Source organism: Hyaena hyaena, unplaced genomic scaffold (assembly GCF_003009895.1).
Source record: "Hyaena hyaena isolate Hyena2069 unplaced genomic scaffold, ASM300989v1 scaffold_134, whole genome shotgun sequence".
Lineage (NCBI taxonomy): Eukaryota > Metazoa > Chordata > Mammalia > Carnivora > Hyaenidae > Hyaena > Hyaena hyaena.
The window spans coordinates 628,530-690,736 of NW_024080766.1; the positions used below are offsets into that span (position 1 = coordinate 628,530).

The window sequence follows — 62,207 nt, forward strand, 5'->3', positions numbered from 1 at the left end:
CAGCGCCCTCGGGGCCGCCTGCCCCCACACCCTGGGCACTCACACCGTGACTTGGCACAGGTGGCAATACTGGCTCTGGGTGGCCTGAGCGTGTAGAGTGGTCAAAAGCAGGCAAGGCTCAGCGTAGTTCTTGAGCCTCACAGCAGCCTCTGCAGGATCGATGGAAACTTCCACCAAGTGGACCACCAGATGGAAAGGGAAAAGCCCGCCAGTCACCTGGGCGCGAGTGTCAAGGAGCATGCGGCAAAGGTGCCCACTCAAGGTGGCTGCCAGTCAGCGCTGCGGGGCTGTGCACCCGGCCATCGGCCAGGACACAGGACAGCCCGCTCACACCCCTGCAGCCAACAGAGCCCCCGGTTCCTTCCCCCATGAGGACGAGATCGAGCTGGATACGGGCTCTCCAGCTAGAAGCAGGACCCTGGAGGCACCTGCTGCCGGCCTGGGGGTGTGGACCCCGCGCTTCACCAAGGCGGCAAGGGAAGGCCCTGGGGCCCCGTGGCCACCACGCTGGGCGCCGAAATCACGGGGGTTCTTTGGGCAGCGGAGATGCTCGGAGCACATGCGTGGGGTGAGGAAGAAAGCGTATCATCAAGAATGAAGGAAGGGGGCAGGGAAGGCTCACACACCCAGTCTGCACGGTCTGTCTGGGTCCCGTCTTGTCTCTCCTCACCCCCGGGCGCCTCCGGCTCTCTGGCACCCACTCCTGCCATGGCACCCAGGGTAAAACCAGGCCCTGGGACCCCACCCTCCCCCTCCCCTCAGGACCAACACACTGTCCGCACGGAAACCCAACAGGAGAGAAGGAAGCCGCCTCCCTGTCAGCCCTGCCCCGCGCCCCAGGACCGGGGCTGAGTGGGCAGCTCAGGGCGCATAGGCCGGGCTCCAGCGTGTGGCAGGGAAATGACCCGGCCCGGCAGGCCGAGGCCACGGGCGCCCCGGGGTCTGCAGTGACTTGACGGAGGGGGAGGGGGGCTTCTGAGCAGGGGCTGGGCCACTGCTCAGTCCCGCAGGAAGCCCCCGTGGGGTCTTCCTCAGGCCCTGCCAGCCAGCCTCCACACGGGCACGGCCCTGCCTCCACGGAGGCTCCGTAAGAAACACCCACAGTGCGCTAGCCCGAGCGGGAGGTTGCTTCTGGCCAAAGTGCTCATTCCTCCTTCACCCTCCAGTCTCCAGGTGACAAGTGCAGACCCAGGGCTCAGGCGGCCAGGTGACGGCATGAGGGTGATGGAGACCCAGCCCTGCTGCTGGGGGAGGGGGCAGGAGGAGGGCAGACGAGAAGGAGCCGAGGGCACAGAGTCAGCCCGGGCCAGGGGTGAGTGGAAGGTGGCTGAGAACCAGCCGGGCCCTGGGGGACCTGCACGGGGGACGGGACTGACCAGATCCCTCAGCGCCCCATAAGGGATGCGGTGACCCCAAGCCCATCCTGTGGCCACCGGACCCGCAGGGCTGGGTATGGCCTGAGCCTCGTCCGCACTGCTGCCGAGCAGGGTGTGGGGCCGGGTCAGGCTCTGCTGTCACAGCTGGAGACACCAGCACGGCGCTGGCCAGAGACCAGCGCTGTCTGTGTGGTTCCTGGGGAACAGGAGCAGGGGGGTCTGGCCCGGGACAAGGCGACGCGGCAGGGAGGCCAGCGGTGGCCCAGGTGTGGCCCCTTCCTCTACCGCATCAGAAACAGGCGGGCAGGTTGCCAGGCAGGGCCTGAGGCCTGCGGCCCTTTGCCCCCACGGCTACACTCAGCTCCCACGAGACCAGCGCCAGGGAGGCGGTGTGGGGACAGCCTGGCCTGCAGTCTAGCCTCACACTGGAAGCGCCTGACCCGAGCCCGATTCTCCCCACATCCCAAGCCCGAGGTGCCGTGGCCAGGCCGCCCCAGAATGCGTCCCTCAGGAACAGAGGGGCCCCGCCGTGAAGGAGGCAAGCCCCCTGAAGCATGAACACCGGTTCAGGCCGGCCCTCCAGCCCCAGGCCGCCCAGGGGAGATACGGTGAGCAAAAGGCCACTGCGTTTTGCCTGGCCATTCGCTCCGTCAGCCACTTGGCTGAGAAAAGTGTCAGCGGCTGGGCGCTACCCCAGGGTTCTGTCCCCACATTCAAACGGCCAGGTTATGGGTGTCTCTCAGGTTGCAGAGAGTAACAGAAAGCAAAAGGCACAGGGTGGGAGGTCTCCCACAGCAGGAGGCCAGGCCCTGCCCTCAAGCCCCAGCCCCCCCAGTCCCCTAGCAACAATCTGTGTTTGGTAAACACACAGTGGTGCCAGCCCAGGACACACGCCCTCCCGTCCTTCCGGGTCCTTCCGGTTCTGCGGCAGGCAGGGGTGAGGCGCCCCCAGAGCTCCCAATGCCCCCCACTAGCCCTGCGGCTAACCTAGCCAGGGGCTTCGCGGGGCCACAGCGCCCTAGGAGTAAGCCCGGTCACACCAGAGGCCAGTCCCTCCGAGCAGGGGCCGGGCGGTGTGAGAGGCTGGCGCAGAGGTCAGCCGGGAACCAGGGGTCCGCCTCCTCTGCTGTGTCTTCCGGAGGCCGGAGGCTGCAACCTAGACCCTGCCCTTCCTCCTGCGGCAGCAATTCCTGCAGGCTCCGAAGGGCACCGATGCTCCCTGGTGGCCAAGTGCTGCAGAGCCCGCGGGGACGGAAGCCAGAACCTAGCACTGGGGGCCAGCCAGGCGCTCCCGGAGGAAAAGGCATGCAAGTGGGCCTGGGGCGCCCTCTGGGCCGGAAAGCAGGCGAGTGCTCCGAGTGCTCCCTGGACAGAGAACACGAGGCAGCTCAAAACAGAACAGAACAGAACAGAACAGAACTGTGCCCAGAATAGTCTGAGCTACAGTCAAGGGACAACGGAGACAATGGATTATAACCCAGAACGCGAGCAAACCCACAGTCAGGGACAGAGGTCAGGGTACACACACAGAGGGGCAGCTGGAGCGGGGAGGAGGCCGGGACCCAGCCCTCCCCAGAGCCGGCCCCCCGCCTGCACTGAGGACCTCTGGCTCCGGAAGGAGAGTGCTCCCTACACGAGAACGTGAGCTGAGCACACGGGAGGGAGCGCGGAACTGGGAGATGATTCACACTCGTGCGAGATCTCAAGAGGGCAGTTCTGACCAGGACGCCGTGGGGACGGGCGGCAGTGGCCTTGGTGCTGGGCCGGAGAGAGGAGCCCCATCACCGCATGCAAAGCATGAATCGTGACTGGATTCTGGGTTATAAGAAACCCAACAAAGCAGGTTTTGGGGACAACTGGAGAAATTCTGAGACGGGATACCTACGAGATTGCACAGTTTCTGCCCATCCTCTAGCCTGGAAAAGACACGAGACATACGGGGTGACGTGGGACGTGTGATGCTGGCTTTGGAGGACCCACCCAGCCCCCCCAACCCTGAGCCACAGGCCTAAAGGTGGGGCAGCTGTACCAGGCCCCACGCCGCTGGGTCAGACACCCTGAGGGCCCCGCAGAGGGAGGCTGGCCATGTGAGTGGCCACATGGCATGGGGGGGGGGGCAGCGGGCTTCCACATCAGGCCGTGGTGGGTGCCCAGGCTCACTGGTGGGGTCGGCCAGTGGTGACCCCAGAGCACGAATGCACTGGCAGAACCGAGGTTCACTGGCCACAGAGTGAAGAGTGAGGAGGGCGCAAGGCTGGCGGTGCCCACATGGCCTGGGGAGGAGCACCCAGCTGCACCTGCCACCTGCTCCCCACGGGGCCGGCACGCCAGCCCCAGTGTGTCCCTGACTCCCACCCACGTGGCCTGAAACCTACTCTGGTGACATGTCTGGAGCCTCCTGTCAAGGCTGCCTTGGGGTTCGCAGTCCCCACTGGGGCCCGTCTTGTGGCTCCTAGTGGCCGGAGGGCTTTCTCTCCAGCCTCTGCCACTCCAGGCCCGGCCATCGCCTGCCAACAGACTCATGTCGCAAGAGGGGCCACCATTATAATCACTGTCTTCCCCGGAACCCCGGCGTGGCTCGCCCACCAGCTAGCCTGACCCTGCCCATTGCAGACCTGCAGACAAGCGGGGCCCACATGGGACACTCTGGACCCTGAGGCCGAATGACATGTAAATCCCGGGGAGTCAGCCTTCAGTCTCTGAGCCCTGTGATCCCTCGGCGACCCCTTCCTGTTGTCCTGGCTGCCTGCCTCACCCCAAAGCCCCTCCACCAGGGCCCCCGGACGCGCTATCCCCGCACAGACGGCAGGCAAGCGGCAGACACCCCTGTGTTCGCAGCCCGGACCCCACGCCAGTGAGCCCCGCAGAGACGGACGTCAGGCTCCTGGCCCCGCGGCCATGGCGGGCGTTTGGGGTGAAGGGAGGGGGAGCGGACCTGCGGGTGACTCAGGTGTGGGGGACCGGCAGGCACAGCAGGGCCCTGAGCCAGATCTGGGGGAGGGCCTGCGGGGGGCCTCCCTGGGACAGCGGGCGCTGCTCCCACAGTAACGGGTGCACCATAGGCGATGGAGGTCCAGTTAGGCGGCGGGACGGGGCCAGGGCAAAGATGAACAGCGTAGTCCAGGCCAATGCCCGGAATGAGTGCAGGGGGCGTGACCGGCCATTCCCTCGGGACAGGCTGGAGACTGGGGCCCGTCTCTGGCTCCAGCCACACAAATCCATCTGCCAGACGGGAGGAGGGGCAGGCAGGCACGGACTCCTGCGTGGCCTGCGTGGCCGGGAGCACCCTGGGACTGCTGCATGCGGCCTCTGGGGCCGAGGCGGGCGGGGGGCTCTCCTGGGGGACCCAGGGGGGTCCTGCAGTCTGCCCAGGCCACAGCGGTGGCGCAGATGCACACGGTTCAGTGCACCCCCCAGTGGGGCGTGGCCGTGGCCGCCTCCGGGGGTGAGTGCACAGACTCACCAGAAAACAGATCACATGCAGGCGGAACACCCACATCAGGACGAGGCCCTCAGCCCCGGGGAAACTGAGGGAAAGTGTGCAGGATAAGCAGACCTTAGGCCACGTGACCCTCTTCTCTGCCGAAACCCTCAGGGAATCTTCTGCAAGTGTCCCGAGGACAGAACAGGACACCGCGTCCCCAGAGCGTTCCGTTGCTCCTGCTGCAGAACACAGGCCTGCTGACCAGGGGCTTCGGGGGCCTCTGGGCGCTCTGGGGTCACCCGGGTCGAGCTGAGGGGCTGGGAGCGTCGCACGTGGAAGGCGAGGCCAGCACACTGGGGGTCTGGGCACAGCAAGGCACCCTGTGGTACCCGATTCCCCAGGGGAAACAACATTCGGATGGAAACACCGGCCAGTGGAAAGGACGCTTCCCAAAGCCAAACCCCACCGACGGGGGGTGGGCTCCGGGGCGCAGACCTCGGCCCAGGGAGGCGGGGCAGGGGCGCGGGGGGGCATGGGAGGGCCGCGGGGCGTGGCGGTAGAGACAACACTTCTCCCGTGGGGTGAGTGGGGGCGGGGCGGGCGCGGGGCTGGCCAGGGCGGGACGGGCCCCACGGGCACCCAGGGCGGGAACGGCATCACTGACACCGTGTGGAGATGCTGAGGGTTAGGCTGGCGTTGGATTTGGTGAAATCGGAACGAGCCTGAGTTTTCAAGCTCTGACAGTAGTTTGAGCCTGAACAGACCCGGGCGAAGCGTCACTGGACCACGAGGCAGAGTGTGCAGACGCAGGGGCGCGGCCTCCGAGTGGCACCCAGGGCGGCCCTCCTCGGGGTGAGCGCATCCTCAGTCCCCGCGGCGGGGTCACGTCCGCACGAGTGTGAGGTCACAACCACGCACGCGGCCTAAGCGGCGGCGGCAGCACCACACACTTACCCACAGTCACCCGAGCCGCCGAAGTCGGGCCCCCCCGAAGTCGGGCCCCCGTGGGCTCTGCGGTCGTGTGGACTCTGGCAAGACTGGGGTCTGGGGAGAGAAGGTGCAGGTGCCGCGGGGTCGTCCCTGCCCCGCGGGGGCAGGCGCTCGGCTCGCACACACGCTCGGTTTTCCTAGTTCGGCTCTTCTCTCTCAGAAGCTCCCAGAAGCTCTCACCAGGACAAACGTACGGTTGGCAACGAATGCTGGGGCTCCTGCCGGAACCAGACAGCACAGTGAAGGAGCACTCCAAGTGTGCAGGAGACACCGTGCACACACATCCATGTGCCCACACGCTCACACACCACACGTGCCACACGCATGCACACACAACACCCCACACCCACCACACGGGTGGCACACCACACGCAGACACCATACATAGAGCGCACACACACACACGCACACACAGCACACAGCTACACACCCACCACACACACATACACAGCACAGCTACACACCCACACCCACACACAGCACAGACACCTACATAACCCACCACACACACACACACAGCACTGCTACACACCCACACACACACAGCACACACACACCACACATGCCACACACATGCACACACAACACCCCACACCCACCACACAGATGGCGTACCACATACACCATACATAGAGCGCACACACACACCACACACGACATAGACATACACCACATATACAACACGCACACACAGATGCACATATCACACATGCACACGCACAGCACACACACTGCAGGCACACAGGGTTTCTGGACTCATTTCTCATTCCTGACCTTTCTCGTGCTATTCTGTTGGCCTGGAGCCGGGTCTCTGCCCCTCCCCCCACTAATGGCCATCTCTTGCCGTTCGAGCCCGTGCTGGCCTCGCTCCCTAGACAACCTCCCCGACACCCACCAGGTCTGAGCCGGGCCCTTGTCTACTCCTGGAAATGCCGGGACTGGTACTCTGGACTCAGGCCGCAGGAAGGGAGCCTCATGATCTCCCTCCTGGGCAGACTCAGTGGGGCCTGGGTCCCTTCTTAGCCCAAGCTCGGTTCCTGACATTAGTTTTTCGTCATCCTTGACGGTTAAGTCCACGTTTTGGTGGGAGATGTATCCGTGCCACGATGCTCCCACAAGGCCGTCGTCACCTCCACTTCCCCAACACAAACACGGCTGCTCACAGGAGCTCCGCACAGAGGCCGCCGCACTGGCCAGCGTGGCTGTGGACGGAGGCGGGCGCTGTAACCGCCGACCCTGCCCGCGGGGCCGTCTGCGGGACGGATGCCACCATGCCATGCTCTCTGGGACAGGGCGTCCTGGGCGCACCTGTGTGTTCACGACATCGCAGCCTGGCAAACGTGACCTTCGGAAAGGCCCTGACACACGTCAGCCCCCGAATCATGGTTTTGTCCTGTGTCCCGCTGGGGATGCTCAGAGGCTGCGCTGCCGAGTTCTCAGCTCACAGTAGAAGCAGGAGACACCTACCTCCTGGGAGACAGAAGCCGCTCCACTTCCTTCCGGCCACAGTCCAGGCAGGACAGAAAAGCGCAGGCTCGCTCGGCCCGGGCCTAACTGAGGAGGAGCAACCCCAGTTGCCGTGGGGCACACAGCTCCCTGGGGCACCCGCTCAAGCCCCCCGCGCGCGGAGTGTGGCCCTGCCGCCTGGCTCCCACCGGGCCACCGGGACGGGCCCAAGACAGAGACACTGGTGGATTACGAGGCCACAGGGCAGGGGCCAGGGACCAGCCGGAGGGAAGGTTGTGTCGCCAACACGCGGTCAAGAGCGCCCTGCTGGGCGGGGGCTGGGCACGTGGCTGGTGCCAAGCCCACCCTCGGCTCTGGGCCAGCGCTGCTCCACCCAGCTGCTTACCCGGGCTTCCGCGCCCTCAGCACGCATCCCTGTGGCGCCTCACGCCATGCCAGGGGGTATCCAGGAGCAAAGCGCCCACGGGGACGACAGGGACGCTGAGCCCGGCAGCCTTGTCTGACCCCGGGTGGGCAAGAGGAGATGGGGTCCGGGATGTGAGGACGTGTCACCGGACGGGGGGGAGGGGAGAGGGGCTGCCCCCTATGGGCCCTGCACACCAGCAGGTACCCGTGGGAAGCCCGGGGCTGGCAGCTCAGCTCTGTGTGCCAACCTCCACCCGGAGCCACATCCCAGTGACGTAGGGGCCACGGACTCCTGCGCCCAGGCCTGCCGTCCACCACTGTCCACGGCGCGCCCCCACAGACCCAGGGCAGACGGCAGGCTGCCTGACCGGGGTCTCAGAACCCAGGAACCCAGCTGTCGCCACAGTAGAGGCAGCAGACGGTGGTAGACGGCAGGGACTGAACAGTTCGGGGCAGGGCGCCCGCCAGACGCAGTGCACTCGCGTCTGAGGCCGCATCTGACACGGCGCGCAAGCTAGGCGGTGAGGCCCCCGCTCCCGCCGGCACAGCTCCAGCTGCAGGAAAGCACGGTCTTTATAGCACTTGAAGGTTCCATTCTGTACACGGAGACACAACGTCTGGGCTGCCGGCCCCTCACCGGGGCTTCTTCTCAGGCCTGTGGCCTCAGGCCTGTGCCTCGCCGCCACAGGAGGCCACCGGGGAGTGGGGCAGGGGCGGCACTACCCCAGGGCCCCCCAAGTCTGCGGCCAGTGGGGTCCCCTGGCTGACCGGGAGCCGCGGTGACCTCAGCCACTCACACCTATGAGAAACGAGCCTCCCAAAGAGACCTCTTTGCTCCATCAGAATAACTTCAGAAGCTACAACATCAGCGCCCATTCACCATGAAAACACTGAGAAACAGACCTAAAACCAGAGCCATGACCCCGCCCAGGGCAGTCGGGGCCTTTCCCCACGCACGACTGCGGGCCCGGAAGTTCCGATGGGACAAACGTGCTGTTGACCCCCTCGGCAACCCACTCTCGTCCCCTCAACTGCAGCCCGGTGTCCCCTTCCCTCAACACGCACACGCCCGTTTCTACGGCTCACACAGCACTCCCGTACGTGATCCTCAGCCTGCCGGACACGAAGATCATCCACAAGCCTTGTTCTGAGTCGCCTGCAGTCCCGCGGGGCACACATCTAAGCACCCAACCCCCGAGGGTCAGCACTGGGGCGAGGGGGGCGGGGACAGCAGCAGTGAGGCGGAGGGCGGGACAGGCAGGTGCTGGCACTCACGTGCACACACATGCACTGACACACACATGCCTACACATGCGCTCACACGTGCACTGACAAATGTGTGCACACACTCACATGCTCACACGTGCACTGGCACAAATGTGCACATGCACACCAGACTCAATGCACGTGTGTGCTCACACATATACACACGTGCACTGGCACAAATGTGCACATGCACACCAGACTCAATGCACGTGTGTGCTCACACATATACACACGTGCACTGGCACAAATGTGCACATGCACACCAGACTCAATGCACGTGTGTGCTCACACACACACACACGTGCACTGACACAAAGGCACGTGTGCACCATGATCACACATGCTCACATGTGCAAACGTGCACACTCACATGCCACAATGCACTCATGTGCACAAGCACAGATGCACATACAAGACTGCACAAGCGTGCACACTCCCCCTCCCTGGTCTTGTTCTGAGTGTGGCTTCCAGCAGAAACGAGCAGCAAGGTGAACCCCCCCTCCAGCACTCCGCCCGGACAGCCCCTCCCCAGAGAGCCAACAGCGCGATTGAGGCGCTGTGCTCCTGCTATGCAGTCTGTGGCCAACAAGTGGCCAGTGTGGCTCTGAGGGACACTCCCCCTCGCGGGCCACCTTCCCAGCTACTCTGACCACCAAGAGCATCCGTGGGTTCAGACTGGGATCCTGCCAGCTTCCTGGGGAAGCAGGCCCTGGGAGGGGACCGGAACCCCAGGTGCCCCCTTCGTGGCTGTGACACGCCCAGGCAGGGGCAGCCTGAGCCCTGGAGGGCCCCGTGGCAGCAGCAGGGCGTCCCTGGGCCCACGCCGACATGCTCTAAGTGTGACATCCTCGGAAACCCATGCTGAGGGTTCGGCCAGATGCAAGAGGCCACTTAAATGAGATTCTCAGGAGAATCCACACATGTCACAAGCAGAGTAGGTTGCCAGGGGCTCTGGGAAGGACTGAGGGCGGCTGCTAACGGGGGTAGGGTTCTCTTTTGGGGTAACGGAGATGTTCTGGAATTTAACACACATGGTGATCACACAACACCGTGAATATACCAAATGCCACTCAAGTGCATACTGTAAACGAGGCAGAGATTAATTTTAGGTCATGTGTATTTTACTGAAATAAAAAAGCTGGTTAGAGGGCTCCTGTCCTCAGACACGCCCTTGGTGTTCCCTCCTAGAGGGCGTGCGGCCTCTGAACAGCAGGCAGCTCCCCTCTGCCCTTGGCTCGCTGGGGACCGTGCCCAGCGGGCTGAGCCAGAGCTCCCTGCTGTCCACCAAGGGGCACCCACCTGAGGCGTGGGCCAGGGGTCAGGAGGCGGCAGCACGAGGGCTGTCTGCACCCCTGACAAGGCCAAGCGGGAGACCAGCACCTTCCGGGTGGGTCCGGGGCTGTGTCCTCACACTGTCGCGGCAGGTGCTGTGAACACACACCACACCCACGGCATCCAGCAGGGCCGTGAACTCAGGCTGAGGGCCAGGGAGACTCCGCACCGGCCCCTCCCGTTCGGAGGCCTGGTGGGCGCAGAGCCCATCCCCACGCCAGGGCTGGGAACGCAGGGCGCACTTCCCCTGGCCTCCCCGCAGCCGGGGTGCCGGGCAGCGTGGCGCCGGGGCGAGTGCAGGCCCACGGCCTGACCGGGGCGTCTGTCCTTCCGGGGGCTTGCTCCTCTGCCGGCACTTGCCACAACCTCCTGACGCCTCGCCTGCGCGATGCTTTGCTTCCCTTTTACTGATGTTCACAAGGGGCCCCGCCAGCCCAGCCAGCAATGGCCAGGTGGGGTGGCCCAAGCCGTGGCACTTGTGGGCCGGGACACGTTGCGCTGGCCACTGCCTCCATCACACGCACCCCTTCCCCCAGGATTCACTCCACCCTGTGATGTAACAGAGGCTCCAATCTTGCTTTGTTTTTTTTAAATATTTTAAAGTTTCTCTATTTTGAGAAAGAGAGAGCGTGAGCACATGCGCACAAGCAGGGCAGGAGCAGAGAGGCGAAGAGAGATTCCCAAGCAGGATCTGCGCTGTGTCAGCAGAGCCCGAGGTGGGGCTTGGACACACAAACCGTGAGATCATGACCTGAGCAAAGACCAAGAGCGGGACGCTTAACTGAGCCACCCAGGCGCCTCTCTAATTTTGTTTTCAAAGAGGAACACACGTGGAGGTTACGCAGGGTGGGTGAACGGGATACACTGCGGGTGGAGACCTGGGCCAGATGCAGAGTAGGTAAGAGATGGTGAACACGAGAACGCTGCTAACCTCTCATGATAAAGGCTCTCACTACAAAGTCACTCAGAAGTGGACACCTACGGGGGCTCCTGGGGGCTCAGTAGGTTAGGCGTCCAACTTTGGCTCAGGTGATCAGCTTGCAGTTCATGAGTTCAAGCCCCGCACTGGGCTGTGTGCTGACAGCTCAGAGCCTGGAGCCTGCTTCAGGTTCTGTCTCCCTCTCTCTGCCCCTCTCCTGCTCGCGCTCTATCTGTCCCTCAAAAATAAAGGATGAAAAATATAAAGAAAAAAGAACGGACACCTATGATACTGTAAACAATAATACGCAATCGTTTTGTGTATTTTATTGAGATCTCTGTGTTTTGAAAATGTAAACAGGTATCCAGTAAACACATTCAGATTAAAAAAGTATACGGACACGGCACATCACCGTGGCCAGGGGCAGTGTCATCTCCCAGCAGAAGGCAGGCCCCGCCTGGCACAGAGCCTGTCCCAGGCCAGAAGGGTGCGGCCTGTGACCTGCTTCGGAAATGCGGGGACATGGGCAGGCAGGGCAAAGGACACGCGGGACCCCCAGCACAGGCATCTCTTGCGTCCCAAGGGGCGCTAGGGGAGGGCGCTGGGAGAGGACGGTCCCCGGGCCTGCCGCAGCGGGGAGCTTTACAGACCCCTCCACCCGCAGAGACCACGCACAGCAGCTCGGCCCCACCTGGTCACACACCTGGAGTGGACTGTCCACTGTCCAGGATTCACGAGGCTGCCCACAGCCGCACGTGGCTGACGTGAGGCCAGAGACGCCTCCCCACCTCCCGGGGCTGCTTCCCGCACGCCAGAGGGGACAAGATGAAAGTCTCTGTCTCACGACAAACACTCTGTACATGGAAATAAAAAAATAAAAAACTAACGGAAGTCTGTCTCCGAGGCTAGCTCTTCGCAGAGGCTGCGGGTTCTGGGGACTGAAGAAATTCGTACGGGTCGTGGGTCACCTCTGGCTGCTCCCCAACGCTGAGGCGAGAAGGACTTCCTGCAATTGTGGGAAAGACAGGGGTTCACACAGCGGACCTACACACACGTCAGGGTTCAGACCCGGCTGAAAACGTGTCCCAGGGACACGGGTAGCAAAACCCACAACTCGGCCACAGAACCTCTGAGGCGGATGAGTGCCGCCCGTGCCCACAGCATCGAAATGTCTTCTGCGAGGCCGTACTTGGGTCTGGGAACTACAACAGCAGCGTGGGGAGGTGAGGGAGTAAATTCACGGAGCCAGGAAGCATTTGGTTCCCTTCCTGGGGGGGCTGAAATCCCGGTGCCGTCTACGCGCCTGGCCCCCTCTATCTACCTCCGTAAACACAGAAGGCTCCAGGCCACGGAAGGGCATCTGCTCCCCCTGAATCAGGGCCCTGAGGAAATGACGCACTTCTTGATACTCTGCTTAGGGACTAACAACGGAATAGCAGGAAGAAACAAACGTTGCCCAAGTTGAACTAAATGTGGCCGTCAGCATCTGAGGCTCATTCTGCCCCGTCCAAGGGCCGTGGGGCGTGGCCAGCTGGGCTCCTCCTGACTCAGGGACGGCCCTGTCTCATGGCCATGACCCACAGTCCCTAATGCCGGGTAACGTCCACTCAAGGGCTTCAGCCCAGTGTAGCCGCCCGACGAGAGAGCGGCGCCTCAGCCACGGGGGCAGGGGCGCCTCCCGGCGGGGGTGCAGGAATATGGGTGCCGGGCCTTACCCGGGTGGTGCGGGTCCCTGTCGGAGGGGGAGGGGTTGGACAGGGAGCTGAGGTTGGAGGGCGGCCGGGAGCCCCCGCGCTCCGCCTGGGCCTCCTGCAGGTCTCGCAGGAGCTTCGCCGTCTCGTCCAGGCTCAGGTGGCTGTCGTCGGCGTCAAGCTCCTTCTTCACTTTCCCTGTGCAAACACGGGGCTGTCGGACGTCAGACACCCAGCCGCGTGGGCCAGAGCCGTATGCGGTACCCGCAGCCCGCACCCCAGGTCCGTCCCTCGCACCCGAGCGCTCAGGATGACACCCACCATGTGGGAAGCTGGGGGACGGGTGGACGCGTCAGGTCTGAGCCATTTCGCACACAGAGGAGTCGCCCTCTGGTGACAACGAGCAGGAAGCAGGACAGTGGGGGCAACAGAGGCCGCAGACGCCAGGAAGCGGAACAGGCCAGAGTCGGGGAAGGGGGCTCCGGGCGGCGGGCTGCCCAGAGAGCTCCCGGGTCTGGGCCAGGAGGGGCCCCACGTGTGAGGGAGCACACGACCCCGCCAGGGAGCTCAAGAGCTCATGTGTCTGCAACAACCAGTGGCCCAAGTGTCAGGAAGGGGGCGGCCCACCTGTGGGGCGGTGTCCTCCCTACATTAAGTGTGGCTCAGGGCCACCCTGAGAACACCTCGCAGCCACACGGACAGGGGTCGATGCCTGCACATCGCTAACGGCCCGTCAGAACGCGGCCAAGCAGGGCTCCGAGGCACGTGAGCCAACCAGCGCCCGACGGCGTAACTGCGGTCTGGCCGTGAGAAACCGCCACCACCAGGCGGGGGGGGCGGGCAGGGAGACCCCCGCCCCCCGCCGAGCACAGGCCGAAAGTCGTGAACTACAGCGGCCTTACGTCGGTGCCCAGGCACTCGCTCCTCACACAGCAGAGGAAAAGCGTGACGAGGGGAGAAGGCGGCACTCGGGACGCCGAACTGGGCCTCCCACACAGGCAACGAACAGCATCTGCAGCGATGCCCGCACCCCCATGCCCCCCGCCCCCGGGAAGGACACGGCAGGCCAGCCACGACGCAGAGATGACACTCAGGGAAGGGTAAATCTAAACAGAGTTAAATTAAGGCACATTACACTCAAACTACCAAAAACCAGCTGTGAGGAAAAACACCTTAAATGCAGAGGAAAAGAAGAGTTGGCAGAGCTAACACAGCAGCCTCAGGCCCCGAGCCCAGAAGGCTGGCCCTTGGCTGGTGAACCTGGACCCTTGGAGGGTTCCCACCACCCCAGTAACGAGGGGCTCCCTGGGCCTCGACCGTCTGTCCGACTGACGTGGTTTCTACTGAACACCCGCGCTGCTCCCCGGAGCCTGGGACGGCCAGCAGAGAGGAGCCAAGGAGAGGGTGGCAGCGTCGCCCCAGCCCGATGCTGGGGGTCAGGTGCGTTTGCGGGTCCCCATGCGGAGGGGTCGGGACGCACCGCCGGGCCTCCGCAAACTCCCCTCACGCACCTGTCCCTGTGGGTCCTGGCCTGCCCCTCTGCTATGTCAGACCAGAGCCCGGAGTCCCAAGCTCCTAGGGAACCACCTAGCCCAGCGGTGGGCGTGGAGACCCCCGACAACCGGGGAAATAACCCACAAGGAGCAAGAGAGCGGACCTGAGTCGGGCGCCGGTGGCCGCGCTAAGTACAGTCTGACCCCAGCCAAAGACCGGGGCTGATGACAAAGCAGGACCCGGACTCACGCTCTCCAAGTGCCTGACGCAAACCACGTGTGACGCAGCGGGCTCCTCACCCCGGCCGCAGCGACCTCGGGGCTTGGTCCCTCCTGAAGGGCCGCTGCCTGTGCTGCAGGATGTCTGGCCCCCAGCCCCCAGCCGGAAGCACCACAGGCACCGCCACACACACCGCGGGGAGGCCGCTGTCCGCGAGAAGCCCCATGGTAACAATCAGGTCCGCCCAAAGGAAAGGAGGGGAGATGTGTCCCGAGAGCCCCTCGTCGACAGGGAGTCGGACGGCCAGGGAGACCCCAAAACCCTGGGTGCCATGTGGCCCACAGAGGGCATTTCGCGTGGCGGGGTCAGGTCAGCTGCCGGTGAGGGCACAGCCTGGGGGGTACGTGTGTGCACAGACGCACTGACAGCAGGCCGGGAGGAGGGCAGCTCATCCTTGAAAGACCAACGGGCTCAAGGGACCCTGATGTCAGACAGCAGACCTGGGCAAGCCCCGCTGGGGCCTCTGGCAGGGATCCCAGGACAGCGGCCATACCCCTGGCAGGGGACAGGCCTTGGCACACCACCCTCTTGCCCCAGCGGGGGAGAGCACGGGTCGGCTCCGTCAGTGGACCCTGACGACGAAGTGAGCGCACCCAGCACGACCTACCTAGAGAGCTGAGCACAGAGATGTCCAGGGAGGTGTCGGAGTAGGACTTCGTCGACATGAAGTCCAGGACGGAGCTGCCGTCACCAAGCGAGTCCCCAGCCTGCGGGAGACGGGTAGGTACCGAGCAGAAAAGGAAAGATGCCACTGAGCAGGCAGGTAACACGAGCTACTGAACTCCCCCGGGCGTCAGCCACCACCCCTGCCGGGAGGACAGGCCGGCCCTGCCACGTCCACACCAGGGAGCAGGCAAGTCCACACTGCGTCTGGTCCACACTGCAGCTACGACCACTGGGGGCGAGCTCAGAAGCAGGTGCCACTGCCGAGACCAAAACCCACAGCCAGAGGCTTCAGGCTCTCGGGGAAATAAAGGTCCTCGCAGCAGGGGACACAGGGGATCTGAGGGGCTCACTGCTACTTCTCAGGGGCAACACGTAAAAGCACATCAGATTCCAAGCCAGCATGTTCTCTCCCCTTCTGTGGCCACCCCACCCCCTCCTGGCCTTCTCCTGTGTCAACTCCCGGCTCTGCAGCATTACGGAAACAGCCCTATGTCCCCAGAGATGCTCCCTCCCACCATACAAACCTTTCACGCCAGCCTGTCACTCACAACCAGTAGGAGGTAACAGCTAACGTAGGGCCATCTGTCTAATAAGTACTTTAAGGGGAAATATGCTACCTAATACCCCAAGACCCTCAAATTCTGCCAAACCCCACTCTTGCCTTTGGGGTTGGACCCGAAGTCACCGCGGGACAAGTTACCGTCTGATGACTGTGCTCTCCCTGACACACGGCCCGGGGAGACCGTTTCTTCACCAAATCGTTCAATAAAAGGTCCACAGCACAGCAGATGCTCACAGTCTGGGGACCTGGCTTGCTCAGGTGCATCTTGCACACCCACGAACTCCCTCAGCCACCCTTGGCTTGAGGGCTCACACAGGGTCCCCACCAGCCCAGAGGCAGGCATCCACCTCCACCCGGCCACACGCAGGGGCCTGGTGAAGGAGGAAGGTGAAGATCCCGTCACCAGGCAAGGGGCACTGGCCTGTGCACCCTCTCCTGACACGTCGTCGCCTCTGGTGTGCGCCCTCCCCCTTTGGGCCCTCCACTCTGGGTGTGAGCCCTCTCGTGGCAGGCTGTGTCGTCTGGGTGTGAACCCCCCGCCTTTGGGCCGTCTTGTCTGGGTGATCTGTGAATTTGCTTCTTTCACTTGACGTTCAGGAAAGCCACTTTGTTATGCGCTCTAATAAATATCTCTCAAGAGGAAGTGTTACAGTGATGACTTCAGGCCATCAACACACCAGGCTGCGGCGGAGCTCGTGTTTACGGCACAGCAGTAGCTGGATCACAGGGGACAGTGCCCCCAACTGTCCCACAACCACCCGCCATCACCGCCCTGCTGTGTCCCCAGAGACAGAGGCTCAGAGCTGCTCATTATGCTGCCCAGGGCCCAGCGCAGGACCCTTGCTCCCTACGCGGCTGGGGCCTTCATCGCACAGCCAAGGCTTTCAAAGTTGTTACAGATGTACCTGCACCTTGGAGCTTATAAAAACAACTGGAATGGGGCACCTGGGTGGCTTAGTCGGTTAAGCGTCCAACTTTCGCTTAGGTCATGATCTCGCGGTTCGTGGGTTCGAGCCCCACGTCAGGCTCTGTGCTGACTGCCAGCTCAGAGCCTGGAGCCTGCTTCAGATTCTGTGTCTCCCTCTCTCTCTGACCCTCCCCTGCTCATGCTGTCTCTCTCTCTCTCTCCTAGAAATAAATAAAACATTTAAAAAAATTTAAAAAAAAAAAAAAAAACAACTGGAAGATGGGGCGCCTGGGGGGCTCAGTTGGTTAAGTGTCCGACTACAGCTCAGGTCATGTTCACACGGTTTGTGGGATCGAGCCCTATGTCGGGCTCAGTGCTGACAGCTCAGAGCCTGGAGCCTGCTTCAGATTCTGTGTCTCCCTCTCTCTCTCTGACCTTCCCCTGCTCACACTATATCTCCCTCTCTCAGAAAAAAAAAAAAAAAAATTTTTTTAAAAATTAATAAAAATAAACCACAATTGGAAGATGGCTGGTTCACTCACACCTCTTGTGCCAGCCAAAGAGCAGACCCAGATTTCCCTGGAGGCCACCCAGTGCCAAGGCCCTGTTCACGGCCCAGAGAGCACCCCAAGGCTAGAGTGCCCTGTGGCTCCCCTACAGGATCCCAGTCCAGTGCCCGCATGCCCTCCAGCCGGTCGTGCATACTTGTTAGGTGCGCAGGTCACCCCTCCAGGACAGGGCCGAAGACAACACTGTCACTGAGTCTGGACCTTTGAGCGTGTTCGAAATTTAAGTCTAAAAAGAAACACGAATGTGTATCTGCAGAAATGTCTGGAAGCCCCCGGTAGTGACAAAAGCACGTCCCCACGTGTGCCATGTGGGGAGTGAGTGCCAATGGGAGGGGGCAGGGCAGACGCTTCCTCCCGCGCCCATGCCGGGCCGCACAGCGCCTGCCAGTGAGCAGGCACGGACCAGCTGGCTGCCACCACAGGCTGGAGGACAGGGGTGGGGAGCTGGGGCCTGGCGCTCCCGGTGCAAGGGACAACACCGGTGACAGGGAGCCCTTTCTGAAAGCACACTGGGCTGCCTGGGCGCCGTTTCTGCCTAGAGGCGCTGGAGGCAGCGCAGGGGGAGTGAGCGCGGGGGGAGTGAGCGCCGGCTTCCCAGCTCCTCGCAGACACCAGGAGGGGCCCGTGCCCGTGCCACAGCACACTGGTGACCTAGCGACCCTGAGCAGAGCCCTGCCCGCCTCCCGAACCTGCCCGTACCAGGAACACACCCCCTGGAGGGCACACCCATGTCACCCTCTCTGCACTGAGTCTCTCAACGAGCCCCACCTGAATTGTAGCTGTCACGCCTGGCCTGAGCGGGGCCCCCGTCCACTGGGGCCAGGTGACGCCTGCAGCCTAGGCCTCACAGCCTACACAGCGGCCCGGTGCCTCTGCTCCAACACAGGGGCTCCGTTCAAAGCCTGTCATCTACACGCAACCTCCACGTCACTCCAAGGGACAGGAAACATGGGGACACTGAGGCCAGACTACGATGAAGTTTCCTCAACCGCAGCCAGTCTACTTTGGGTGTTGGGGAGCCTCGAGGACACAGGCCTGCCAAACTCGCCTCTTCCCGCAGTGTGCAGTGCACACACACCTGCTGACGCACGCGGTGCCTCCCGGGAGGGCCGGGAAAGCCCACCGCACCACAAACAAAGCTCACCCCAGGCTCTACGGGCCTGAGCAGGCCCACCCCTCCCAGCCCCCATGAAGACAGAGCCCCCAGCACGACTGCTGCTCTGTGGCTTCCTGTCCCTCACCCCCCCGTCACTAAAACTCAGGGACGGGGACACTAGCACTTAACCAGTTTCTTGATAAAACAACACATGACCGTCTTCTCAACCACCCCGTTTCACAGGCTGAACATGACGGTTCCCGAGGGAACGCTGATGATCAAGTCTTTACTTACGTGTCTGTGCAACTCACCTTCGCTTCGTCTGGAGGCTTCACAGGAACATTTCTCCTCTGCAAATCAAATGGGAAAAGCCACTTTCCATAATAATTTTATATAAAATGTTTCACTTGTATCACATACACACGTGTAAATTATAAGCAGCTTATTCAGTGTTGCTGGGGGTGTCCACACAGTGTTCACACCACACTGTGAACAAGGGCTGGTGCTGCATCAGAGACGCCCAACTCGGCCCGCAGAGGGCCTGATTCACGCAGCCCTGGCCAAGACGATGGGGGGCCAGCTGCCCTGACGGCACCCTGGCCGGGACGGAGATGAAGGAGAGGGCACTACCCAGTTCCTGCAGCCCTGCATGGCTTCAAACATAAGGTAAACGTACGTAAATGTCTGCATTGTACCTGCATCTCAGGGCAGCTCGGGAGAACACCAGGCACAGTGGTTTAACCCGCTAGGCGAAGAGGGGCCCCTGTCCTCTGATGAGCTGCGCTGTTGGGCCACGTACCCTTCTCCTCGGGCTTGTGTCCACAAGAGGCTTACACTCGGCTGCTACTTCGTGACCGCAGCCCGTGCAGGACCCAGTCACGTGAGACCACTACTGTGTGAGCACATTCTGTATGGGACACCCGGCCACGTGTGACCACGTGTGGCAATCACAAGCCTAAATGCTACCGTGGGCCGCCACCCGGCCATCTGGCAGGAGCACCCCCTTCAAAACAATCACTTGGCTTACACACTTTTGCATCTGAGAGCTTCTGTTTGTGACAATGCTTTAGAGATGCACTGGTGCTAAGACTTTTAAAAACTTTAGTAGAAACATCCAATTCTTTTAATATCCACTTCCACATGGGAGCCTCCACTAACGTACGCATTTAAGCATCAAACATCACCTAATGCCGTGGCACGTCAGGAATTACGTGACTCCTATAATGCAAGTTCACTTTCAGGGAAGCGATTCCGCCAGAACACTGGAAGGAAAGGGTGGCCAGATCCCTCAGGCTTCCCGCTCTACAGAGACGCAGCCTCCAGCCGTGCGCAGGGGCGGCACCAGGAGGAAACGTACAGCCCGCAGTACGGAGAGCGGCAGCCGGGGCTCAGTGGCCACACGGAAGCGAAGAGCGGCAAGTGTGGAGAGGAGGACACAGCTCCTAGCAAGGGCTCCAAAGCCCAGGAGGGACGGGCCCGGACGACACTAGCCTGTGCACACACGACCTAACACCACGGGGCTACCCACACGTGAGGAGGCACATCCATACTCCACCCAGCCAAGACCTCACTGGAACCTGGGCCACCAGAAGAGACCGAAAGGCCCATTCGTTATGATCAGGGTCAAACTCACCCAACAGAAAGGTCGCTGAGACCCAACCTAACAAAATATAAACACACCCCAGGAAATCAGGGGACTCCTAAGAACTCTGCCCAAATGAACATCAATGTTCAAGACAGTAAAATCCATGCCAGCCTCGCCCAACAGTGGCGTAACGTGAGCATAAACCTACCTAACCTTCTAGTAGCCTACTTAAGGTTAATCTCAACACGTAGTCGATAGTAACGTATTTCACTTAACCTAATGTATTGAAATCACTTTTTTATGTAATACATGCTCCAAATAAAACAATAAAATAGTTTTACATTTCTTTTTTTGTATCAGTCTCTAAAATTCTGTTCTGTGGCTCACATTTTCATCATATCTAGCTTAGACTAACCACAGTCGTATTTCATCCAGACACTTATAGCTGCTGGCGGCCATAATAACACAGTCCAGACAGCAGGGACTCAACAGACAGCAGCATAACACCCGGGACCCAATCAAACAATAAAGCAGCAAACCATGGCCAATAAGAGGAGGAAAATCTACCAAAAGGCAAATCCAGGAATGACAGAGATGACAGAATTGGTGGATAAGGACTTTCAAAGCAGCTCCGAGAGGTATGGGAAACAACTGCATGGGTTTTACGGAAAGCAGGGTCATGCTGTGAGAGGGAAAACCTAAGAAGGAATGACACGGAGTCCAGACACACAACACAGCATCTCAAATGAAACCTCCACTGGCTGGGCTAAGCAGCAGATGCGGCCATGGCACAAAAACAGATCACTCAACTTGAAGCCACGGCAACAGACAGCATTCACACTTGAGGGAGGGAACAAAAGACCAAGAAAAGAGCAGAGCACTACAGCACAAGAAACAGGCCAGGATGTCGGCCACGTGTCGGGGTCCTGAGAAGCCACGAGAGTGGGGTGGGGGCAGACACGACACTGGAAGAGACAGTGGATGAAAATCTTCCAAATTACAGGCCCAAGAAGCCCCACAAATGTTAAGCTACACACAAAGAACACTGAAACACATCAGAAATGAACTGCTGAAAATCAGTTACAAAGATGAAAATTTAGAAGCATGTAGAGCAGCAAACAGTCCACTTTCTACAAAGGAGCGAGTATCTGAGGCCTTCTGGGCACAGAAGTCTGCAGCACATTCGTCTTCTGGTCTCTTCGTACAGCCTTGAAAGAAGGAAAAGAACCCTCACAGCTCGTTGGCTGCCGTGTGCACTTTGCCAAGATGTGCGACAGACGAAGACACAGATACCAACGATGGCAGGCGCTTCAGAAATGGTGTGGTCAGATGTCTTTTAAAACAGGAAAATAGCAACCTATGATTCCATGATTCCAGATCCAGGGAAGAGGAATTCCAAAAACAAAGATAAAACGAAAACTTTTTTCAGACAAAAAAAAAAAAAAAAAGCCGAGCAAGTTCACTGCCAGCGAGTCTATACTCTAAGAAACATTAAAGAAGATTATTCAGGACAAAGGGAAAGCACAACAGATGAAAGCAATTTGGGTACAGAAAAAGTTACAGAGTGCCAGGAACGGGGAGTACGTGGCAAATAGGACTTTTTTAATTTTTAAGTTCCTCTAGAAGAAAATTAACTGCTTAAGGTAAAAACTTGAAAAACTAACGAGGAAAGAAGAGCTATTACTTCCCTAGGAACAGAATTTATCTGGACGGGCTCCTTCCACAGGTGCGGCCCACCCACCTGCTTCAGCTGGAAGAGCATCCGCGAGTGGTCCCCGCCGGTGATCTGGTCCAGGAGGTCGTCCACCATCTTCTTGCTGTAGATCCCAGCATCCTTCACAAACTCCTGCAGGCTGGAAGGGCCGGGAGAGAACGTGACGGGACGGCCCAGCACGCTCCCGTCGTGCAGAAGCTTTCCCGGCGCCGGGGTCCTGAGGAGCGGGGCCTGCCCTATCAGCACAGTTTCTCACAGGCGCCTCCATGAGAGGGGCTCCCGGAGAGCTGCAAAGCTCCCATGTGTAATTTGGGGGGGGGGGGGCGGGAGCAACAGTCTTCGTCAGATATTCAAAGCAGCCCTTGACCCAGAAAGGTTCAAAACATCTCAAGGGGAGCCTGGGTAGCTTGGTCAAGCACCTGACTCTTAACTTCGGCTCAGGTTGTGATCTCACAGTTTGTGAGTTCTAAACACACATCGGGCTCTGAGCTGAGTGCAGAGCCTGCTTGGGATTCTCTCTTCTCTCCCCCCACCCCTCACGTGCATGTGTATATACTCCCTCAAAATAAACTAAAAAGATTTTTAAAAAATAGATAAAAAATAAAACTCAGGGGCGCCTGGGTGGCTCAAGTTGGTTGGGCGTCCGACTTTGACTCAGGTCATGATCTCACGGTTTGTGGGTTTGAGCTCCGCGTCGGGCTCTGTGCTGACAGCTCAGAGCCTGGAGCTGCTTCAGATTCTGTGTCTCCCTCTCTCTCTGCCCCTCCCCTGCTCATGTGCTCACTCGCTCTCTCTCTCTCTCTCTCAGAAATAAAACATAAAAAATTTTTTTAATTAAAAACTCAGATCTCAAGATTATTTTAAAAAGCAGCAAGGCGAACAAGAGTCCGTGCGTGCGCGGTGAACCCTTGAACAACGCGGGGATTAGGAGCCCCGACCCCCACGGCTGAAAACCTGCACCTGACGTCTGACTCCCTCAGACCAAACTACGGATCGTCTACCACCGACCAGAGGCGTTTCTGAGAACATGAACGTGAACTGGTTAGTGCAGGTCTCGTACGTCACACGTACCGCAGTCCACGCTCTCGGCACAAGACACGCCAGAGAAGATGTTACAAAGAAAACCACGAGCAAGCACGCCTCCAGCGACTCAACCAGCCGCGAGCGAGCTGCCCCGCTGGCTGCTGGGGCCAGCGGGGCACGCGCACTCTGCAAGACAGGCTTGGGGGGACCTGGTGTCTGTTCTGTTTTTTATTTAAAAACAAAAGTACATGGAGGAGAGACACTCCATGGCGGGGGGGCGGGGGGGGGGTGGGACTCTCCACGTTCACCCTACAGTATCGTTTGACTTTCCACCCAGTGAGCACTAAAAATAAAAAATAAATCAGCAGAAAACACCGTAAAAGGGGGCAGGGAGCAAAGGCCCGAGTCCTGGCCTCCAAGCCCGGACAAAGGCTCAGAGGGCGTCCCAGATGCCACACCCCCCACAGAGCGAGGACTGCTGTTCTGGAAGCGAGACCACGACGACACGCAAGTCTCCCCAGGAGCGTTTTAGGAGACGCCCGCCCCCCCCACCCCGAGCGTGTGACAGGAGCAGGGACACCGGACACCACTCACGGTGCAGTCCGGAACTGAGCGTCTGGGGAGGCGACGTGGGGACGCCGGGGAGGAGCGGCGCTCACGCGGTCGGGCTTCTCGCTGTCCGGCACCCGGAGCCCAGGTGTGGTTCAGGGGTGGGCGCCGGGGAAGGCGACTACAGTCTGGGAACGCTGTGCCCTCCGAACCAAAGGTGACTACCGTCCCTTAAGGGCCGTGACAGGGCAGTGGGGTAAGGAGGGGGGTCACCGCTTGTGAAGATTTCCACCTTTGTCTTCCACTTCTGCTTCTTTGGGCTCACAAAAAGTTGGGTTCGGTACTCACAGTATTAAGGGCTAAAGGATTTCTCATTGTTTATTTTTAAAACACATCCTATATCCTGTTCAGGAATAAATAAAAGTCTAATACGGAAAGAATCCACATCTCAGAGATCAGCCAAACTTTCCTTTCCTCCTGGAGAATGACTAAAATTCCACAGGCATGACCCACTTCCACTTGGCACACGGAACACGACATTTCTACAGAAACACAGCACTGTGTTCGCGATTTTAGGACCAGGTCTCAGTCACTGCTGGGGACGCAACTGTGTCCCAAAATCCTTCTCTTGAAGCTCTAACCCCAGTACCTCATAACGTGAATATATTTGGAAACGAGGCCTTCAAAAGGCGACAAAGCTCGAAGGAAGTCTTTAGGGTGGGCCCCAATCCGGTACGTTACGTGTTTCTAAAGGACGCAGAGGCTGGGACACAGACCCCGAGAGGGGCGTGCGGTGAGGACACAGGGCGACCACGGCCGTCCACACGCCACGCAGAGGCGCCAGGAGGAAGCAGCCCTGCCCACACCAGGGTCCCAGCCTCCCAGCCTCCAGCACCGCCGGGCGACCAACACCTATTACTTCAGCCACTCGGGCTGGGGAGCTCTGGCTCAGTGGTCCCGGTGGACTAATACAGCCACCAAGCCACGTTCCCGTAAAACCAGGAAACAGACTCTAAACGTACACAGTTGTTTACACACAGACACGTTCTTTTTTAAACTACAGCCTGAGCTGTCACGTTTGTAAAGTGCAGTTGAGTCACCTGAACTTCAAGACCAACCCGCAGCAGACCAGTGGTTTACGGGAAAAGCCCGCTGCCATCGGCCTCTCCTGCAATCCGCCCGCCAGGAAAACGGCTCCTCCCGCACAGCAAGTGAGAACCGTCCGGCCCGTGCCGACCCCGCTCACCTCAGCGCACACTGCACACCCGTCTCATCCCCGTAGGCGGAATACAGCAGCTCCGACTCATCCGACTTCAAGTCGCCAAACACGGAATTGTTGTGCGTGGAAAGCGCAGTGGTGGCGCTGGAGAGAAACGTGACTGAGGGCGGGAGGGGGAGGCCACAAGACGTGAGACCCACGTGCAGTGACAGCCAGACGGGACGCGCTCGGCCCTGCGGGCTGTGCCCCCGCCCCGGCCCACAGCCGCCTGCTGGTCACGTCGCTGCCCTGAGCACAGGCAGCGGCGGCAGCTTTCCAGGCAGAGCCGGCACTTCGGGCTCCGCGAGTGCAGACACCGGGTTTGTGCTGCGGGGAGAGCACGCGCTGCCAGAAGGGCTTCGTGCTGACCGGGCTCCCGCCCCCCCCTCCCCCCGGACCTTGCCGGGAACCGAGCCCACAGGAGGAGGCTGGCTCCCGCGAGGGGGTGTCAGGGCATCACTGCTGGTGTCCCCATGTGAATGACGTCAGGGCTTGAGAGAAGGGCGTCTCAGATGTGCCTCCCCATCAGACTCCACAAGCCCCAGGGTGTGACCATCACAACATCCCCAGACACAGCCAGCTGTCCCCCAGGGACAAAACTGCTGCACACTCACACACTCCACTGTCAGTCCCTCCCCCGACAGTGCGTCCACCCAGCCCTCCGTCTCCCACATTTGCCTACCGTCATTCTCCATCCACACACCCTGGCACACACCCCTACCCACGGTCGGCACAGGGCTCAGACCCACCCACCAGTATGGGTGCCCAGTGAAATGTTCATTTCCCTCGCTGGGAAGACCTTAACTTCACCGCTAGTTTCAGAGCCAGAATCCAGACACAGTGCTAAAAACAGGTGAGCCAGGAAGATCGTGGGAGGACCCTGGGTCCACACCTCTGCTGTGACCCCCTGACCCCACGTCCCTGCCCACCCCACACTCACCTTTGCCCCTTCTCTCGTCTTTGAAGCCCAGTGTGGTAAAGCCGGGGAGCAGCTTGCTGGACAGCGAACTCAAGTCCACCGGGTGGGACTCCTCCTCTGCAACGGGACCAGGCTGTGAGCAGGTGGCTCGGGGAGCTCCCAGCCCCTGCGGTGGCCCGCAGTGGCGCGTGGGGAGGGCACGGGGGCTCTCTACCAAGACCAGCTGAAATCAAATTTACAGAAACCACTACACTTCTTGGGCACGTGGGTGGCTCAGTCAGTTAAGCATTCAGACCGTTGATTTCAGCTCAGGTCACGACCTCATGGTTTGTGAGTTCGAGCCCCGCATCAGGCTCTGCACTGACAGTGCAGGGCCTGCTTAGGATTCTTTCCCTCCCTCGCTCTCAAAATAAATAACCATTAAAAAAAAAATTGTCACTATGATTCTCAAACCTTAATTTTGAGCTAAGAGATGATCAACTTGAAATACTTTTCAAAGAGACATGTGAACATGGAAATGCTTCCGTACAGGTGAATAGATGCATCTATGGCTCTGTCAAGATCTTCCTCAACACAATGATCACACAGGGCATTTCCTCTAAGAGCACACTTAGGCACCTTCCAAGCCCCGCGAGTGCTGCAGAAGCCCTCCTGAGGTACGAGGGAATCTTTGCAATGGTATCAGGAAGTCAAGCCATAAACTTGTAGAACCGCAGCCCTGTGGGAGCACGGCTCTACACCTGCTCCTACGCTACACCCCTCGGGCAGAGAAGATCTGAGCAGCACCCCTGCCCCCGCTGGACGACTGCCCTCAGTCCACGTGTCAGAGAGGCTGCGTGGAGGGGGACGGACAGGAGCAGAACGCCAGATGGGACTCTTGTCTACTCTGGGCAACTGAGGCCTGCTCTGTAGGGAAAACAGTGATGTCAAACAGGCTACGAAACCTGAAAATCCCTGGTGCTGCGGAGACTAACCCCAGCCCTGCATGGGGCCACGCACCGTCGGCATCCGGCTCGGCTGTGTTGACCACGCTGTAGAGCAGGCTGCCATCGCTATTCTTCTTCAGATAGCCCATCTGCAAAGAAGCACACCTGAGTGCCGGCCTCGACGCAGTCCACTGCAACGCCCGCAGAGCTAAGGCGTCTGAGCATGGCCTAATGCGGACAAATCCCAAAAGGCCACAGGGTAATTGGTTTCTCCATGGAAAAGACCACAGAGGCCCTCTCATACCTTCCTGAACTTGACATCAGACCTGTGTGCACTGAAAGGATTCAGACCGGCTCCTGAATCTCCTAAAGGAGCTATGGCAACAGGAGGCTTTACCCAGAAACCACCATCTTACAGGATGTCAGAACCTGAGCCAAATGGGCTAGAACAGGATCCTGATCACCAAGTGCCTTGTCAGTGGGCACGAGAGGCTCCATCTCTAACACAAGAGACTTACTTCCACTTAAAAAAAAAAAAAAAAAAACCACTGAAGGGCGCCTGGGTGGCTCAGTCGGTTAAGCGTCCGACTTCGGCTCAAGTCATGATCTCACGGTTTGTGGGTTCGAGCCCCGCGTCGGGCTCTGTGCTGACAGCTCGGAGCCTGGAGCCTGTTTTGGATTCTGTGTCTCCCTCTCTCCCTCCCCTGCTCACGCTGCCTCTCTCTCTCTCAGAAATAAAACATTAAAAAAAAAATTTTTTTTAAAACACTGAATAAAAGTACTCTTCCTCCAAAGGGCCCCAAGAAGATCCAGGAGGGGCACCTGCACATCGGAGTAGGGAAGAGCGGAGGGGGGCTTCGGGCCTGGGAGCCTGAGCCTGGGTACAGGGCAGGGAGGACAGGAGAGGAGACGCCGACCACGTGTGCACTGACCATGTGAGTGCTAAGCACGTGAGCGCTGACCTCGTAAGCACTGACCATGTGAGTGCTGACCGTGTGAATGCACTAAAGGGAACGAAGTCAGGTTTCTTGCTGTGGAATTACAACACGAAGAGGGAGAGAAGGGAGCCAGTCCAGCGCCGGGAGCAATGGGGTTCGGGTGTGGACACGCGCCTCTGACGAGTACACGCAGGCAAGCACAGCCCTCCCTCCACGAGCTACAGTCTGTCCGGGCTCTTTCCCGGCCCCTCTGAGGGCAGCACCCAGGGCCCAGGAGATTCCAGGGCCGAAGCACGACGTGCAGGCCAGCGGGTCCAGCAGAGCAACATCAGCTCCACAGGGAACTTCAGACTTTCCACCAGGAAAGCTCGGGGTAAAGTAAGGATTCACCTCGATGATACAAAACGTCACCATTCAGATTTCTTCACGGATCACTGACACACGCTTTGAAAACATGCGTCTGAGACGGAGATGTGAAGCTCTAAGATTTCCTCAAGGGGACCACGCATGCAGATGAGACTGGATATCCCAGGTCAAGAAGAAGGCGTCAGAAGTAACGTCACCTCTGTCCTGGTTACCGTGACTACCAGGTTACCCTCAACTACCAGGATTCAAAGCTCACGCAGGAGCCGCACTGTTTCCATGGGACGTGCTGGTCCACTCTCAGGGCAAGGAGGGGCTCCGAGCGTGGGGGGGCGGCTCCCACCGGCCGGGCCCAGGTCAGGGGGAGCACACAGGCGCCACAGAGGCGTGCAGAGCGAGCACACCGGGAGAAAATCGAGGCTGTGGTACAGGTGCCTGGCGGGCCTGGCCTCCGTCCCCCGGAGAGCACCATCCTCACCGAAGGGGGAGTCCGCCCACGGTGTCCCCACATCACACACCACTTCTGTGAGGGTCCTGCCCGCGTGGCGCCCGTGGAGGCCCTCTCCCACCCCGGATATGGGGACGGTGACAGGACCCAACGCGAGCCCGCGGTACACGAGCTCTGCCCAGACGCTCCTGACGCTACCTTGCCCCCTGGGAGGAGCCGGTTGACCCTGTCCCGGGCCTCGTCAGCCGCGTGCTCCACCAAGGCCAGCACGTGCTCCTCTGCCGTGCTGTCCGTCAGGCTGCAGGCGTTTCCTTCCGGCTCGAACATGCAGCTGCGAAGCAGGAACACCACCCACGTGACCGGGAGGCCAGGACACGTGCTGCTCCCGCCTCCCCCACGGCCAGTCCCGAGCGCTCCTCTGGGCCACCGGGCGCTGGGAGCAGGGGCACAAAGCACTCCTAGACCCGTCCTTGCGGCTGTAACGGCAGCAACACATGGCGCCTCCACAAACAAGGGAGACCCAAACGGCCGCTGCAGTTTCTCGTGCCTCAGCTACACGTCTGAGTCGATCTGAAGAGCCACCTGACAGGAACCTCACTGCTTACATCATTCAAAGCACCATGAGAAAAAGAGGTAAAACTCTGTGGAGGGTGGACACGCTAGCAACGAGAGTGAGCTGGGAGCACAAGGTTGTGCGGCAAAAGGGGCATCAAGTCTTCGGCAGGCGGCCGCACGTGAAGATCTTAATTCAAACAGCCAAGGGTTGCTGGGTGCAGCGCCCAAGGGAGGTGGCCTCTCCCATGGAAGGCTCTGGAAACAAATGGATGGACCCCGTCCAAGGAGCTGTGGGAGCAAACCCGCCTGGGGACCCAGAGCCTGCAAGGAGGCCCTCCCTCAGGCCCAGGGTGCACGGCTGCAGGAGGTGGGGGGTGGGGTGCGATGAGAATCAAGCCACCCCTCCCAAGTGTGCCCCCTGCCCAAGACGGCACAGCTACGTCCCCGCACTGGGGAGCCCAGCCAGGCCGCCGCCAGGCGTCGTGCGTGAGAGGGAACTTCTTCAGAGTGGAGGGCCAACAAGCACTACGACACACGTGGGGACAGCAGTGGCCAGACAGGCTCCCGTGTCACACCTGGGACCAGCCTGTGTGAGGCTGGCAGGGGCTGTCCGGCCCTTGTGCCCCCAGGTCCCTTAGCGTGACAGGGACTCTCCTGCGGGACAAGTCCTGGCTGGTCCAGGCTGCCGGCCAGCTGCGTCGAAACACCTGAGACCAGAGGTCACACGTGGCCTCTGGGGACCGGGCTCCTTCGGGCAGGTGGCCAATCTGCAAGCGACTCCGTGGACGTCGGCGCCAGCGCAGGCTCACCCTCGCCCACAGTCCCGAGGGGCGTGTGCCCACAACAGCAAGTGCCTCTCCCGTTACCTGATGACTTCTCTACTCGGCCTTTTCGATTTCTTGGCAGTTTCCACCTGTACAGGTGCCACTTCGGGAACAGGTTCCTCAACAGCTGTGTCTGCGTTGCCCAAGAGAGCTGCCTGCTGAGAAAAATCCATGTCCTGCATAAACGACATGCTGCGCTTCAAAGCTAACAGCCGCTCCTAGAATCAAAAAGGACAGAGCAGCAGGCCTTTACCTCTGCCTCACAGCTGAGGTGCCATGACGATGGATGGGATGGGGATGGCCGCAGCCTCACCTGGCCTAACGGCGGACCCCCACAGCACTACTGCGGGAGGTGGCGGTGGCAGCCAGCACCACAGGGGCGGCCGACTGGCTGGGAGCACTCGGGGCTGGCGGGGGGGACAGGCCAGACAGCACAGGGGCCCGCACCTCACTTACGGGCCGATCAGGCACAAGGCACTGGTCCTAGATGCGTGACGCATGCAACCTGGCTCGTGGGACAGATCTGGGAAGCCGTTCCGGACGGCCAAGATGTCCTGTCTGGACTCAGTGAGGCAGCCACATGAAACAAATCACAGGCTGGCTGCAATCCATCAGACACCCAGACTTAGAGCAATAGATCCAGAACTTTCCACCAATCCTAAAGGAGACATTCCAGCTGGGGCAGGAGCAGAGAGAGAGAGTGCCTGGCGGGGAGGGCAGCCTGGGACATCTACTCTAAAGCAGACACGGCCAGTGAAGGATGGATGGAAGCATGTCATTCACTGGGGATGAGGTTCTAACTCTCGTTTCTGCGACTCCTCGCTGCCCTGGGCTTCTTACTTTGCTCATCATCTTAAAGCCTGCATGAAGGATCTTCTTGGCTAACTTGTAGTACACAGTGTCCGGTCTGTTGTAGGTCATCGCGTTATCACACATCAGTTTGAAATCTGCCTGGAAGGGAAAAAAATAGAATCTGTCGAATTTGAACCACTAAGACACGAGCAAAAACCGAATTCCTGTCAAGAAGCTAAAACTGAGTGAGAAAGAACTAAATCAGGTTCTTCAGCTTAACAAAAGGTTTTTAAGTACTCTTTCAGGAAAGTTTCACAGTCCTTACAGTGAAAAGCCTGCAGACCCAGAGTTACCTCAGGCATAACACATGCATGTTTCTTTTTCGCTTTATTTTGAGAGAAAGAGAATGTGCGTGAGCAGGGAAGCGGCAGAGGGAGAGTGAGAATCCCAAGAGGCTCCACACTGTCAGCACAGAGCCCGACGTGTTATTTGAACTTAAGAACCATGAGATCATGACCTGAGCTGAAACCAAGAGTCAGACACTTAACTCACTGAGCCGCAGAGCTGCCCCAACACACGTGTGTTCTAAGAACATGGCAGCTCCTCCCGGTCTCCAGCTCCACCGCTTTGGGAGAAATTGGATGTAATTAGGGACCAAAAGTGACAGCCAGGTCCGTTTAAGTAAAAGCTAAGGGGTGAGCTGAGAACGGAACACATTCACGTCCTCTCTCCAGAATCTTGCCACAGAATTCAAATTTCACTCTATCGGTAACTTCTCTAACAGTATCAGCCAAAAGGCTTTCCCTGAGAAAGGAGAATCTTGCTGAATACCACGTATTAAAAGTCATCTACTGGAAACTTCATCTTGTCACCCTAACCAAGTTACACACGGCACACACCTGTCACGGGTGAGCATGCCACGAGGACACGTAAGGGCGCCTAAAGCCAGCCGGGCCCTGGCTGAGCCCCGGTGCGGGCCCCACGCCACGGTCCGCAGGGCTGGGGCTGAGGCCCTGAAGCCCCCATCCTCTGCAGGCCTTGATGCAGTCTTGAGGACGTGGCCGGGGCGGGGGGGGGGGGGGGAACAGGACACTGCTCACATCCAGGGCTGTCACTCAGCAGCAGAGCAAACCGCGGTCCCATGAGGAAGGTGGGACTGTGGGCTGCCCGCCCAGTCGCCATTCGTGTGGCAGCGCCTCTGCGGCTCAGCAAACACGTTCGTCGAGTCACCAGAACATGAAAGTAAAACAGCTAAGCCTTTCAGATTTAACAGGAACTAACAAAAGAAAGAAACCTGCTGCCTTTTTCTAAATGACACCATTACCAAAGTTGTCAAGCACTCATCTTGATCTGTCCTTGGTTTCAAAGCCAACAAGCAATTCCTACCTCACAGTTGTACCAAGAAACAGAGTTCAGAACTACACACTGGGGAGTCGTAGGCATTTATTACTCAAAAAAAAAAAAAAAACTAAACTCCCAGTTACTGTAAAATAAAACTAAGAATTAGAAAAACTGTATTTCTAAAAATACCCATTCTAGAGCCAAACCAAATCAGACACACTCTTGCTTGACCCCATGCGTTTCTACCAGGGTCCCTGATGCAATCTTTGGAAGGCCTCGGCCGCACGCTCAGACCCCCATGGAAACTCGCAACGAGAAACAAGCTAATATGGACAGAGTGCTTATGGACGTAACCACACAGAGAGCTTCACAACAGTTACTTCAGAAACTGAAACCAGTTTACCTTAAATTCTGTGACTGACTTGTACTCATTGGCCACGATCTTGTCTTTCATTGTGCCAAAGTCCATGGGATGTTTTATTATCATAGAATATCCAGGAGCAATTGCATCCGTGACAGGAAAAGCAAAAAATCCATGAGGATCTTTTCTGAAAATAAAAACATCTTTTTTTAAAGTGGAAAAACCCTAAATCTAGATTTCCAAATCCTAGAGAGCCTTTCACCATAAAAACGTGACACAACTCACCAAATTTTAAGTTTGTGTCTTAAAATTAGAGATAAAATTTAAGCTCTTTAGAACTGTAGTAGGTTTGTTTGATGATTAAAAATTCCAGGACTAGGGGTGCCTGGGTTGCTCAGTTTGTTAAGCATCTGACTTCCAGCTCCGGTCATGATCTCAAGGTTCGTGAGTTCGAGCCCCACGTCAGGCTCTATGCAGACAGCTCAGAGCCTGTCTCCCGCTCTCTCTGTCTTTCCCCCCACTCGTGCTGCCTCTGTCTCTCAAAAATGAATAAACATCAAAAAAAAATTTTTTTAAATCCCAAAACTACCATCCTGGTTCCAGCCATGACATCTGCATCACGGCGGCCCTGACGCCCCCCAACTCCCCCACCCCGCACTGACTGGGCACAGGGAGCGAGATCTCCCCCTTGGCGGCCCACCCCCTACCAGACTGGGCGCTACCCAGGGAGGACGAGAGGTCTGCTCCGTGGATGTCAGAGGGGAGGGAAGAACACCTCACAAAGGAGATACCCCGAATGTTCCCAACGTCAAGCTTTACCTCTGGAGCTGGCGGAGAAAATGCTCCAGTAATTGCTGAATAGGCGTACTCTCGTTCTCAGCTGACGATTTAAAAAATATAAAATGAAGATGAGTCAGAACATTCTGGTATCACGTCCCTGGAGAGCTCCAACTTTACAGCACGTCCCGTCCCACAGTGGTTGAGGCTCCAACACGAACTGGGCACAAAGGCAAACCAGACCGGGTCTTGGCCCCCGAAAAGCTCAGCTGGGTGGGAGGGGCATCCACCCCAGCATCAGTCCCCGAAACCCCTGAGGAAGTGCCAATACTCTTAAAACGACAATGACAACTTGTATGAGTACCCCCTCCCCCTCCCCGTCACTACGGGGCCTGCTACGTTCCAGACGCGGGGAAAGACCAGAACACACAGCACTAGCTTCGCCCACTATCATTTTCCTTGGGAGCCCGGAGCCTCTGCACACCTCTGCTCCCCCTCCTCTGTAAAACAGGAATATAAATGCAACTGCACAGGGGTCCTTGTGAGAACGGCCACTCACTGCACCTCTGGGCCCACAGTGTGGAAACGTGGTTTCTGGTGAACGTGCGAAACACAGAAGCCGCCACAGGTTCTGTTCCCCAAACCATAAGAACGTACGTGCTCTTGCCCAGAGCCGTCCGCTGACGGCCACGCCCAGCACCCAGACCTCAGCTTCTGAACGCCCTAAGGAACCAGGACGTGTTGGAGAAACGGCTGGTTCCAGGGCTGAAGCAAAAGGAGTGCAGACCACGAGTGGGTCCTCGAGAGTGACCGTGGTCAGGGCAAGCGTGAACGTCAGCCCTTCAGGTATACAGAAGGGAAGCACCGCACACATGACCTCCACCTAGCAGGAGATCAGACCAACTCCCAGGGACTGGCCACCGTACCAACTTTGCGGGCACGTTCACCTAAGGAACTGCTGATTCACGCCTGACCTTCCCCCTCCCCGCCGTGCCCAGCGGCCTGGAGTCCTACCTGTTCCCCGTGGCGATGACTTGCACGGGGACGGCTGTTGCCAGACCACCACCCCCTCCACGACGACTGCAATACGATCCTCGCTTTTTCCTCCCACATCACAAGCAGTCAAACCCAAAGTCAAGAAAAGCCCTTGAAGCTAAACTCCCTCCGATTCAGTTCCTCCTGACCGTCTGAAACCCCTGCAGAAAGTGACCGCACACAGATTAGAGGGCCCCGAGCATCCCGGACTCTGGCACAGCCCCTGTGGTTGCTGGCAGAGCCTCAGTAACTCATCTGAGCGCTAGTTTCCTTCCATCCATGATGAGCTCGTGAGTTTTAAAAACAAACAAACACACAAACAAACGGAGAGGGGCACGGGAGGAGTTGACTAAACCTTGCTCTACAAGCTCAAAGGGGACAGTAAGACCTCAAGTCCAGCCACACTTCGCATCGAGCCCTGGAAGAGAAAACGCTGCCCCCTCCTCCCCGCACTCATCCCAAGGCGCTGAAAAGCACGGCGCCAACCACCGTCCCGGAGGCCGGCGGCCGGGCTGCAGGAGAGCCTCCGAACACGTTCCCTGCACTCGCCTGGCTGCGTCCGGCACGCTCGCACGGGCCTGTCGGGCGGCGGCTCCACCTCCACCTTCTTGCCGGGATCGAAGTCGTCGGCCTCCCCCTCCGAGTCGCCATGCTCCTTTTCCCGCTTCCGCTTCTTCTCTTCCTGTGAGGCAGAGGCAGGGCGGCGAGAGCAACGCAAGCACTTTTAAATAGGTCTCCTGCAGCTGGGCGAGAACACGAGGCAGAGAGCAAAGTGCCCTCGAGACACGCGTCTCCCTTCAAGATGCCGACCCCACCACGACCGCCCGGGCTCGGGCCAGAACCGAGCCACTGACCTGCCGGTGTGCGTTTTGCTACAAGCGTGACAGCCCTCTCCTGAGACCCCGCGGCCCTCGCAGTCTTCCCTCCAGGGGACTGGGGGCCGCCGGCTGCCACCCTGCTCTACCTTTCTCTTCCTTCTTTCCTCGTCGTCAAGGTGCTTCTCCTTCTCGGATTTCTTCTTCTTCTTCTTCTTCTTTTCTTTATGGCGCTCTCGCTCGTGGTCTGACCTGTCATCGTAATAACTGGAGTCGTGCCCAGACCCCGACAGCTCCGTCACTTCACTTCCTCCGACCTTGAGGACCAGCTTCAGGGGCTTCTCCAAGGGCTTGTCCGTGTAATCTGTAGACAGAGGCAGCGGCTTCACGGTGTGCTTCCCGAGCGGAGAGGCACACGCGGCCTAACCCGGAGGAGGGTCGGGGAGGACGCCCGGGCCCCCGGTGGCAGCTCGGCCGCGGAAAGATGGGGCGTCAAACCCCGGGACCGCTGGTTCTCCCTGCCTCCCCTGAAGCTGCATAACCTCAGGCAGGTAGTTCAGTCACTCTCTCGGGAGGCGGCAGAGAGGGGTGGGCCCCCAGCGCGCGGTCCGGGCCCTAAGCTCCTGGCCGTGCGCACGGCCGCCTGTCCAGGAGCAGACACGGGCCAGAGGCTACAGGAACGCACAGGAGAGACGCGGGCGACAAACAGGCACGAATTTCTCCAAGACCGGGTAAGACAACCGGGATGCAGGAAGGGCGCAGACGCTCCACAGCCCTGGACCCCTGGCCCGGAACCCCGCCCACTATCCCAGAATCCTCGCCCAGGACCCCTGCCCGCGAGTCCGGAATCTCCCCCGGGACCCCTCTCCCTCCCCCGCCTGCGTGCCCAGGGCCCCCGCCCGGGACGCCCGCAGGCCAGCCGGGGCCCCTCCCTCGGGGTCCCCGCCCGCGAACCGGGATCTCTGCCCGGGACCCCCCCCCCCCGTCCCCCGGCCAGCCCGGCGTCACCAAGCGCGCCCGCCGCCTCACCCTCGTAGGACGAGCGCCACTCGGTCTTGTGCTTCTTGTGCTTCTTGCCCATGGCGGCGCGGGGCCGGGGCGCGGGGCTGGGGGCTGCACGCGAGCGCGGCCGGAGCGTGGCCGCCGCCCCCGCGGGCCTGGCTCTCCGCCCGCCTGGCCCCGCGGAGGTCGCCGGGCCGCGCCGGAAGCGGACGCCGCGACCGGAAGCCGGGCCGCCCCGCCCCCGCCCCGCCGGCGCCCAGCGCTTCCGGGTCAGAGGGCGGCGCGCCGCGCGCGGCACTTTCAAGCGCGGGCGGGAGGGCGGGCGGCCGGAGGAGCGGCCCGGGCGGCGGCGGTGGTGGCGGCGCGGGGCGCGAGGCGGCGGCGGCCACGCTCCGGCCGGGTCCCCGCCGCTCCGGGCGGCGCCATGGACGAGGCCGTGGGCGACCTGAAGCAGGCGCTGCCCTGCGTGGCCGAGGCGCCGACCGTCCACGTGGAGGTGCACCAGCGGAGCGGCAGGTGAGCCCGGGCGCCGCACCCGCGCGGACGCGGCGGCGCCCTCGGGGCCGGCGCTGGCCGGACTGTGGAGTCGCCCCTGCTGCCCGCCCCCTGACGTCTCCGGGCCCCAGGCGAACCCCCGTCGTCTGCCGCTGGGAGAGGGGTCTCGGTGTGGCTTGCGTGGGGCGGGCGCCCGGGAGCGTGGACCTTCCGGGAGCTGCCTGCCTCCGAGGGCGAGGCTGCGGCAGGGCCCGAAGGTGAGCTGGTGCAGGGGGGCAGGCTGGGCGGAGGCAGGTATGGTCCGGAGCCAGGCGTCCTGGAAGCCTTGAATGCCAGTCGAAAAGTGTCAGTTTTCCCAGATTCATCTGGGAAATGAATCACAGGCCTCGGGGTTTTGTTAAACGCAGACTCGGGCTGCACCCCCACAGCTGTGGGGGCTTTGCCCCTTCGTTGGTATTGGTAGCAGCGCCAGCCAGCCCTCTCTGCGTGCCAGGCAAGTGTGTCCGGACTCCTCTTCAGTTCGGGGCAGCCCAGGGGGGCAGGAGCTGCTGCTGTTGCCCCTTCCTCGGTAGGAGAGCAGGGCCTCCCCTCCAGCAGCCTCCCAGACCCCTGCAGGCAAGGCGTGGCTTGCGGCTGATCCCCAGGCTGTGCTCTGAACCGGTGTGCTTTCTGGCCCCCAGTCTGATTTTGTAAAAAGCACTTCTTGTTACAATTCTATTGTAAAGGTAGAGCTAATTACTGTGTCTTAATTGTTTTCCCAGCACTGCCAAAAAAGAAGATATAAAGCTGAGCGTAAGAAAGCTGCTCAACAGACATAACATCGTGTTTGGTGATTACACGTGGACGGAGTTTGATGATCCTTTTCTGAGCAGAAACGTGCAGTCTGTGTCTATCGTTGACACAGAGTTGAAGGTTAAAGACCCACAGGTAACTAATTCATATTGCCAAGAAATGGCTGATCCATAGCTGAATACAAAGTCAGTGTCATGGTGGTACCAGGCTGGCTCATTTGGCGGGTCATGCAGTCTTGGTCTTAGGTTCATGGGTTTCAAGTCCCACGTTGGGTGTTGAGTTTACTTAAAAAAGAAAAAAACAGTATCACGGATATCCGCTTGCTGTTTTGACGGTATGTTGTCAGAAACTGGTTCGTTGATCTGTTGGTGAAGAGCGAGTGGGCGTGGCCCCCGTGTCAGGATGCTCACCGCACAGTAGGGGGAACATGTTGGGAAAACAGAGCACAATGCTGTGGAAGGGGGCCTGTGCCTGCCCTCTGTCCTCCAGTCAGCAAATGTCTGTGGCCAGTCACTGCAGGAGGCACAGGGACTGCAGGGATGCGAGGGGCCTGTCGTGGAGAAGAGCTTCTTCTAGTCCGGCATGCGAACTGCCTCGCCCACCATCATCGTGGGAGAGGGTGGGTGCATTGGGGCATTTTGTCACTGTAGAAACAACCCAGAGTGTCTGATGCATCACCTCTATCTGCACGGGTCATGTCTTCTATAGAATCAATTTGGAAGCAGTAGTTTGGCACTAAAGTATTACATAGAAAGTGGACCTCCCCTTTCTTATATAACAGTTGTGGCTTTGTCAGTTGTACGCATCATACCTGATTCTGGACATCCTGGAGGAAGCAGAAGTGCTTTCCACACTACTGAGGAAGGACAGATTAACTCAGCCTAAGTGGAGGGCATGGGTGCTGACGATTAGCCACTTTAGCATTCTCAACTTTGCAATTCACCTAGAGGAATTTGTCTTTACGCATAATTATGTGATTTTGTGGGAATGCATAGGTAGTTTTTTATATACGTTGTTAATAGTAGCTAACAATTTGAAATAGCTTACTTATCCATCTGTCAGAGATTGGTTAAGTAAATGATACAATCAAACCAAATATGACAAAGCTATGGAAAAGAAATGAGACAGGCACGTTTAGAAAACTATGTGGTTGAATCCTTTTTTGGTCAAGTGTATGTGGCTGTGTTGTAGATCATTGCATGTGTGAGGTTGGATGGGAGACTTTGACTATTTTCATTCTGTATTGTTCGTATGTTTTCAACAAACCTGTAACTTCCACAATACAAAGAACAATAGAGTGGTATCTTAGAAGAGAGAAACATTTTTAAATGAGTTGATACTGAATCTGAATATAACAGCCTCTTTATCTAATCTAAGAACTAGTTTCTAACATTCTGTATATTCAACTTCTATTTTTGGACTTTACAATGTAATCTTTACAGCTAGAATTGGGAAGGGAGTTATTTTCAGTCTATGTGAGTTTATTTTGATTTTCCTTCTCATCGCAGCCCATTGACTTAGGTGCCTGCACGATTGCGCTTCACATCTTCCAGCTGAATGAGGGTGGCCCCAGCAGTGAGACCCTGGAGGAGGAGACTGAGAACATCACAGCAGCGAGTCACTGGGTCCTGCCCGCAGGTGCGCAGGCATGGGGGGAGGGGAGGTGGTGCACCTAGGACACGAAGTCAGAGGTCGGCCTGTGGCCTGCCCTCCTCCCCAAGTCAGTTAGCCAGGCAGATTGTATTCGTCTGTCACTTATGTAGACTTTCGGGGTGTTTTATTTCCTGTGGAGTGGAGAGCATGTCACAAGGTAAAAGTAGGGATCTCCACCATAAGGCGGTTCCTTCAGAGATGGTGCTAAGAATCCGGAAGTGTTCTTTCCTTCCCAGTTGATCATCACCTGCCAGGCCCTTCCTCCTGCCTTTTCTGGGCTTCCCTGTGGACTCTGCCATGGTTCTAGCAGGTAGAGTCCTCAACGTTCTCATCTGGTGTCCCGGCTGCCGGCCCGGACCTGGCTCGGCCCCACCCAAGCACTGGCTGGTGTGGGAGAGCAGTGGGGCAGGCTCTGTGCGGGTCCACAACAGATAATTGTGCGTGGTCACAGGACGAGAAAGTAACCCCGTACTCCATTTAATTGTCTGTTGAAAGCTGTGTGACTGGCAGGTACTTTGCATCTTTAAAGAAAAATTAAACTTTTAAGAAAAAATTCAAAAATTCAACTTCCCGGTAATTAAGAGACCTTCAGCCTGTTATATGTGGTACAGCAGAGAGCGTCAGCGGCTCAGGGCAGACCTCACTGGTCAGTGCAGTGCTTGCTTTCCTGAAATTGGGTTCTTGTTTTCCTCTTGCAGCTGAATTCCATGGGCTTTGGGACAGCCTGGTATATGATGTGGAAGTCAAATCTCATGTAAGTTGCTGTGTTACTCTGCAAGAAGGCCTGGTTATTTGAGGTGGGATCAATATTGTGTTGCTCTCCAGCTTCTTTGAGCCCCATGACTCAAACAGGCTTTGGGGAACTTTTCGGGCCTCCAGCACCCCATGTCCCAGATACCTGTCCCGTGGGGGAGGGAGGGGAGGTGCAGAATGGAAGGAGAGCTTTCACTGCATTGTGCTCTTAACCCACTGGGACTGAGGAGGCAGGGCCGAGGGCCAGACAGAGCAGGTGGGCAGGTCCGAGCAAGCCCTGGCTCGTCTGAACCCCCATTCAAGGGGAAGGGTCCCCCATGCTGTGGGGGATGCCAGAAGTCCATCCCCACACCGCCGCAGGCTGCGTGACCACAGTCCGGGCTGTTGTCCCGAGTGAATGTGCTGTGGCTTGCCCGCTGCTGTGTGATCCCAGAGGGAAGAGCCCACTCATCCCTTGCTAAGTCTAGTCCTTTTGTGGGTCCTCTGTGTCTGTACAGTTAGAGTAGCAGCAGCCAATCTGGCCACGTACGTTCTGAGTTTCTTCCAAAATGAAAACCTATGAGGCATCAGGCACTTGGCGCTGCCAGTCTCTGAGAGCTGCCCTCTCCTCGGGCACCAGCTCTAGCAGCACCTCTGGTGGGAACCTTTGCCTTGTCTGAACCTTTATGTGCATTTTACCTTTCTTCGCTCAGCTCCTCGATTATGTGATGACAACCTTACTGTTTTCAGACAAGAATGTCGACAGCAATCTCATCACCTGGAACCGGGTGGTGTTGCTTCACGGTAAGAACATGTCTGGTTTTCATTATTTAACCAAATAAACTGTGTGAAGTCGGACTTTTTTACTCGTCCTATTGGCCTTCGAGGAGTCACAGTTCCGTTTTCTGACGCAGCCAGCGCTGTCCTCGAATGTCCCCTCCCTGAGAAGCCACTCCAGTTCCCGTTACTCTGGGCATCTGTCACCTGACCCTTCACTCAGCAGCTGCCTGGTCTCTGCCTTGTGACCTTTCTACGTTATGATTAAACTTTTCAAATAACTGCCTAATTCCCCTAAGTGATCATACAATCCCGAGGGTAGAAACTGCCTCACGTTTTTGTAGTGTTCCTGGAGCTTCGCTTTGTGACCTTAAACCGCAACATCCGTGCTTCACTGAAATTCTGTCTGAGTCTTCTCAGAGGAGAACATTGGATTTTTTTCTTGATGTTACTGGTTAGAAAGAAATCCAGAGAATGCCCAAGTAATGGTGAGGTGGGAATGCAGAGTAATTAGCTTCTCAGACCAGTTAAGATTATATGGTTCTGTGGAGTCTTAAAAAAATATTTTTTTTAAGATTTTATTTGTTTTGAGAGAGAGTGCGCGCATGGGGGAAGGGCAGAAAAAGAGGAAGAGAGAATCCCAAAGAGGCTCCGTGCTGTCAGCACAGAGCCTGACTCATGGCTCAATCTCCCAAACTGAGATCATGGCCTGAGCCGAAATCAAGTTTCAGATGCTTAACCAAGCCACCCAGGCGCCCCCAAAACCGTGTTTTTAAACAACAGATATTGTCAGCATATTCTCCTGATACTGGGTTCTGAGTGGGCAGTCGGTAGGTATTTTGATAGGTGAAATAAAGTGTTTCCCATTTAGAATTGGATCTATGTTTTTTCTTTAATTCTCAAGAATGCACATAGAAAACCAGATGTGAAAGTGTCTGCGTTTTCCGATAGATGCGTTTGTCCCTCCACATTGGCCGTCTCAGCTACTGACCGGCGTCCTGCTCGGTGGCACGTGGGCCAGGGGGCTGTATGAGCAGGGCCTCGCCAGCTGCTCTTCTGGTTCAGTGTGGGCGGCGGTGAAAGCCGGGGATGCTGTGCGCTGCAGAAATGGCAGACTTCAGTGCCTTAGTCCAGATGCTTCTCATGAAAGCTGTTTGGCCTTCCACAAGGTGCCTTAGCAAGTGGGTTTTATAGAGCATGTGTGGGGACAGGGAGGGTGTCAGTGCGGACGGAGACCAGGAAATGTGCTCACTCTGGACGCCGAGGGGATGCACAGGCCGGGGGGCGATGCCGTGTTGGGTCATGGAAGCTGAGAGCAGAAACACGGGCTGAGGTCAACTGGGAGAAAAAGGAAAGCCTTGCGAAGTGTGATGTTAGTATTTTATAGCACGTGCGCTGCTAGCGGGCTTCTTTGCGAGCTACCCCATCCTTGGGGTAATAGCATTCGGAGCTCGGAGCTTGGCTTGTGTGCTGTGGATTAAAGCAACGACTGTTGTTTTGAGGAATTTGTTACCACACTGACTGAAAAACCACATTTGCTTGGGTTTCATTACAGGTCCTCCGGGAACTGGAAAAACATCCCTGTGTAAAGCACTAGCCCAGAAGTTGACCATCAGACTTTCAAGCAGGTAACTTTTGGTAATTCGAGAAAGGGGAGCACGAGGACGGGATTGTTTGCTCTTCATGTGTGACACAGAAAGCGGTTTTATTTCTTAATCGTCTTCCTCCAGTAGTAGATGCCTCTCTTTCAGAGCAGATTCACCCCTGTACTGAGCATTGTCCTAAGTTAGAGGTTCATTCTTTTACATTCACGGCACTTGCTTAACAATCAGCACGTGCTCTTTTGGGGACTGCCCTACATGTGTGTCCGAGTCACTCTGCCCCCAAGGCCGGATGCTCACTGCTCTCGCTGACGGTCCGCTGTGCTGTCACCGGAGAGAGGCATGGCCAAGCTAGGGGTGGATTTGTCTCTTTCTCCTTGGGTTCTGTCTGTTTGGGGGTTTATGGTTTCATCGCGTTTAGACACCATTTGGCCATTATTTTCTCAACTAACCCCCCTCCCCCCCAACATACACAAACATTTTTTAGGAATGAACCCATTTATTTGCATGTTCCATTGTTTGATATTCTCCCATAGGCCACTGGTGTGGCTTTTTTGTCTTTGAGGTTTTGGAATTTTTCTGTGTTCCATTTTGGGCAGTTTTCTAATCTGCTTTTAATTCTATTCAGTGACATTTTCATTTCTGTTCATGTATTTTTCTTTTCTGGATATTCACTTGGACGTTTATACTTTTCAATTCTCTCTACGTTAGCCTCTTGTTAAAATGTTTGAGCCAGTGTGTGGTCGCCGTGTCACAATTTTCCCTACTAAGCCCATCACCATGGTCAGTTCTGGGTCTTTATATTATATAGACTGGTGTTTCTCTGGTTTTGGATCCATTTCTGCTGCTTGTGCTGTCAGGTAAGTTTCGGTGGAATGCAGACATGGTTTCTGTGGGGTTTTGTCCTGGTGAGCATTTCACTTGTGATTTAGTGTGGTCCTTCGGAGGTTTGTTTTTAAGCTTTGCTAGCAAGGCCCTTCTGGGATCTCAGTTGGGCACCCTGAGTGATGGCTGGTACTGTCCACCTCAGCCTTTGGGAACTTGAACTTCCCAGCCTGTGAGCACCAAGAGGTGTGCAGTTCACGGTTCTGTAGCCTGTCAGGATTTCTGTTTCACACATGCCCAAGTGTTCAGCAGAGACCCAGAGGGACCCCATGATGATTCCTAGAGCTTTCCTCCTGCGTGTCTACCTCCCCTCTGGAACCCTGCTCTGCAGCCTACAGCTGCCTTAGGCTCCTTGAACTCTGACCTCTGTGTCCAATTCAGCGCAATGGCTGTGCACTTCTTGGGTCCCCTCCAGGGTCGTGGAGCTCAAAGGTGCTGTAGGCAGAGAGCCAGAGCGCTTGTAGCCCCCCTCACTTCCCGTGTGGGGCTACAGTCCTCCACGCCTGCTGTCCAGTGCGCTTGGCAGATACTGTCGGGATTATTTTGTCTCGTTTGCAGGTTGATTCAGAGGGTTAATCTGATACTTGTTACTTCAGTGTGTATCCTAGGATGAACACTTTAAATTTTATTCTATTTCAAAACGTCCTGTGAGTGTTTTTATGTAATGAAATTGCTCTTTTTCTACCCTTTATTCTGTGTAAGCAACTTGGTTTTTGTCTTGACATACTGAGATGCATCTCTGCTTTGCGGATCAGTTACCAGAAACACCGGACACTGAAGATGTTAACTGCAAGAAAAGAAACTTTCTGCAGTACAGCCATCTGGAAACATGCATTTATTTTGCGGCTTAGAAATGCCAAAGAAAAACCTTAGCGAGTCTTTGTTGCTCACCTGATCAAGATGTTTTAGGATTAATTTTGTTCAGTATTCACCCCAGTCTTTATTCCAATAGGTTGTGTCTCTCTCACCCTCTTTGGTAAACAGAATTAGTGGAAAGCCAGTTATAATTTTTTGAAGGTGATTGTTTTTCTCATGTGGACTTTTGAGACATAGGGATGTGGCTCAGCTTCCCTTCTGCCTCAGTCTCGGTCCTTGTTTGATTTTAGTTAGAACTAAGTGCACCTGGGCATCTCTTGTGCACAGAGGATCAGCACTAGATTCCAGTCTGTCAGTGTATACTGAGGTTCACTTTGGGAGCCCTGGGCGCCCCAAGGCCCTGAGGTCCGCAGGAAGTGAGTTTGTGCTGGGAAACAGATTGTCCACTCGTTTAGGTTTAGGGAGGGAGGAAGACACGTTCAGCTCTGGCCAGAAAACATCTGGCGGTTACATTTTGCTGCCCTGTTACTGCTGGTGACACTTCTTAGAGCACAAGATGTCAGTTACAAGTAGATTAAGAGAGAGATGTTACTTTTGCTTTGAGTCAAGGAAAGATGTTTTCCAGTTCAAAACCCTTGATTTGCTGCAGCTAGGACCACCGGTCGCGTATCATCAGATTGTCGTTAAGTACTTGTGCCGGCTGCTGCGCGACCCCTCCGTTGGTAGCTGTGGTGACTTAACCAGTTAGTGGGCAGCGGAGGGATGCTGGGTTAAAGAAGCAGAAGCAGTTGCCAATGCAGGTGCCATAGGAGCAATTTGTAAACCGATTGTCATAACTCTGTTTTCTCATCCCAGGTACCGATATGGCCAATTAATTGAAATAAACAGCCACAGCCTCTTTTCTAAGTGGTTTTCAGAAGTAAGTATCAGCATCACTTCTGCTTGTTGGGATTGTCAACCATATAGTGGAATAAGTGGCTCATAGTAGTAGACAGACTCTCCTCCAAGAGCCTCAGAGACCAGTAGGTGACACATAACAGTGGGGCGGAGTCTGCGGTCAGAGGGAAGTTCCAGAGCTAAGTGGTAACGTGGAAGTAGTGAGGCCTCAGAGCACCCTCTGCTGGTTGCATCCAGACCTTTGGGTGGGACAGACACTCAACTTTCTCTTGGGAGGGGGTAACCTGCATTCAGCAGAAGGCTGCATCCTCGGCCGAGCACGCCCTCGGGGCTCTGAGCCTTGTTCCCTGTGTTCCTCCATCCAAACCGCGGTGCTCGGCCAAGACATTGTAGGTGCCTCTCAGCACAGGAGATCCCTGCCTGAGCACCTGTGTGAGCAGATCCCTCCAGTGGGTGGTGACCCAGGACAGGGAGCCCCCACATGGGGTGCGCTCGGCTCACACGCCTGCATCTATGACCCCTCTTGTTCCTAGTCATGCGCATGGCAGGCAGCAGGAAGGAGGGAGGGCAGCTGGCGTGGGCTCAGGCTCACTGTCCCGGCACATGGAACAGGGCAAGGGGCCCACGTGGCCAGCCTCCTCCTGCGTGGCCCTGGCTCCTTGGATTCAGGGATTTCTCTAAGGGGTCGTTAGGAGACAGTGGGTTTGTGGGGCCGCCTGGGGTCAGAACGAGGCTGGGCAGGGACCGCAGGTAGGCGTGTGCAGCAGGCGGCGTGAAGAATACAAGTCAACGCTAAAGGAGTGTTTTGTTTCCAGAGCGGCAAGCTGGTAACAAAGATGTTCCAGAAGATTCAAGACTTGATTGATGACAAAGATGCGCTGGTGTTTGTACTGATTGATGAGGTAGGTGCGTCTGGACATCACACCCATGACTGAAGGAGATCAGACCCCTGGCTGAGGCCTCTCCCCCCCCCGTGTCCCACACGTCACGCTTTTGGCATCGTGGACTCACATGCACCCATTTGCTTGTCCCTCGCTTGCTCGGTTGATGCAGCGCATGGCTGTCCCTGGGGCCGGGCGCTGTCCTTCTGCACCTGTCATCCCATCCCCACAGGTGGAGAGCCTCACGGCCGCCCGCAATGCTTGCCGGGCAGGCACCGAGCCTTCAGATGCCATCCGTGTGGTCAACGCCGTCTTAACCCAGATCGATCAGATTAAGAGGTAATGCTGGCAGGGTCTCACGTGAGAAGCCACAGGGAGGGCGTGAGGTGGCCGCACGCCCCAGACCTTTCTCAGTTCCTCCGACTAGAAACAAGGCTGCTGAGTATCGGCCCTTTTCCGCACCGGAGGCGGTGTATATGCTAAATTCAGCACTTTGGGGTTAGGTGCTTTTATTAAAGTATTAGAAACACAAGGCAAAACTCAGGTATGCAGAGAAGCACGTGCCAGTGAAACACAGCCTCAAGCGCCAATGCCAGCACCACCCAGCGTCTGTGGGCATTGAAGGACTGGCAGTGGGCAGGCAAGCGGCACCCGCAGGCCCTTCATGGGGCCAGATTCCATGTCTCCACAGCCCAGCCTTGCAGGGCGGGGGCCTGTGGTCAGTGTGCCCTGAGCCCATGCAGCTTGAGGGAGTGGCTCCTCGTCACCTGGCTCACGAGGAGGTCACGTCCATGCCAGAGCCCCTGTCTGTCCACAGCGCTTTGCCGCGCCTCCGCCGCTTACAGCTCCTGCGGTGGGTCCCGGGAGTGCTCTCGACAGAGGCTGCTGGCAGGCAGAGTGTGGCGTGGGAGCTAGCTTGTCGCGTGTGGGCTCGCGGGGAGCTGAGTTGTGCCAAGGGCCACTGTCCCGGGCCTCCACTGTAGGTTTCCTGCAGAGAGGCCCTAATTTCCTGAGCTGCAACTGCTGTTGGGGCCGCTCGCTCCCACCCTGCCCCGGGCCGGCCGCACGCGCGGAGTAGCCGCTGCTCGTCAGTCTGCTTTCTGCCCCTCCCTCACCTGAGAGCAGGCTGCTCTCTCTGGCATTTTCCGCACCGTCCGGCCTCCTTCCCTCTTCTGTTGCTCACCACTCGCCAGGCCTGCGGGCCACGGGGGCCCAGCGTCGGGCTTGCCCCCAGGGAGCTCGCTCGGCCCTGAAACCGCCCCCCCTCCCCCCAGGGTTCCCATTGCACCAATGGCCTCTCTGTGCGGTGCAGCCACTGCTCGAGCCAGAGATGGGGCCCCAGCGCCCCTCCTGTCACCGTTAGGGGTCCGCTCAGGAGGGAACGGAGACGCGCGGGCTTCTGGTTTCCGTCAAACTTTCCTGCCTCTTTAACTTCATGCTTTCTGTTCAGACCCCTTTAGGCCACCATTCCAGGCCTGCCTTTATGTCGATCTGACTCTTTGGGACAAAGCCCGTTCTCAGACAAGAACCCCAGCCATGTAATCCCGGGCTCCCGCGACCCGCGCATTCCCTGCCCCTACCCTCACTGGCTCACCCCTGCTCACCCTGCGCTACACACCTGTTGCCAGATACCGGGTGCAGCTGGCCCTCCCGGGGGCCCCCCAGGCCACGCACTTCTGCCTCCTGTCTGTGTCGGCTCGAGCCCCGGCGAGCACTGCGGTGTCCCCTGCACCTGAGCCCAGTGGGCTGGAAAGTGTGCTCCCCGGGGTATCTCGTGCCTGCCACGTGCTGGCCACGTCAGCCAGCGGACTAGACAGTGGGGCTCCCTTGTTCTTGGGGAGCTAAAGGGGAAAGCGGCCGCAAACCAGGATAAATAATTCAGCTCCACGGCGTGGGTGAGTCCCAGGAGCTGCGTGGTGAGTGCTCAGCTGGCCGTGCCCGGGCAGGTTAACGGGGCGCTCAGGACGCCACACATGAAGTGAGAGCTGCAAGGGGGGCAGGGGGGCTCAGGTGGTTAAGCATTTGACCTTCAATATTTCAGCTCAGGGCGTGATTTCCAAGTTATGGAATCAAGCCCTGCGCTGGACTCCAAGCTGAGTGTGGAGCCTGCATGGGATTCTCATTCTCTCTCTGCCCCTCCCTGCACACACACACTGATCTCTTTGTCTCTCAAGATAAAATAGGAGGAAAAAGAAAAAAGAAAACAAAGTGAGAGCTTTGCCATGCCACGGTTGAGGGAAGAGAAGGAGCAGTAAAGTGAGCGTCTAGGAGAGCTTTCTGGAAGACAGGAACAACATCTGCTTGGCGCATTGTGTTGGAGCCAGGAGAGCCTGGTGGGAGCTGGGGACCCAGCAGGCACTGAGGTGTAGGCCTCGGGAGGCCTCGTAGGCCAGTGTTGGGACACGGAGTGCGGCCAGCTGAGACACTAGCTGCATACCGGAACCTTCACGGACAGGGTGTGATGGAGTCACTGAGGCACCAGCCCACCAGCTCTCGCTCCTCTGCCTCCAGGCACTGCAACGTGGTGATTCTGACCACTTCCAACATCACAGAGAGGATCGATGTGGCCTTCGTGGACAGAGCTGACATCCGGCAGTACATTGGACCACCCTCTGCAGCAGCCATCTTCAAAATTTACCTCTCCTGTTTGGAAGAACTGATGAAGGTACTGGGTGTTCCTTCTTCCCACTGGATTTCTCGTGTGTCCTTAATTCCTGATGCAGTTTAAAGTAGCTAATCCCAACGTGGAATGAGTGGTTTGAACATGGCGCTCATGTTCAATCTTAGGTCGAAAGCTGCAGTTGATGTGTCCCACAGGTTGAGCTGATAGTTGAAATTATGGCCACCGACTCCATATTTTTTCTCTTTCAGCACAAAATGGTGATCACGATTGTATGATCTACCAATTTGCTGGCAATGGGAGGGGTATGGTAACCTCCCGGACACGCCCTGGTTTGCAGGGAGACCTGACTGGAGGTCACAGTTCACAGGGATGTCATTGGTTACAGCAGTAATGTCATTTTGGTCCCGTGTTCTAGTGACAGCAATGAGCACAGCCGCCGTGGGCGAGGCAGCACTCCCGGGGGGTCTGGTGTAAATCCCTCAGACCAGGACCTGGGTGCCGGGACCAGCACTAGGCGCAGCAGGCCCGAGGCAGCCGGTCCCGTCTCGCAGGGGAGCATTCCTGAACCCTGAGTCGGGGAGACGTGCGGCACCAAGCCCGCCGGCGGGGGATGTACGCGGTGACCGTTGCCACGGTGTGTGACAGGAGAGCGGGGGAGGGATCGACTCCCAGCGCGTCACCACGGGGCTGGGGCCCTGATGGTCTCAGCAAGGGTCACACAGCCCCTGACAGGGACGGCAGGGCTGGTCTGGCGTGTGCACCCCGTCCCGCTTTGCTGTGGCGCGGAGAGAGCGGGGCCCCCACGGAGCTTTGACCTGCGATCCCCAGTGAGCTCCAGAAAGTGTTGTGCCGAGAAGGCAGAGTGATGGCACCCCGCCGGCAGCCACGCTCCCACCTGTGCTGTGCATCCGGGAAATGTTCTGAGGTTTTGCCAGTTAACCTACAGACTTTTTCTAGAAGTCAAGCATGCGAGATGGGGGTTCTTAGCCTGTTTACAGGAAATTAAGCCATTTCGATGACGGAGTGGAAATCTGGCCAGTGCTGACGTGTGTCAGGGTGTGACTGGCCCACGCCGTCAGGAGCCCGCCATTGTCACGTGCACCAGAGGGTCAGCAGGAGGCAGGCCCGGGGGAGCTGCAGGGACACTGAGGGAGTGTCACTTTGGAAGGTGCAAACACCAGAAGGTGCAAACATGGAGTCCAGATCCAGGGTCAGGCGGTGCCATCACGTCACACGACAGTGTTCTCAAAAACAACAAATGAAAGGCCGCCTGGGTGGCTCAGTCAGTTAAGTATCCAACTTCAGCTCAGGTCATGATCTCACGGTTTATGGGTTCGAGCCCCGGACTGTGCTGTCAGCATGGAGTCTGGAACCTCTCTGCCCCTCCCTCGCCCCTGCTCTGTCTCTCTCTCAAAAATAAACATTAAAACAAAACAAAAACAAATGGAGACCCTCCTTGAAAGGCAGGCCAAGTCCTGGCTCCTGAGTCAGACTCTTCTTCATTGGGTTGTGATATGCCTTTGAAACCTGATAGTGGGCTGGCCTCAGCCCCTCCGAGTCCCTCCCTGCCCTAACACACAGTGAAGCCACGTCTTGATGAAAAGCACAGAAAAGTCTGGGTCCCTGCTGGTCTCTGAGACCTGTTTTGTCACCTGTAACATCACCTGGGTTTCAAGAAGTGGGGGTGTGTGCATGAGTGAAAGGGGAGCGGCCCGTGTCCTGGCGTGGCTGTGCTCGTGTTTCTGGGGGATGCGCTGCTGTCCCTGTGGCTGACCATGTGCAGTGTGCACTCTGCCCGGGGACCCTGCCGTGACGCCCTGTCTCTGTCTCCAGTGTCAGATCATATACCCTCGCCAGCAGCTGCTGACCCTCCGGGAGCTGGAGATGATTGGCTTCATTGAGAACAACGTGTCAAAGTTGAGCCTCCTTTTGAGTGAAATTTCAAGGTGTGAATTCCATTCATTTTTATAACCTAGAAAAGTGCCTTTGCTGTGGTCACAGGCGGTTGTAGCTGACTGGAGTAGCCTAGGGTAGTGGTTTGGGCTCAGAGGACAGGGACTTGAACCCTAGGCATCTGTCACACATGAGCTGGGAGAGCTTCGAGAGCACCCGACAGCCTCAGCCCCGGGCTCCTGGGCCAGAGCGTAGGGGTCCACCTCCTTCCCACAGGCACCGTTAGAAAACAGCAGTGCTGTGCTTCTCTCTAAAAAGATGGATACCCAGATGAAGGCTCTCATGATGCATCAATGATTTCTTAAACGATTTTTGTTAAATGTTTACAAATTGACAAGAAGAAAAAAGTGGAAACTTCTGTTTGAGTCGGTAAGCAGAGCGAAGCAGGGGCCTGTGCTTGGTGCTTCGGGAAGTCGAGAAAGCATGTGGCCCAGCCGCGCAGGGTGTCAGGAGAGCACACTCAGCACCTGAGCGCTGTGGCCACACATGTGCTGGGGCCCGTGGCTGGCAGTGCGGTCAACCTCCCAGATGGCTTTGGTGACCAAGGGCGACAGGGAGCGAAGGTAGGGAGATGGAGCGGAGCCTCAAAGGACAGTTAAAATTTGGATAAACTGGAGAGAACTGGGGAAGGCTGCGGGCGCCATATGTGCAGGGGACCTCGCCGTATGGCGGAGATGCCCAGAGCCCACATTGTAACCAGAGTTTGAACTTCATCGTGAAGCCATGAGGCTTGTGGGAGGTTTTGAACAAAGGGATAGCCTGAAGAAGAGATTATCTTTTGGGTTATCTCTTGGAGAGATTTAAATTGATCAAGATGAGGCAGGGGAGGGCAGTTCAGACACTCGGTACAAAAATAGATGGGGACCAGGCTGGTTTCTTAGGGATCCGTGCCACTGGCCACGTGCCCACCGTGTCATGCGTGGCGCTGCTGGGCAGGTGGCACATCAGGGCAGCAAGGATCCTGTCCCGCCTGGGGCAGGAGCTGAGGACCGGGAGTGACCAGATGTAGGGGAGGGGACGCTCAGAGATGAGGGAAACTGTCCCCAAATGCGGTTCTGTTCACAGGAAGAGCGAGGGTCTCAGCGGCCGCGTCCTGAGGAAACTCCCTTTTCTGGCTCATGCTCTGTACGTCCAGGTGAGTCTGCCGAGGCCACCCCTGCCTCTGGGCGCTCCGTGCCCCCCGCCGCCACTCTGTGCGTCAGGGCATGGCCTCGCAGGGAGTTGCACGTAACACCGTTGGGGATCTGATTCATCTCCGTGCCTAAGTGATGGGCTCTTGGGCAGGAAGAGGAGCCTCGATGCCTCCGAGGTGAGGAGGTGGCCTGCCAGCGCCTCACACGCCTGTGCTCACACTGGGCCCTCCCTGGCCCCCGTGGAGGTGCTCGCGCAGAACAGCACTTTAGAGTCTTCCCAGCCACCCCCCGCCCTGTGCTGGGGGTGCCACCAGCTGCCCCACTGAGGGCAGGACCCCACGTGCCCATGTCTCCTTCCAGGCCCCCACCGTCACCATCGAGGTCTTCCTTCAGGCCCTGTCTCTGGCCGTGGACAAGCAGTTTGAAGAGAGGAAGAAACTCTCATCTTGCTTCTGATCCGGACCCCCACCCATAGTCGTGAACACAGTCGGCAGGTGAGGGCACTGCCCAGAAGTCTCTGTACACTCAGGCCAGGCCTGCGGCCAGCAGCCCATGAAGCTGAATCGCGTTCAGAGCAGTGTGTTGTACTTAACGTGTTTTTAACACAAATCGTCATTTCCAGGGTTTTAAAAGATAATTCAGTTAGGGCGCCTGGGTGGCTTAGTCGGTTAAGCGTCCGACTTTCGCTCAGGTCATGATCTCGCAGTTCGTGGGTTCAAGCCCCGCGTCGGGCTCTGTGCTGACTGCCGGCTCGGAGCCTGGAGCCTGTTTCAGTCTGTGACTCCCTCTCTCTCTGACCCTCCCCTGCTCACGCTGTCTCTCTCTTTCTCTCTCCCCTAGAAATAAATAAAACATTAAAAAAAAAAAAAGATAATTCAAGTTCTGCTAAGTGCGCGCACTCCATCCTGCCTCTGGAAAGGGTTTTGTTTAAAAGAGGCAATTAATATAGGTTTGTTTTTGTTGTTGTTGTCGTTTTTTATTTCTGAGAGAGAGACCGTGTGAGGAGGGGAGGGTCAGAGAGAGGGAGGTACAGAATCTGAAACAGGCTCCAGGCTCTGAGCCGTCAGCACAGAGTCTGATGTGGGGCTCGAACCCACGAATCATGAGATCATGACCTGAGCCGAAGTCAGACGCTTAACCAACTGAGCCACCCAGGCGCCCCTTAACATTGGTGTTAAGAAACAAAAGCGATGTTGTCTTAAGAATGTAATCCTAGCATTAAAAACATCTGTGTCACTGAAGTAAAAACTGGCCTTTGCTTTCTGGGCTGACCTTATTTTATTTAGTGCAAACATTTCAGAGACTAATGAGTGAAAAAACGAAACCAAACCCTGTTACTATGTTCTAGAAGAGAAACTTCCAGGTAGAGTGGTCTTCTAATACAAGGTGCTGTTTGTGAGAAAGGTGCAGTGTAGGGGATGGTGGGGGGTGCCGTGTGCCACACACGGTTTCCTGCCCGTCATCTTTCAATGTCGATACTCATGGCTCAAGCAGTTGCGCATTGACTGCGCACAACAAGCCGCCTAGAACTTGGTCTGCCTCCTAGGGTGTCATGCTTTGTGCTTACCTGATGCTCAATCAATTTTGTGTTGATGTTTTGTACACATTTTGAAGAACATGTTGGCTTTTGTTACAAACTTTTTATGTTATTAAAGTTTACTCCACCAGAATTTTCTCATGTTGAGTCTCTTCAGTCTGATGATTTGAATTTTATTAAGACATTCACATGGTTATGTAGCTTTTAGCCTGTTTCATGCTTTGAGGTGTTGGAACCATTTATGGGAATGGCAGCAGGAGCCATATCTGGAGCCTGGATCTGGCCTCCTCCAGCCCTGAAGTGGGGGTAAAAGTGGTGTCTGTGGGCCCTGGGGTCAGAAGAGGGGTGTGCTGTGCTCCAGGAGTGGGGGACCCTGAGACAGCTTCGTCTTGTGAGTTTGCTACTGAAATGCCTGGTGTCCAGGTGTGCAGATGGAGGGAAGGAGCCAGGGACTGGGCGGGCGGAGGGGGGCGGGCAGGCGGGCGGGCAGGGGGGCGGGGGGGCCGAGCAGGGGGGCCGGGGTGGGCGGCGGGGCGGGAGGGGCAGGGCTGGTTGGTGAGACAGGGTGAGGGAGACCGCCAGTGGGAAGGGAAGCTCACAGGTAAAGCCCCGTGCGTGCGCTGGGGGGGGGGGGGGGGGGGCTCAGCCAGGCCCCAGGGCGGACCAGGCGGTCAGCCAAGGCCACCGACCCTGCTACATGTCCCTCTTCAGCCTCTGCAGTCCCTTCTCTCTTCCCCAAGAGCCACGTGTGTCCACGTGCATGTCTGTGCCTGGGGTGTGCCTGATCACGGACTTGTGAGCAGGGGAGGGGGCGGCGGGGGCAGGAGTGTCCCAGCTTCTCCCTGCTCATCAGGACCGAGCTCACGCGGCGTGTGTAAGGAGGAGACGCAGGCCACCCAGAGGGGCCTGCTGAAGATGGGTGGTGGGCCAAAGCGTGAGGACAGGGTCACACGGGGGCCCCGAGACAGGACCAGGTCCTGGGTCGTCCCCTGGCACAGGCCGTGTCGGGGGCACTTTGTGGGCCGCAGCCGAAACCTCCCAGGGGCCCATTGCCGGGCATAGCTAGGCACTCCCACCGGCTCGGGGCTGTCCCGCCCTCAAGCGGCGGGTCCGGGAGGGCAGGCGGAGCTGCGTTCCTGCGGTGGGCAGCCCAGTCCTCACGGGTGAGACGGCCCGAGTGCTGCCCCCAGAAGCCTGGGGGCCATGAGATTGCACGGTGAGCGAGCGGCACCCTGCAGACGGCCGAGTGCGTGTGACCGCCTGCGGGGCCGCTTTTCCGAGTCCTCCCCATCAGCGGGCACGAGCCGTGGGCCACTGTAGGCATGAGACGGTGCCTGGTGCAGAGGTGTGGGGCCCGGAGCCGGCAAGGCCACGCCTTAGCCGTGGCTGAGGGAGTCCACTGGGCCCGGTTCGGCAGGACCAGGTGGACCGTGAGCAGAGGTGGGAAGGGCACGTCCCTGCCTGCACGCTTTCCCACCGTGCGGCACTGGTTTTGGCAAACCGCCATGGGGAGTCCGTTCCAAGGCCGCCCCCGGCTCTCCCCCCTGGGGTGGCTCGCCCCACCGGCCAGGGGCCTGATGGTAAGTGTGTCGTTTCATCCCTAACACACGCAGCAAGGAAAGGCAGCTGGTTCTGGTGAGCTCCCCCCGCGGCTGCCCGGCCCCCCCAGCACAGGCCCGCTGCCTGCCCCCCACCCCTTCCTTGCTGCCAGGGCTCCACATGACCATGTGTGTCTTCAGGCCTGCGAGGGCCCCTGAGCAGTGAGTGGGTTTGCCCTTCCCTCCGGTCTTTGCCGGGAAATCCAACCCTGGGTCCCAAGAAAGCACCGAAGTCCTGAATTCTCACAGAGCCGTCTTGCCCTCCGGCTCCCTGGGCGACACCCCGGAGTGTGGTCCCGGTGCTGCCTTGGGAATCTTGGCGTGTCCCCGGCTCGGTCGTGCTACTGAGCCCTACTTCTGGGGCCGCTTCTGCAGGCTCGGAAGGTCCAACGACTCTGGGGAGTTGGATTCGGGAGCCATCCCCACAGGTGCCTCTCCCTGGGTCGTGGCTTGGGACCCCCTGGGGACACTCGGCCCCCTTGAGTCCACGTGCTGGGCCACCGAGTCCCCGCTCTTCCGCCGTGTGAGCTGCGCCTCTCTGGGCGTCTGGAGACCCTCCCGCCGCCTCCCGGCCCTTGTCCGTCGGCCCCAGCTTTTCCTTCCCTGCGTGCAGGGTGCCTCACGCCATAGGACCCGGTGCACCGTCCTTGCAATTGTCACGTGTCCGAGCACTTCACATGCCCCCATATACCTCACAGCACAGCCCCAGGCCCGAGGGCAGGTGACAGCCTCCTCGGTCCCGGCCACCCGGGCACCGGCCCGCCAGGCGTGGGGCCCCAACCAGGGAGGGCAGGATTGGGCATGGGAGCCAAGCGACTCGACAGTTCGGACTCTAAAGACAACGGGGCCACCAGACCAAAGGCGGCCTGTCGGCGGAGGCCCCTGTCGGGAGAAAGGACTCGTCCCTTGAACCATTCTAGAGGTCGGTTAAGAGCGGACACGTTTCGTGGGAAGCCGGGGGGAGACTCAAGCAGAGGCGGGGGTCTTCGTCTCTCGTGGCACAGGGAGCCGCTCGAGCGCCACGGCCCCGCACCCTGCTTGGCCCTGCACCCCCCGCGACCCAGACCCAACCCACCACAAGTGTGATCTCTGTCGTGTGAGTCCTCACTTAGGACTGGAAACCTTTCTCTATGAGATGAGTTACCATTCAGTTAGAAACCTGTTTCCTCTGTCATGTGAGTTATTTTTTTGACTGAGAGTCTTCCTTCTCTACCACCGGAGTTGTCAGTAATGGACGGCTTTCTCTGTATGTCTCCTGCCCGTGTCCTAAGCGTGCTGGCACCTGGGCTTGATGCACCAGAAACCTTCGCTCGTGGCTGATCACGTGAGCTGTCGGTTATCATCGTAAGCCCTTCCCTCCTCCACCCCCATCTGAACTCGCGTTTAAGACTGCAGAACCTTCTGTGACCTTCGTTGTCGTTTTTGAGTGGAAGCCTTCCTTCTCTATCTCCTAATTATCCTTTACGGTGAAACTCCATTGCTTCTGGATCAGATTTAAGATTGGATTCCTTCCGTATCTCCTAAGTTACAGTTCATGACCGAAACCCACCCTTGTCTGCCATCTTGAGTCACATTTATGACCGCAACACTTCCTTCCCCGTCAACTTATTGAACATTGATTTCTGGAAACCTTTTTCTTCTCTTTTCCTGAGGTGTCACTTTTGGCTGAACGTCCCTCTCGGTTCCGTGAGTTACACAGTCCTTGACGGGCTCCTATCTGTCCAAACCACCGGCCTGCCCTTTGCGATCAGACACCTTTCTTACTCCGTGACTTATCAGTTATGCCTGGAAATCCGCATCCTCGGTCACCTGCATACTGTTGAGTATCTGCTGAGCGTGCAGTTCAGGCTGACAACGCACTTCTCCCCCACGTGACGCATCACTTACGACAAAGCCTGCGTCTCTGCACCGCCCGAGCCGCGCCTGGCGCCTGGGCCCCTTCCCGTACCACTCGCGCAGCATTTACAACTGGAAGCCTTTCCTTCCCTGTCATCTGAGTTATCATTTGTGGCTAGCGGGCTTTCGTGTCACCACCTGAGTCATCCTCGGTGACTGGAAGCGGTATTTGCCTGTGCTGAGCTATTACTTTGCACTAGAAGCCTTCCTCTGCCATCTGAATGATCAGTTATGCCTGGAAACTTTCTCCATCATGGGACTTATCCCTTGAAACCTTTTGCTGCTGTGTGAATTACAGCTTACGACTGGAAAATTTCGATACCTGTCACCTATGCTCTCATGTTTGACAGGAAGTCTTCTGGTTCCATCACCTCTGATCCCTTACCTGCCACCTTACCAGTGGTTTGTCCCTGGAAACACCCCCCCCCCCCATCATCTGAGTTATAACGTGGGGCTGGAAACCTTGCAGATTCATCACTGGGAACCTCCATCTGTATCACCTGAGTTATTTATGACTGAAATCATTCTTTGTCTATAAAGACTGAATTATCATTTTGGGGGGTTTTTTTCTTTTTTTTTTTTCTTTTTTTTTTTAATTTCTGAGAGAGAGAAGAGCATGAGCAGGGGAGGGTCAGAGAGAGAGAGAGGGAGACACAGAGTCCGAAACAGGCTCCGGGCTCTGAGCTGTCAGCACAGAGCCCGACGCGGGGCTCGAACCCATGAACCCTGAGATCATGAGCTGAGCCGAAGCCAGACGCCTAACTGACTGAGCCCCCCAGGCGCCCCTGAATTATCATTTTTGACCAGAACCTTCTCTCCCTGTTAGCTGAGCTACCATTTGTCACTGGAACAGTATTATTCTATCACATGTGCTGTTACTTATAAATGGAAATCACCTTTTTCTAATCCTCGAGTTATCATTAATGACCAGAAATCTTTCTCTGTCCAGCGATTTGCCACTTACCACTGGGGCCTTTCTTCCCATCACCTGTGTTAAAATTTATGACGAGAAGGTCCTTCTCTGTTACTTTTATTATCATTTATCCTTGTCGACCATCTGGGTTATTTCTGACTGGAAGTGTCCCTCCCTTCTCTACCTAGTCACCGCGTGCGACCAGCGACCTTCTCTCGTCACCTACCATTTTCACTCACGCCCGTCACCTGACGCTGTGCCCCCTGGCTTGTCACTGACGGTGGGAGCGCGTTCTCTGTGTCCGGAGTCGCCTCTGCACTGCACACCTTGTTTCATTCTTAGTGGCTTGCTTCCCTCAGTAGTGGATTCGCGCAGGAAGAGAGCGTGTGGAATGGCGTCTGTGAACCCGCCGGTTGCTGGTTTGAGGCACAGACTTGGTTTTCCCGCCTCACTTTTCGCTGTAGTCACCTGGGGAGATCACTGTGAGCGTCTCTCCCAGGAGCGTGTCCCTGCGGGACTGGCAGAGGGCTGTGCAAGGGGACAGTGCTCAGTTGTGCGGCCGAGCCGGACTTGTTCCAGAGACTTCTGTAGTCTTCCTGAGACAGAACAGAAGAGGAGGCCTGCTTCCAACCACTGGGGTTGGGATTAGCACTTGCTCTAAGGTAGGTTTGTTTTTTGATTTCTTATTGAGTTTTTCAGAAAATAAAGGCCATTTGCTGGCACTTGCTGTCAGCTTGCTGAGCTGTGGTGCCTACGGCCTGATCCTCTGCTCCACCTGGCCTGGGGTCTGGGCACATGTGACGCCCTCTCTCTCCCTGTGCCTGGGGGGTGGCGGGGACAGGAGCCCAGCATCACGCGGGCCCTGCTGCCACGCTGCCGGGTCCTGGACAGACCGGCTCTGGCTGCTGCACATGGCACCATGACAGGTGCCAGGGACGTCTGGAGGGGACACCGGCCATCGGCCGCGTAGCTACCCACTCCCCCCCCCCCGCCCCCGGTGTGGCCACAGAGCCCAGGGAACCTGGACGGCAAGTCCGCAGGCTCTGAGCCGCCCTTTCTGGCCCTCAGGTGGTGCTGCGGGTGTCTGCCCCTCCCCCACACCCGCCCCTCGGGGTCGCCTATCTCGTTATTCCTCTTCCAGAGCCTGGGCCTCACTTTCTTGGGGCTCGGCTCGTCTAGACACCATGGTGACTCTTTCTAACCGGATGTTATTTTACGATGATGTGTGGATTTTAAGGACCGGTGCTTAAGCCAGGCCACTGCTTTGGGCAACCTAAACTTCTCCTGTTGCTTAACACCCACCGAGACCCACATGACTTACACCCAGGTACCTGGACCCAGCAGTGTTTGGGGCGAGAGAATATCCATGACATCCTGAGCTACCTCTGTCCATGGTGTTTGGTTTCATCCATGATTGTTCACCTATGTCAAGACCATCCCAACTTAGTGTTTGCACATTACACTTCCTCCCTGTGCCCAGGGAGATGAACGCCAGCCCGTCTCCTGTGAGCACCTTCCCATGAGCACCTTCTCCTGGGAGCACCTTCCCATGAGCACCTTCCCTGGGAGCACCTTCCCCTATAAGCCCCATCCCTGTGAGCACCTTCCCCTGTGAGCACCTTCTCCTGTGAACATCTTCCCTGGGAGCACATTCCCCTGTGAGCCCCATCCCTGTGAGCATCTTCCCCTGTGAATACCTTTCCCTGTGAACACATTTCCTGTGAAAGCTTCACCCATGAGCACGTTCCCCTGTGAACACCAAGTTCCCCTGTGGGCACCTTCCCTATGAGCACCTTACCCTGTGAGCGCCTGCCCCTGTGAGCACCTTCCCCTGAGAAAAGTATCCCTGTGAGCACTTTCCCATGTAAGCACCTTCCTTGTGAGCACCTTCCCCTGTGAGCACCTTCCCCTGTGAGAAGTTTCTCTGTGAGCACTTTTCTAGGAGCAATTTCCCTGAGCTCAGGGGAAGGTGCTCTCAGGAAGGTGCTCACAGGTGTAGGTGCTCACAGGAAAGTTACTCATATGGAAGGTGCTCACATGGGAAAGTGCTCACAGGGGTACTTTTCTCAGGGGACGGTGCTCTCAGGGAAGGTGCTCACAGGGGAAGGCGCTCAAACGAGAAGGTGCTGAAATGGGAATGTGCTCTGATAGAAATGTGCTCCTTTCACAAGGGAGATGCTCACAGCGGAAAGTCTCACTGGGAAAGTGCTCACAGGGGAAGGTGCTCACAGTGGATTCTGCTCACAGGGGAAGGTGCTCACAGGGCAAGGTGCTCAGAGATGGTGCTCCCTGGTGAAGGTTTCGCAGGAAATGTGTTCACAGAGGACGAACTTACAGAGTAAAGTGCTCACAAGGGAGGGAGCTCACAGGGGCAGGTGCTCACAGAGATGGTGCTCAATGGTGCTCACGGTGGATGATGCTCACAGGGAAAGTGCTCACAGGCGAAGGTCACAGGGGATGGTGCTCACAGGAAGGTGCTCACAGGGAACATGCTCATAGGGGGCCGTGCTCAAAGGGCAGGGCGCCCACAGGGGAAGGTTCTCACAGGGAAAGTGCTCACAGAGGACATTCCTCACAGTGACGGTAATAAAAAGTGAACCTGCTTCGAGGAGAAGGTGTTCACTGGTGAAGGTGCTCAAGGGGATGGTGCTCCCAGGGAAGGTGCTCACAGAGGAAGGTGCTCACAGGGAGCTGCTCACAGGCAAGGTGCTCACAGGGTGGGTGCTCAGAGGGAAGGTGCTCACAGGGAAGATGCTCAAACGGGAAGGTGCTGAAATGGGAACGTGCTCAGATGGGAATGTGCTCCTTCACAGGGGAAGGTGCTCACGAGGAATGAACTCACAGGGAAAGGTGCTCAGACGGAAGGTGCTCACAGACGAATTGCTCACAAGGAAGGTACTCACAAGGAAAATACTCGGACAAATGGGGCTCACAGGGAGGGTGCTCACAGAGGACGGGGCTCACAGAGAAAGTCCACACTGGGAAACAGGCTCATTGGTGAGTAAGTTCACCTGAGAGCACAACTCTATTCCCCTGTGAGCACCTTCTTCCGTGAGCATCCCCAGCTGTATCCACCTGTGCCGTTACTCACCTGCAAGCATGGTCACCTGGGGCTAATTCACGTATAACTCTGTTCGCCTGGGAGCACCTTCCTGCAGGCCCACATCCGCCTGGGAGCACTGTAAGATGCTCACCTGTGATTGTCTTCCCTGTGAGCATGTTCTCCTGCGACTGCGAACGAACTCACCCTTTGAGTCGCTAAAAGGAGGTGAGCTAAAGCAGAGCACGTGGCAGGGTCTGGTATCCTGTTTGTTCAAGTGTTTCTTTGCGAGAGTGCGAGCAGGGGAGGGCGGAGGAGGGGCAGAGGATCTGAAGTGGGCCTGACACGAAGTGGGGCTCGAACTCGGGAATGCGGAGGCCATGACCGAAGCCGAAGTCGGACGCTCGCCCACGGCGCCAGCCAGGGCCCCGGGGCCTAGTGTATCCCCAGGGTCCCCCAGGATGGGGCTGCCGCCAGCGCCGTGGGAGCGGGACACGACGCAGGGGTGGGGTCCTGATCCACCCACCGGCGTATGTCGTTTTATTTTCTGCTGGTACACTTCTTCTCTTTCCCTTTTGGGGAACAACTGGCAATCTGGCTAGTTTTTATTCGGCTTAACGTTTGGAACGAAAGGGAGGGAGGGCCTGTTGCTTAAGTGGGGTGCACAGATGGGGAACCTAGGCCCACATCCTGATGGAAAAGACGGACTTCGAGCGGCGACAGCAGAGCACCACAATGGGCCCGGCCCTCTTTTTGTTCCGAAATCAACCCGGAAGTGGTATATTTTCCTGGTTCCTCTGTTGGGAGACCAGTGGCTACACATTTACTTAGTGTGACTAGTAAGTATGGCAACTGCCACTTACTCCGTAGCCGGTGACAAGCTGCCGTTGTGTGTGTGGGTAATGACCAAGCAGACCTGCCTCGTTGCCGTGAGAACTTGGGAGTTGACGCCTGGGGTTTGCTCGGCACAGCCCGTTAGTCGTCAAGAACCTTAGACAGTCGTGTACCCAGACCCTCGGGGACAGACCAGGGGTCCTGGGATCCGCACGCATCCTGACGGGCTGGCCCCGTCTGACCCCTGTCTGGCCCATCTGTGACCCCCGCCGGCCTCTGTATCGCCCCCATCTGGCCGCCATCTGGCTGGTGCGGCGAGTCTTGGTTCCTGGGGCTCAGCCCAGGCGCATCATCCAAACAAGGGGACGGTGGCCTCGAGGGCTGTCACAACAGGTATTTCAGAAAGAACAACCCGACGCCCGAGCTCCTTGCCCACCATGTCCTCTCCCTGTGCCCTTTCATTCTCCACGCAAACCCCACCCGCGTCCCTCCGTGCCGTCGCCTGCGTCCCCGTAGGGAGGGACAGGAGTGGAGTGCCCCGGGCAGGGCCTGAGGCGGGGACGGGGCGGGGCGCACTGAGCAGGGCACCGGGCCGCGCCCCCAGCCTTCCCAGGGCTCCTCCTGCGAGCAGTGAAGGAGGGGCGCCCTCCCTGTGCCCTCTCTGGGCCAGACGTCTACACACGCGCCCAGAGGAAGTGTGCAGCCCGGTGCCCCGTCCGGTGTCCGCCCCGCCTTCCACTTTTACGCGTGTCCTGGGCCTTTCCTCCCGCAGTCTCCGCGCCGCCCCTGCCTCGACCCGGTTTCCATGGGCTGGTCTGCTGGTCCCTTTTCTGTCCTTCCTGTCGCCCTGACTCTTCCCGCGGACTCCCTGTTCCCCCTTCTGCCACGCGCTTCAGATAGGGGCTCTGTGTCCCCAAATGTGGGGCTCAGAGACAGGAGGTGCTCGCTGGGGGGCGGCTGCATGACCCCCCCATCATCTGTACCTCCTCGCTGGTCCGTGCCCTCAGGTTTTAGGATGGTGGCCGCGAGCAGGAACAGCCTCGTCTTTCTGTAATTCTGGAAACTCGGACCCTTGTTATGTTTTCCATTTGTGTGGTCTGCTCTGTCCCATGGCCCCAGGCGTGGGCGCCGTCCCTCCGTCCCGTGGCTGTGAGGACTCCACCGGGGATCCCTCCCAGGCGCCCCCACTACCATGGCCTCCGGGTGCCCCTGGCCCGAGTCGCGCCCTGTGTTCCGGCCGCTCCGTGTCTTGTTGTCTCTGGATGTGGCCCACTCGGTCTCCGTAGCCGCTCTGTCTCGGAGCCTGGTTACTGCTGGGTCACGCGCTTCATCGTCAGCCTGGAAGCCTCCCTCGGCCCACTCCTCCCGCAGCTGCTTGGGGGGCTGCCTCCTGGACTCCAGACACCGTTGCCTTTTGTTCAAAGTCCCCGTTTGTTCAGGTTCATTTGCCTGCTTGGGGTTTTCTCTGCTGCTGCTGCTGCTG

At 57.8% G+C, this 62,207-nt stretch overlaps 2 protein-coding genes across 5 annotated transcripts; one reads left to right on the forward strand and one right to left on the reverse strand.

Moving 5' to 3' along the window:
* Positions 1 to 11,468: 11,468 nt before the first annotated feature.
* BRD9 (bromodomain containing 9) lies at positions 11,469 to 35,873 on the reverse strand. Of its 4 annotated transcripts, none has more exons than XM_039237997.1 (16): positions 35,696 to 35,873; positions 34,816 to 35,030; positions 34,401 to 34,533; positions 32,859 to 32,919; positions 32,082 to 32,226; positions 30,386 to 30,496; positions 29,588 to 29,700; positions 28,365 to 28,497; positions 26,491 to 26,566; positions 25,513 to 25,608; positions 24,561 to 24,693; positions 21,770 to 21,881; positions 18,755 to 18,793; positions 15,251 to 15,350; positions 12,895 to 13,068; positions 11,469 to 12,185 (listed from the first exon to the last, which is right to left on the reverse strand). In XM_039237997.1, exons 1-16 carry the CDS (start codon positions 35,745 to 35,747, stop codon positions 12,085 to 12,087), a joined length of 1,794 nt encoding a protein of 597 aa, XP_039093928.1. In that variant the 5' UTR covers positions 35,748 to 35,873; the 3' UTR covers positions 11,469 to 12,084. The 4 variants fall into 4 exon arrangements, with proteins under 4 accessions (XP_039093928.1, XP_039093927.1, XP_039093926.1 ...); XM_039237996.1 differs by having other exon boundaries at positions 29,588 to 29,703; XM_039237995.1 differs by having other exon boundaries at positions 29,588 to 29,763.
* Positions 35,874 to 35,991: 118 nt separating this feature from the next.
* Positions 35,992 to 51,602, forward strand: TRIP13 (thyroid hormone receptor interactor 13). The gene is made up of 13 exons (XM_039237991.1): positions 35,992 to 36,184; positions 36,925 to 37,090; positions 38,464 to 38,593; positions 39,307 to 39,362; positions 40,054 to 40,144; positions 41,673 to 41,745; positions 44,275 to 44,338; positions 45,132 to 45,218; positions 45,430 to 45,536; positions 47,709 to 47,862; positions 49,654 to 49,766; positions 50,839 to 50,908; positions 51,267 to 51,602. The coding sequence occupies exons 1-13, from the start codon at positions 36,093 to 36,095 to the stop codon at positions 51,360 to 51,362; spliced, it is 1,299 nt and encodes a 432-aa protein (XP_039093922.1). The 5' UTR covers positions 35,992 to 36,092; the 3' UTR covers positions 51,363 to 51,602.
* Positions 51,603 to 62,207: the final 10,605 nt, after the last annotated feature.

What these genes read in the sequence shown, in the direction of transcription:
- BRD9 (XM_039237995.1), bottom strand. Translation starts at nt 35,747, where the DNA reads ATGGGCAAGAAGCACAAGAAGCACAAGACCGAGTGGCGCTCGTCCTAC. An exon ending in TGCTCTTCCAGCTGAAGCAG is followed by an intron (nt 18,794 to 21,769) that starts GTGGGTGGGCCG and finishes TTTGATTTGCAG; the next exon opens with AGGAGAAATGTTCCTGTGAA. An exon ending in CTCTGTGCTCAGCTCTCTAG is followed by an intron (nt 13,069 to 15,250) that starts GTAGGTCGTGCT and finishes GTGTTTGCACAG; the next exon opens with GGAAAGTGAAGAAGGAGCTT.
- TRIP13 (XM_039237991.1), top strand. Translation starts at nt 36,093, where the DNA reads ATGGACGAGGCCGTGGGCGACCTGAAGCAGGCGCTGCCCTGCGTGGCC. An exon ending in CCGGGTGGTGTTGCTTCACG is followed by an intron (nt 40,145 to 41,672) that starts GTAAGAACATGT and finishes GTTTCATTACAG; the next exon opens with GTCCTCCGGGAACTGGAAAA. An exon ending in TTTCTAAGTGGTTTTCAGAA is followed by an intron (nt 44,339 to 45,131) that starts GTAAGTATCAGC and finishes TTTTGTTTCCAG; the next exon opens with AGCGGCAAGCTGGTAACAAA.